The sequence below is a fragment of the Schistocerca nitens genome, chromosome 5, assembly GCF_023898315.1.
Source record: "Schistocerca nitens isolate TAMUIC-IGC-003100 chromosome 5, iqSchNite1.1, whole genome shotgun sequence".
Classification (NCBI taxonomy): Eukaryota; Metazoa; Arthropoda; class Insecta; order Orthoptera; family Acrididae; genus Schistocerca; species Schistocerca nitens.
The window spans coordinates 285,952,241-286,024,329 of NC_064618.1; the positions used below are offsets into that span (position 1 = coordinate 285,952,241).

A 72,089-nucleotide genomic window follows, 5' to 3' on the forward strand; every position below is an offset into this window, starting at 1 on the left:
GATTCTGATGAGCTCATTACAAATATATTTCTTATGTTCAAATGCCAAAATTTTTAATTCAATAAGAAAATGACAGCTAGTAGTAGACAGGAAGAGAAATTATTGTTTGACTATCTTGATCATTTATCTACAAACGAATGAGATTCACATAAATTTAAGTTCAGGTGCAAGCATTTCAGTTAAACCATGCAGCAATTGAATTAAAACATTCAAATAATGTTACAAGAATTGGAAGGTAATGGGAATCAAGGACCTGGATAGGACGGTGATGTGATCTTTGAACTGTTTATATCTTGTAAAGTTGAAACCTTTGCCTGTGTGTATATTGGTTTTATAAGAAGATTAACATCTTTTTATTCTTTCAACAAACAATTCTCAAGCACTAAAATGTCAACAAAAATAATCAATTTTTGAAAATATAATGGGATAGATAAATAATCTACCCATCAAGTGGCAGCAAGAAAAAACAAACAAATACAGAAAAGTTAAGGAAATGTGCAAGTTTTAGCAGCCATTGGCTCCTTCTTCTGGCAGAAGAGCCAAAGAAGAAGGAAGAGTATGAAGGAAGAGGAATAACAAGGTTTAAAAAATGGGGAGAGCTATGCAAATGTTGCCAGAATCCTAGGTCAGAAGAGACTTACCAGATGGGATGAGAAGGAAAGACCAATTGTTGGGGACTGCACTGATCAGGATATTACAGTGATTGTGTAGGGGGGGGGGATAGAGGGTGGGGGGGGGGGATGAAAAGATATTCTTGGTGTGGTGGACACAATATCAGACAGAATGGACCTCATTCCAAGGCATGATCTACTGCTAAACTGAGACACCTCTGACAGCCAAAGTTACCATGGTATAAAAAGTGTCTAACAGTCAGCATAATACATAGTGTCATTTTATCCATGTTGGATCATGTGAACACAGCAGCCATTAATGAATGTTGATGAGTAACACAAACAGCCACAAATAAATTTAAAATTTTCTGTAAAACACATGTGTGAATCCCAGACTAACATAATAAATATTTTGAAGGGTATTTTACAAATCACAGTAGTTTGTATGAAATACAACAGCTTTTTACACTACAAGAACTTGTACATTGCTCTGGAGGAGTGTAGGGTCCATAGCAAGATGAACCACTATTCACTGGAACATAGTATGTAGGAGTACACTACTGTATCATCTTATATCTAAATCAATGTTGGCATATAAGTGGGTTTTTTTCTATGAAAACAACATAAAAGTGGCAGTAAATATTCAAATATGGAGCTGATGACATACTCTAATGCTCTGACAACTTAAAGTGTGAGTGTGGGTCTGGGTTATAATGAGTTATTTCCCCAAACCACACTCCACTTCTTTACGAGATGACTTACTTGGGGTGTGCAGCCACTCTTCTTTACTGGATAGTCAGCTGCTAGAAACTCTCTTGACTTCTTCTCCATTGAATAATGCTAGGAACAGGAACTTTCAAGCCTCTTTCTACTTGTGAAATAAGTAGCAATACAAACTTTACGTTTTGTCAGTCAGCGATGTATTTGACTTTCAAGCACAATAACAAATTCTCACTTTCAACAAAATATGTAACTTCCAGCAAGTCTCTCATACAGTCATATGTTATAAACATATTGTTTTACATTCAAAAGTCTGCTTGGACACCATGACTTTCCGAAAAAGAGTCTGAAAATACGTCTTGCCTCTAACAAGGCTGAGTCAAGAGTCTACAGTAGTATTTTTTCAATTGTTCTTGTTATAATTAACAATAGGCAATGAGAAAATAAGCACAGAGCAGCATGTAAACTCTATGGTTCTTCTTTACACACTCACTAACCCATCTATGGATTGTCTGACAAGTACTCGTCAGTGCCGTTCGACCGCCACGTCTACCTTCTTCCCGCGACTGATTTTAAACCTCCACACACAGACATGTGACGCACAATAGGTAGGAGTTTACCATCCCACACTCATATCCAGAATATTGTGAGTTTGAGATGGTAGAAGGCTGAGTGGTTATAGAATTTACACAGAAATTCTCAACTCACTACATATCCCCCCCCCTTCAGATCGAACACACATTATTTTATACATAATCTTTATGCAAGTAATATCACTCATAATAGCATTTCATATGTTAACAGTTTATATTTTTTACATACATCTCTCTCCTTTCCATAACAGTTCTCTTCCTCTCTGGAACAATCTTACACTTACTTTTTCTCTACTCTTTTCTTACTTTACTTTGTAATTAAGACATGAGCATTTACTCGTGGTTTTAGTCAGCTTTACTAATATTTAGGAATTGTGAGGATGCTTGTTCTTTCCTTTATTTTCTTTTTCAATCAAAAACTTCAGGCGTTTATGACACATGAGTAATCTATTTTCTATTATTATGTTTTGTACTACCTTTTTCCTAGTATGTACTATTTTCATTAGTTGTGAAATGAAAGTGTTCTTTTGACACCAATTTACTTCTATGAAACATAATAATGTTAGTCATTCATACAATTTATACTTTCGAGAATAATTCCTATAAAATTTGTGATTTTGGTCACCATACTACTCCTAGGATCAGCACCTATTCCTTGCTTGTGGGTTGTCCTTATGAGAGTACTTCCTCTTTCCATTCTGATAGGTATGCTTCTTACAAAACATCTCTATTTTTTAGGCCATAGATCATCCCATCTCCACATAGGTACGCCTGTCATTTATAGTTAGTGAATGCCAGGTACCTCCCCCCCCCCCCCCCCCATCCTTTCTGAGTAGGCCTCACAGTTCTTCAGTTCTTTAATATACATTTCAATGTATACCATACTTAAGTATCTTCTTTAATATATCATTCACTCCCTAGAGTCCTCCTTCTATACTCTCAGTAGATATATATATTTAAATTGTAAGACGTTTCCAGGGGCAGATGTGGACTCTGACCACAATCAATTGGTTATGAACTGTAGATTAAAACTGAAGAAACTGCAAAAAGGTGGGAATTTAAGGAGATGGGACCTGGACAAACTGATTGAACCAGAGGTTGTACAGAGTTTCAGGGAGAGCATAAGGGAACGATTGACAGGAATGGGGGAAAGAAATACAGTAGAAGAAGAATGGGTAGCTTTGAGAGATGAAGTAGTGAAGGCAGCAGAGGATCTAGTAGGTAGAAAGACGAGGGCTAGTAGAAATCCTTGGGTAACAGAAGAAATATTGAATTTAATTGATGAAAGGAGAAAATATAAAAATGCAGTAAATGAAGCAGGCAAAAAGGAATACAAACGTCTCAAAAATGAGATCGACAGGAAGTGCAAACTGGCTAAGCAGGGATGGCTAGAGGACAAATGTAAGGATGTAGATGCTTATCTCACTAGGGGTAAGATGGATACTGTCTACAGAAAAATTAAAGAGACCTTTGGAGAAAAGAGAACCACTTGTATGAATATCAAGAGCTCAGATGGAAACCCAGTCCTAAGCAAAGGAGGGAAAGCAGAAAGGTGGAAGGAGTATATAGAGAGTCAATACAAGGGCGAAGTACTTGAGGACAATATTATGGAAATGGAAGAGGGTGTAGATGAAGATGAAATGGGAGATATGATACTGCGTGAAGAGTTTGACAGAGCACTGAAAGACCTGAGTCGAAACAAGGCCCCGGGAGTAGACAACATTCCATTAGAACTACTGACAGCCTTGGGAGAGCCAGTCCTGACAAAACTCTACCATCTGCTGAGCAAGACATTTGAGACAGGCGAAATACCCTCAGACTTCAAGAAGAATATAATAATTCCAATCCCAAAGAAAGCAGGTGCTGACAGATGTGAAAATTACCGAACTAAGTCACAGATGAAAAATACTAATGCAAATTCTTTACAGACGAATGGAAAAACTGGTATAAGCTGACCTCGAGGAAGATTTGTTTGGATTCCGTAGAAATATTGGAACACGTGAGGCAATACTGACCCTACGACTTATCTTAGAAGCTAGATTAAGGAAAGGCAAACCTACGTTTCTAGCATTTGTAGACTTAGAGAAAGCTTTTGACAATTCTGTAGGTGGCAGTGGTAAAATAGAGGGAGCGAAAGGCTATTTACAATTTGTACAGAAACCAGATGGCAGTTATAGGAGTTGAGGGGCACGAAATGGAAGCAGTGGTTGGGAAGGGAGTGATACAGGGTTGTAGCCTCTCGCCGATGTTATTCAATCTGTATATTGAGCAAGCAGTGAAGGAAACAAAAGAAAATTTCGGAGTAGGTATTAAAATCCATGGAGAAGAAATAAAAACTTTGAGTTTCGCCGATGCCATTGTAATTCTGTCAGGGACAGCAAAGGACTTGGAAGAGCAGTTGAACGGAATGGACAGTGTCATGAAAGGAGGGTATAAGATGAACATCAACAAAAGCGAAACGTGGATAATGGAATGTAGTCAAATTAAGTTGGGCAATGCTGAGGGAATTAGATTAGGAAATCAGACACTTAAAGTAGTAAAGGAGTTTTGCTATTTTCGGAGCAAAATAACTGATGATGGTCGAAGTAGAGAGGATATAAAATGTAGACTGGCAATGGCAAGGAAAACGTTTCTGAAGAAGAGAAATTTGTTAACATAGAGTATAGATTTAAGTGTCAGGAAGTCGTTTCTGAAAGTATTTGTATGGAGTGGGGCCATGTATGGAAGTGAAACATGGACAATAACTAGTTTGGACAAGAAGAGAATAGAAGCTTTCGAAATGTGGTGCTACAGAAGAATGCTGAAGATTAGATGTGTAGATTATATAACTAATGAGGTGGTATTGAATAGGATTGGGGAGAAGAGAAGTTTGTGGCACAACTTGACTAGAAGAAGGGATCGGTTGGTAGGACATGTTGTGAGGCATCAAGGGATACCAATTTAGTATTGGAGGGCAGTGTGGAGGGTAAATATCATAGAGGGAGACCAAGAGATGAATACACTAAACAGATTCAGAAGGATGTAGGTTGCAGTAGGTACTGGGAGATGAAGAAGCTTGCACAGGATAGAGTAGCATGGAGAGCTGCATCAAACCAGTCTCAGGAGTGAAGACCACAACAACAACAACAACAACAACAGTTGTTCGTTATGTATGGGCACCTCTCCTTATGTATATCTGATGTAGAACTGTCATAACTCCCCATATATGTACACATAATTCCCATGTAAACACCTTTTCCCCTACAACACCTGGCAGTTCTCACATGGTGACAGGCTTTGTCTTATATAATTTAATGTTTGCCTAGAAGTGTATATTTGAGTATATGTGGATGTGCGTTCATGTAGTCTGATTCTTCAGCCTTCTTATCTAAAGATAAGATGTAGGTTATTAGTAACCACAGAAATAAAGGAGGACTTCGGTGGTAGAGGTTTATGAATATGGAAAGAGGAAAAAAATAAACAGGTCCTCATGATGAGAAGTAAGAATGAAAAAAATTGATGTGGTTACTAGGATCAAAGAAGAGAAAGAAGATAGCCCCAAAGACAGGAAACCCTTCCCACCCCCTTCCTCAGGATCACTACCTGTCAGGTAGTTGGATGAGATGCTGGAGGAGGTTTGGTGTTAAATCGGCTCCTACAGAACGGACTTGACCCTCCTTCACCATTTGAGGTCCCTGAAGGAAATCCTAGCAACCCTATAGAAACGAAAAATGAAGAAGAATCAGACACACTTGTTTGTGAGGGTTGCTTGAAAGGTGAGATGTGTGTTTTGTGTTAGTCATGATTTATCTGTTCTTGTAAATCGAGCTTTTAGCTACAATACCCAGTCCATTCAAAATTTATACAAACCCTTCACATCTCATAAAAGGTATAAAATACTCTATACAAAATAGAAAAGCCATACACTTTGATATAATAATTGTTCAATTAGTCACAATTACATTTTCCACAAATACAATACTCTACTTAGTTTATTTCATATTGATATCACTTTTTCCTGTGATTCTCTCAAGTCTGTCTCTATATTATGGTCATATCCAGTTTTTTAATAAAATTACTGGATAGTTCTAGATCATAAAGGAATTTGGTCCAGGAAACTGTTTGGAAAAAACACCAAAAACAACTCAGGATCCAAGAGTCGTTACTCCGTCCATTAACTCAGACTGTTAACGTCCCTGGGGTATAGACGACTCCGCCGGGGTCCCATGGATCTGATATCAACTTTTCTTGCGCACTGGCAGACCAGTAATTTTCTTTAAATTTCTTTTGAAAGTCTTCCAATAATGGTACAGCCTCCACCAGGACTCATATGAAATGTTGGATACCACCTTTTTTTGTGTGCATCTGGATGGTTATCAGACAATTCAGTGCTTCCTAAGGCCTTGTATGTGTGTCTATAGTCAAATATACACTACTAGGCAAACATTATATATGGTTGCTTCATCTTGAAAGAGGGAAGGAGAGGGAAAGACGAAAGGATGTGGGTTTTAAGGGAGAGGGTAAGGAGTCATTCCAATCCCGGGAGTGGAAAGACTTACCTTAGGGGGAAAAAAGGACAGGTATGCACTTGCGCACACACACATATCCATCCGCATATATACAGACACAAGCAGACATATCTTAATAGTCATCTCTGCGCGAGTGTATACCTGTCCCTTTTTCCCCCTAAGGTATGTCTTTCCACTCCCGGGATTGGAATGACTCCTTACCCTCTCCCTTAAAACCCACATCCTTTCGTCTTTCGCTCTCCTCCCCTCTTTCCTGATGAAGCAACCGTTGGTTGTGAAAGCTTGAATTTTGTGTGTTTGTTTGTGTGTCTATCAACATACCAGTGCTTTCATTTGGTAAGTTACATCATCTTTGTTTTTAGATATATTTTTCCCACGTGGAATGTTCCATCAATCATACTGTCCTATTTGATAAAAAACTCGGATATTCATTGCAAAGGCATGTGGAATGTTCTACAAGGTTGTGCAGTGTCGTAATTATCGGTGGATTCTTGTCATTGTTAAAATTATGTACATATACTAAATTAAGTAACTAATCAAGAAATTGAAGTAATAAGTCCTTAGCATGAAAAATTAATGCTTCTAATTATCAAAATTGTAATCTAAAAATCCAGTGACCTTAGACCTCACTGTCTTAAGAAACAGCTTAAAAGTTATTACCAAGCGATGTATTTTCATTTGTTATTTATTTTTATGTCTTCCTCTGTAATTAATATTTTTTGTAAATACATTTCTAATTAACTCTCCAATTGTTTACATCTCACAGTTTTCCAAATTCCAGAATTTGAGGTCTTATTTGTACATTGTATGTATTTAATTGGATAAAGTACAAGCTCTGTACTACCATTACATGTTAGTAACCAAATCCAAACTGTAATTAATTACATAACTAAAATAATATGAGAGACATTATTGTAATTAAAGTTCAGAATGATTTTCTTATAGAAAACTATAGATATTACTATTAAATATTGTTATTCAATATTCCACTTTATACCTTATTCGGCTGTAACATCAGTTTCTTTACATTTTGTAAATTTTAATTGTAACATCAAAACTGTACAAAATTAATAATGCCTTATTTTGGAAGTTATTGTTTAAATTCTGCATAAAGAGACGCAGCAAGGCTGCGAGTTAGTTGTTGAGTTGTTGTTTTGTCAGTCAGTTTTAAAGTTACCTTTGGAAGTCAAAGAGATCAGTGAAGTCAGTCTGTGTTTTGTTTACATGATGAGTGTGCAGTTCGGATGACAATTAATGTGAATAAACTTTGTGAAGCATGAAAATTTCCCATTCATTCATCAATGAACCAGGCAGAAGAAACTTAAGGTAAGTAACATTCAACATGAGTTGTTACGTTCCCAAGAAGAAAAATTCTCATTAATTACTGAACCACCTAGAAGATACTCCACCGTAAATTCAATCATCTTGGAATCTTCCCAATTTTTTGGCAATGCTTGGTTAAATCTTTTTAAGAAATGGGTCGGATGTATCTCTCCATCTGGCTTAAACTTATTGAATTTTCTGGATAACCCTAATTAGCTCCCCATTGTAAATCAGTCACAGCTTCACTAGTTAATACAACATTAGGTGAAGATACCCTTTTTCTACTTTAACTTGGATAAGCTTAATCTCTTTCCTCAGGTCATCTATACACATTCCCAGATGTTATTCTCTTGGTAAATTTTCAATCTATAATTTCCCCAAATTGTTCCTCCAAACTAATTTCATTTATAATATCAGAGTTAGCTATTTTCTCTTTGAAATTTCCTTCTACATTATCTACTTGTGTATTGACACCTGTAATTTGCAATTGAATGACTGGTATTAACTCGTTCTGCTTATCTACACTCTCTTGCAAAGTATGCAACCCATGTCTTACATAATTATACTTAACATTGTACACATTTTCAAAAGATCCTAACTTTTCAGTAAGTTCGGATTCTACATTATTATATTTGTTCTCAACGTTAAGTTCTAACATGTTCAGTAACTCTTTAAGAGACTCATTCTGTTTCTGACTAAGGTCAGTAAACATATGAGTTATATGTGTGGTTAAAGAATTGGTCAACTCTTTCTTTAAATCTATTTTTAAATTCTCTACTTTAGTACTTATAGCATCAAATTCAGTCTTCAGAGGACCCATGTCTTTGCATAGATTACTAAATTCCTTGCTTTGAGAGTCCACTTTGGCGTTTAGCAAACCTAAATTAGTCGTCTGAATATTTAGAGTTTCCCTCTGAGCATTTAACTGAGAATTTACGAAACCTAGTTCTTTACTTAGAGTTGCACTCTGAGCTTTGATTAAATTTATCAACTCAGCCCAGTCAGGCACTTATTTGCTAAATTTCATGGCCATAGTTGGGTCTTGAGTTTCTCCAACATGTTTTATATTTTCTATACTCTTTTATGCTTTAGCTCTTGTAAACATTTAAAACTAACTTTAAATATGATAACTACACAAATGACGTTCACTCAACAGTATCTTGTTCCACTTTGTACTAAAGTAATGAAGTTTTGTTTCATGCTCTCCCAGTGAGCTGATGTAGAGGCAGGTTAGCACTGGTGAACAGCAGCTGGTGCCAGTGGTATCAGATGTACGTTGGTTTCCGTGTCTGCATCCCGGCAACATGTGTGAAAGCTGTATACTCCCCACACTGGATCTTCTTGGTTGAAGTGTTCTATGGGTATTTCTTCTTAGACAAATACGTTGAAATCTTATTTGATGTTTTAATCGTTGTGAATTTTTCATGTCTTCACCATTTTCCATTCAAACTTTGCTCCATTAGATACTTGAACATTTTCCAATGTCTCAGAGTAAATTCCTTGTTGTATTATATTTGGTTGCTATGGCAACACAAAACAGCTTCTTTTCTCATTTTTGACTGAAAATTCCTGTTTTTCAGTCCTTTCAGAAAAGTGTGTTTTGCCGACGTAAAGTGTGAAAGTAGACATACAAACTTTGCTTTTCGTCAATCAACGATGTATTTAACTTTCATGCACAATATAATTTACACTTTCAACATACCATCAAATGGGGTGATTTCGGACGGTTTTGTCATTATTTTGATTGTAACTTTTACATACATTGTTAGATTAAATTGATTGTTATGGAAATGGTAGTGTATGTGTAGCAAATAAAATATCCCAGAACCAGAAAGTGTATGTGTAGGTATATTTATCTGAGAGAGTTAAATAAAGTGTCCAAGGCCACCTCATGGATTGGGGTGATTTCGGACACATGTGTTTTTTAAGTCTCTGTCCGAAGTTACAGTAAATAGAGGGCGAATTCGGACAGTTACTGCCTTTTTTTAAAATTATACATGCTTTTTATTTGATTTAGGTGATATACACTCCTGGAAATTGAAATAAGAACACCGTGAATTCATTGTCCCAGGAAGGGGAAACTTTATTGACACATTCCTGGGGTCAGATACATCACATGATCACACTGACAGAACCACAGGCACATAGACACAGGCAACAGAGCATGCACAATGTCGGCACTAGTACAGTGTATATCCACCTTTCGCAGCAATGCAGGCTGCTATTCTCCCATGGAGACGATCGTAGAGATGCTGGATGTAGTCCTGTGGAACGGCTTGCCATGCCATTTCCACCTGGCGCCTCAGTTGGACCAGCATTTGTGCTGGACGTGCAGACCGCATGAGACGACGCTTCATCCAGTCCCAAACATGCTCAATGGGGGACAGATCCGGAGATCTTGCTGGCCAGGGTAGTTGACTTACACCTTCTAGAGCACGTTGGGTGGCACGGGATACATGCGGACGTGCATTGTCCTGTTGGAACAGCAAGTTCCCTTGCCGGTCTAGGAATGGTAGAACGATGGGTTCGATGACGGTTTGGATGTACCGTGCACTATTCAGTGTCCCCTCGACGATCACCAGTGGTGTACGGCCAGTGTAGGAGATCGCTCCCCACACCATGATGCCGGGTGTTGGCCCTGTGTGCCTCGGTCGTATGCAGTCCTGATTGTGGCGCTCACCTGCACGGCGCCAAACACGCATACGACCATCATTGGCACCAAGGCAGAAGCGACTCTCATCGCTGAAGACGACACGTCTCCATTCGTCCCTCCATTCACGCCTGTCGCGACACCACTGGAGGCGGGCTGCACGATGTTGGGGCGTGAGCGGAAGACGGCCTAACGGTGTGCGGGACCGTAGCCCAGCTTCATGGAGACGGTTGCGAATGGTCCTCGCCGATACCCCAGGAGCAACAGTGTCCCTAATTTGCTGGGACGTGGCGGTGCGGTCCCCTACGGCACTGCGTAGGATCCTACGGTCTTGGCGTGCATCCGTGCGTCGCTGCGGTCCGGTCCCAGGTCGACGGGCACGTGCACCTTCTGCCGACCACTGGCGACAACATCGATGTACTGTGGAGACCTCACGCCCCACGTGTTGAGCAATTCGGCGGTACGTCCACCCGGCCTCCCACATGCCTACTATACGCCCTCGCTCGAAGTCCGTCAACTGCACATACGGTTCACGTCCACGCTGTCGCGGCATGCTACCAGTGTTAAAGACTGCGATGGAGCTCCGTATGCCACGGCAAACTGGCTGACACTGACGGCGGTGGTGCACAAATGCTGCACAGCTAGCGCCATTCGACGGCCAACACCGCGGTTCCTGGTGTGTCCGCTGTGCCGTGCGTGTGATCATTGCTTGTACAGCCCTCTCGCAGTGTCCGGAGCAAGTATGGTGGGTCTGACACACCGGTGTCAATGTGTTCTTTTTTCCATTTCCAGGAGTGTATTACACATTTTAAGGCAGCCCTTTGTTACGAATAAGTGATATGGAATGATATAATGAATTTTATATGTTACAGATAAGTATTTGTTTTGCAAGAATTTAAATAAACAGTCTCTTTGTTTACTTCTGCACAAGCTCATTTAATATTTTCACTTAAGTGAATGGAAAGATCTTCTGACTGTCGTTTGAAGAATAAATGCACCCATTCTTCTCCTGGCAAATTATTATGAAATTTCTTCTCTTTTCGGCTAGATTTATCAAGGTAGCCTTTAACTAAATATCTAATATCAAATTTAGTGAAGGGAAATCCCCAATGTGCAGCCCTCAAGATACCTTGCTTCAACATTTCTTCTTCTTCTTCTTTATTTAGCACTGGCTGTCCTCCCATTTTTTTCAGATGTGCTTCCTGCACTTTAATTTGTAGGGTTGATTTAGGTATACCATACAAATCACATGCTTTTCTGTACAATTATTCACCACTCTGAATGTCATGAACAGCTTTATCTAAAAGTTACAGGTCATAATTACACCATACTGTAGCACCACCTCTGCTCTTATACGTTTTTGTCATTGCCTGAAATCACCCCACACAGTACACAGTTTTACAAAAACCGTCGTTATTTTATAACATTGCATGAGAAACTCAACAAACTTGTTCAGAAATTGTCTCAATGCTATTACCTACTGAGCACATCAACAATTACGGTTACAATAACTTCCCACTCAGCGCAACAATAGAAAGTTTCCACTTTATGATAATGCATGGATTTTTAACAATGAGACTGTTATCAATTATTCACCTAGGGAAACAATTGATGCAAAATATGAAAATATCAAATGCAACCAAATAAGAAATTTGTAATCATTATTTTACATAATTTTTAGAAAATTTCATTGGTCAACACTCAAAGATACCAAAAACTTTTCAGAACTGGTGTTAGTATATTGGCCATCTTGAGTACATAGAGTATCCTGATGATCTGTGCAAATATAACATATTAATTGCATACAAAGACTTTGTATGCAAGTGCAGTGTGTGTGTTAGCTTCACTTTACTAACATTGTGTTAAGTAAAACCATGACCAAAAACAATGCTTAAAATGCTACAAAACGGGGGGAAGATGCTTGATCTCCACAGCTGTAAACCACCAATGTAACATCATCAAAAATATTTATGTGAAAGTATGTGTTTTTGCAAGAAATACACAGTATGTACTTTCGTTTTCTATACATAGACTCTTTGTTCTCAACCTAATGAAGAACCTGGCATCACAAGAAATTAACAATAATTTAGTTAATAGTAATACCAGCTGAAATAATGTTTAAATGATCGGTATGCCCGATGCCTGATGATGACAACTGGTAGCTAAAACATGTCACTAATAAATTAATGAGATTAATAATTCTAAAAATTGTGACTAACTGTAGTAAGTTACAGAAAATTATTCTGCCAGTACAGTTGATAATTACTAAGGCTCTAAATCAATAATCCTCAAGAAATGTGTTCTGAGATAACTTGCACAGTTAATTACCACCCATACCGTAATAATATCTATGTGAAGGACATACCTGTCCTTCTCCAAGTGATATTGGGATAAATTTGGATCCATATTCTTTGCGCTGAGCAAATCTGTATAAATCTGCAATAGGATTATACTGTGGTTCTGAGATAAATATAAGAGGACACATCACATCAGAATCCTCATAAGCTTTTTCTATATCAAAATGTGGTGGTTTCACAAACTTCATCCCCATTTTAGACTGTATGAAGTCTCTCACAAAATATAATAACTGCAACAGAAAAAGTAAATGTTTAAATTGTTGTCATTTATACTAATGGACTAATGGAGCCAGCAAACAAATTAAATGTTGTGGTGTAAAATGAGTCATGCTATAATAATATACAATTACATATTATAATTAAATAGATGAAAAATGGCATTTGTATGTGTGAATACAAAATCAGCAGCTTTTTGCACTTGTTAAAAATTAAGCCAACAGTATCAAGTGATTCTACAACTATGAATCATTAAAATATATGTAATGATAATTAAAATGTATGTTCAAGTCATATGTAAGAACTCGTAAAGTATTGAACATATTATTTAATGATGAGACAACATAAAAGATATATAACAGCTATTTATATTCACTGAGGAGCCAAAAAAATTATGACTACATGCTTAATAATGTGTTGCTTCACCTCTGGAATGCAGCACAGCAGCAATTCTGCATGGTGTAGATTTGAATATATGTAGTATGTTTCTAGAGGTAAGAAGCATTACATGTTCATAGATAGGTCACAGAAATCCATAATTTTTAGAGCAATGGTTTGTGGGTGCAGAGCTGATACACAACAGCATCTCAGATGTGCCCCAGTGGGTTCAGATCAGGCAAATTTGATTCACTATCATGTTCCTTATAGCAATGTAGCATGATAAGTATCATGTTGGGAGATGTCATTACTATCAAGAAAGAGATAAAACATGAAGGGGCTGCAAGTGGTCCACAATAATGACATGGACAATAATGTCCCCACTGTCCACAACTTTTTTGGTGCCTTCAATTACTACAACATGTCTGATGGAAGATCAGGCATAAGAACCCCCCCCCCCCCCCCCCCCAACCCCAAGCCCTGTGTTTGTATTGCGGTGCATGCTTCAAGCAGCTGTGACCTGGTGCAACAAGAGATGTGGTTTACCTGAACAGGTCACTTTTCCACTGTTCCACAATTCCAATTCTATGATACTGTGACCACAGCAATTGTTACTGATGATGTCACTGGATCAACATGGGTGAACAGGTTGTCTGGTGTGGAGTTGGATATTCACCAAAGTGTGCTGAATGATTTGTGCCTACTCCAGCACTGTACTCTGTCATCAGACCTGACCACTTATCCTGCTTTACAGAGTGGGTAACAATCTGATCTTCACATTCTGTGATTAAGAATGCACATCAAAAACTGTGTTGCCTATTAGTGGTTTTACTGTGCTTCAATGACTTTCTGTATTTCCCCCAGCAGTAGCACTGAAACAGCTGATCAGCTTTGTCATTTATGAGACGTTCCTGGTGATGGGTGGTAACAGTCTGCCCTTTGTCAAAGGAACTTACGGCAACTTCTTTTTCCATAACAGCCCATACCATACTAGAATTATTCCTCACATCCCTGCTCCACTCACATAATTTCCTTTGGATGTTATGTGCCTGCAACATCAGCATGCACCATTCAAACTACACTCTAAGTGCTCTGACATCAGCACCAACTGTGTGAAGTGGTACATGTTACTTTGGATACATTACAGAGCTTTTCATATTTTCCTGGTAGTGTCTCTTTAAGACTGTTATTAAAATATATCATGCTTTTTACTATTCATCCATTTTGTGTGTTACACAATCAGAACTTCTGTTGAGTGAATGTTCTTGAGTTTAAGTATGCCTACTTCCCAGAAAGTTAGCTCTGCAACTCACTGCAATATACATATTAATTAGTTCTTACTTTATTATAGTGTAAGTATGTTAGGGTATTTAGGTTTTTGACTTTTTGGTCCTGTGTGATAAATGTGAATGTTGCTGCAGCTTAGTCATTCTGTGAGAAATATGTCAGCACTGTGAGCTGATATTTCATTAGGGTCTTATAGCAGGGAGTCCTTTGAAGTAGCAGATATGGCACTTCCATGGAGTTGTAGATTATGTTATTGAGACAAGAGAATCATTGAACTGGTAAGAAAGATCAGTGCTCTTCAAACAGAATTAGAAATGGCATACTTTGAGTTAGACTGGTTGACAGAAGAAAGAACTGGGAAAATGTAACAAGTTACAAGCAAAAGAAGGAAACCTCAGAAATCACATTTCAAATTCCAGTTATCAATAAGTATAACTTGTTCCTGGAAATAAAATAAAAGCATCAGTGAGACTTGGTCAAGTAAAAACAAAAGAATTCTGCATATAGGTTGCAGCTATGGGATGAGTATAGGTCAAATGCTAGAGAAAAGTAGACGTAGAATACGCTATAAGAGTCAGGAAACATAATGCCAAAGTTTTCTAGATGAGAGAGAACATAGGGCCTTTGTCCGGAGATTTTGATGAAAAAGATTATGTACTTATAGTACAAAGAGCAGGAGAGGAGCCTGGCCACCAACTTAGAGTATAATACTAAACATGATCTGGATGAAATAGGAGCAGCAACAGCACACATTTGTGTGGGGTTTGCGGAGGTTTTGCAGTGCTTTAACAAGCTCTGGGTTTACACAACTGTATAAAGAAAGTGCTGAGTGGACTGGTTTTGACTGAAAAAATCTCCTACCTGTGCTCACCTATTGCTTCAACTGGAAGATGTGTATTAAAGTTATCTTTATAAGTTACTAACCAGAGATTAGTAATGCTCTCTGTTTCCTCAAAAAATTTAGTTATGTTGCCTACTTTTGATCATATTGTTTGCTGTTATTTCACTTTTCTGCTAACTGTGTTATTTTGGATAACTGTTTACTATAAAGAGTAAATATTTTGTAGAATAAGTTGGAAGAAGGGATGGAGTGTGAAAGGAACAAACAAAATACATCTTCTATATTTTTCATTTTTTTGAATCAAGTACTCTTACTTCTCTATAAACTGAGTTCCCTATCAAATACATTTTTAAGATCATATCTGCTTCTCAGAAATCCTATTCTCCAATAGAACAGTAGGCCCTAATTGTCATTTTTACTGTCCCTATTTAAATTATTCCTTTACATCCAGATCATCACCTATTGCTCACCATTTCTTGGCCCAAGCATTACTTATAAGAATGGATCATACATTGCCTGCAGCACTGTATACTGTACTTCTCTAATACTCACTATTCTGTCCACTTTTTAATAGCAACATTACACACAAATGTGGACACACTGTCCTGAGTTCCCATGGGCCTGACCCAGCCTTCAACATGAATTAGTGCTTTCCACCTCGATTACTATTGGGATTGAGCTGTTTCCACCTTTCCCTTAACATCACACAACGTCGTAGCCATCACCCACAAGAATCCATCATCATGTCACCTTGTTGACTTTGTACAACATGGGTGGCCAGACATGCCTCCCAGGACCAAATTTCTCTCTTCTGGCAATGGTAGCATCAACTACACCTAAATCAAGGGGTTCTGTTGTGGGTCTTGGAACAGAACCATTGTTGGATCATAATATCTCCTTCTCTTTGGTGGAAAATGCTGCAAAACCTATGTGCTCATTGGGAATGAAAATTTTGGTAACACAGTATGTGTTCTGGCTAAATATTGACTCCATCACAGACATGGTTGACCAAAATTCTGCCTGTTATACCCCTCCTTGTTGCACCTCCCCAATGGTTCTCTCCTTGCCCAGATGCTACAGAACTGTATCCACACTTTCATGTTGCTTGCACACTTTCGGGCTCCATGTGGTTGGTCATGACTGATTCCCATTCTTATTTCCCCATATTGTGTTCATTGTGTCTCATGTCCCTATTGCCCCTACGATTATGGTCTTGGAAAAAGTCTTTGCCCTTGAAGGCAACACACACCTTGGGTTCTCATAATGAGACAGGATTTAACTGTAATGATTCAAACAATTTTGTGCCTATAATAGGATTCAACACCTTTGCACTGCACTTCTCATATGGCCTCCAACAGTTATGTGGAAAGCTTTATCTGCACCCCCAGAACCAGATCTGCAAGGAAACAACGTCCAACACTCCACCTCATGCCCCTGTAGTTTTCTAGAAACTTACAGGGTCATCCTAAATTTATGAAGACTGGTGTAGCAGCTTCATGACCATCCTCACAACACCCTCTTTGATTTGCTATGCCCACTACCGCTGCATGTCATCATCAACACCAGTCTCTTACAGGTTGCAGGTTGCCCCCCCCCCCCCCCCCCCAACTTCCTCCCCCCCCCCCCTCCCCACTCCTGCTTTTGATCACTGTATGCCACAGATCCATGTTATACACCATGGCCTTTCTCCACAGACCTCTGCAGTGACATTGAAAGCAGCTTCTCCTCCACCATCCCAGTCAGCAGCCACCTACTTCTCCAGCCTTGGCAGACCATCTAGTCCTGTGGCAGTCTGAGCATATTACATCAAGCTTCATCCTGCCTTGGCCTTCCACAGCAGTCCCCATGGATACCAAGATGTTGTTGTTCCTTGTGACAACTCCTGTGGACCATGCACTGCTTGTGTCTTCTTCCCTGGCACTTTCTGTTTGGGATGGGGAGTGGACTTGGTAGTGCCATTCACAGTACTATGGAAACCCAGTTGCTGATGCAACATTATTATCAAACTCTGTGGCACCACTACTCAGATGTCACTATTCCTCAAGCACACTATTTTATGGGATTATACCAGGATCTGGCACATAAGCTGGCCCATGGCCAAGCTGAGGAATTATGGTACAAGCATTGGAGCGCTGTACCATATAGGTTGTGGGGTGATTCTGGTGCATTCTATTTGTAATACATGGAACTCTGATATGGCTTGGATTTAACTTGTTTGGGAATATGGACTTAGGTTAGTTTGCATTATTGCTAGTCTCATCTTGCATACATATCTTTCAACAATACCAGAGAAGGAAACTTGCTACTCACCATACAGCGGAGATGCTGAGTTGAGATAGGCATAACAAAGAGATTCACACAATTATAGCTTTCGGCCATTAAGGCCTTTGTCAACACTAGATACGCACGCACACACACACACACACACACACACACACACACACACACACACACACACACATAAACGCAACTTGCACACACATCTGCAGTCTCAGAGAGCTGAGACCACACTGCGAGCAGCAGCACCAGCGGTGTACCGTAGGTCTCTAGAAGAGCGTAGCGTTCCAAAGGATTGGAAAAGGGCACAGGTCATCCCCATTTTCAAGAAGGGATGTCGAACAGATGTGCAGAACTATAGACCTATATCTCTAACGTCGATCAGTTGTAGAATTTTGGAACACGTATTATGTTCGAGTATAATGACTTTCCGGGAGACTAGAAATCTACTCTGTAGGAATCAGCATGGGTTTCAAAAAAGACGGTCATGTGAAACCCAGCTCGTGCTATTCATCCACGAGACTCAGAGGGCCATAGACACCGGTTCACAGGTAGATGCCGTGTTTCTTGACTTCCGCAAGGCGTTCAATACAGTTCCCCACAGTCGTTTAATGAACAACGTAAGAGCATATGGACTGTCAGACCACTTGTGTGATTGGATTGAGGAGTTCCTAGATAACAGAACACAGAATGTCATTCTCAATGGAGAGAAGTCTTCCGAAGTAAGAGTGATTTCAGGTGTGCCGCAGGGGAGTGTCATAGGACCGTTGCTATTCACAATATACATAAATGACTTGGTGGATGACATCGGAAGTTCACTGAGACTTTTTGCAGATGATGCTGTGGTGTATCGAGAGGTTGTAACAATGGAAAATTGTACTGAAATGCAGGAGGATCCGCAGTGAATTGACGCATGGTGCAGGGAATGGCAATTGAATCTCAATGTAGACAAGTGTAATGTGCTGCGAATACATAGAAAGATAGATCCCTTATCATTTAGCTACAAAATAGCAGGTCAGCAACTGGAAGCAGTTAATTCCATAAATTATCTGGGAGTACACATTAGGAGTGATTTAAAATGGAATGATCATATAAAGTTGATCGTCGGTAAAGCAGATGCCAGACTGAGATTCATTGAAAGAATCCTAAGGAAATGCAATCCGAAAACAAAGGAAGTAGGTTACAGTACGCTTGTTCGCCCACTGCTTGAATATTGCTCAGCAGTGTGGGATCCGTACCAGACAGGGTTGATAGAAGAGATAGAGAAGATCCAACGGAGAGCAGCGCGCTTCGTTACAGGATCATTTAGTAATCGCGAAAGCGTTATGGAGATGATAGATAAACTCCAGTGGAAGACTCTGCAGGAGAGACGCTCAGTAGCTCGGTATGGGCTTTTGTTAAAGTTTCGAAAACATACCTTCACTGAAGAGTCAAGCAGTATATTGCTCCCTCCTACGCATATCTCGCGAAGAGACCATGAGGATAAAATCAGAGAGATTAGAGCCCACACAGATGCATACCGACAATCCTTCTTTCCACGAACAATACGAGACTGGAATAGAAGGGAGAACCGATAGAGGTACTCAGGGTATGCTCCGCCACACACCGTCAGGTGGCTTGCGGAGTATGGATGTAGGTGTAGATGGGAGTCGTGACTGGGTGGGGGTAAGGAGGAGGCTGGGATGGGGAGGGGGAGGGATAGTATGGTGGGAGTGGTGGACAATGAAGTGTTGCAGTTTAGACAGAGGGCAGGAGAGAAGGTGTGGTGGGGGGAGAGGGTAAGTAGCAGAAAGGAGAGAAATGAAAAGAAATTAAAAGACTGGATGTGGTGGTGAAATGACAGCTGTGTAGTGCTGGAATGGGAACAGGGAGGGGGCTGGATGGGTGAGGACAGTGATTAACGAAGATTGAGGCCAGGAGAGTTACGGGAACATAGGATGTATTGCAGGGAAAGTTCACACCTGTGCAATTCAGAAAAGCTTGTGTTGGTGGGAAGGATCAATATGGCACAGAGTGTGAAGCAGTCATTGAGATAAGGGATATCATGTTTGGCAGAGTATTCAGCAACATGGTGGTCCACTTGTTTTTTGGACACAGTTTGTCGGTGGCCATTCATGCAGACAGACAGCTTGTTGGTTGTCATGCCTACATAGAATGCAGCACAGTGGGTGCAGCTTAGCTTGTAAATCACATGACTGGCTTCACATGTAGCCCTGCCTTTGATGGGATAGGTGACGTTAGTGACCGGACTGGATTTGGTGATGGTAGGAGGATGTATGGGGCAGGTCTTGCATCTATGTCTATTACAGGGGTATGAGCCATTAGGTAAGGGATTGTGAGCATGGGTTGTGCAAGGATGGACAAGTATACTGTGTAGGTTCAGTGGACGGCGGAATACCATGGTAGGAGAGGTGGAAAGGATAGTGGGCAGGACATTTGTCATTTCAGGGCATGACGAGAGATAACCGAAACCCTGGCGGAGAATGTAATTCAGTTGCTCCAGTCCCAGATGGTACTGAGTTACAAGGGGAATGCTCCTCTGTGGCCGGACTGTGGGACTTTGGGAGGTGGTGGGAGACTGGAAAGATAAGGCACGGGAGATTTGTTTTTGTCAACAAGCTGTCTGTCCACATGAACAGCCACCGACAAACTGTGGCCCAAAAACTAGTGGACCACTCTGTTGCTGAACACACTGCCAACCATGATATCCCTCATCTCAATGACTGCTTCACGCCCTGTACCATGTGGATCCTTCCCACTAACACCAGCTTTTCTGAATTGCACAGGTGGGAACTTTCCCTGCAATACATCCTACGTTCCCGTAAGCCTCCTGGCCTCAACCTTCGTTAGTCACTGTCCTCACCCATCCAGCCCTCTCCCTGTTCCCATTCCAGCACTACACAGCTGTCATTTCACCGCCACATCCAGTCTTTTAATTTCTCTTCATATCTTTCGTTTCCACTACTTACCCCCTCCCACCTCCGCACCTTCTCTCCTGCCCTCTGTCTAAACTGCAATGCTTCATTGTCCACCACTCCCACCATACTATCCCTCACCATCCCTGCCCCAGCCTTCTCCTTACCCTCACCGAGTCACGACTCCCATCATGCACTGGTGCTGCTGCTTGCAGTGTAGTTTCAGCTCTCTGAGACTGCAGACATGGGTGCAAGTTGCGTTTGCGTGAGTGTGTGCATGTATGTGCATGTGTTTATGTGTGTATACTGCTGACAAAGGCCTTAATGGCCGAAAGCTATAATTATGTGAATCTTTTTGTTGTGCCTATCTCGACTCAGCATCTCCACTATATGGTGAGTAGCAACTTTCCTTCTCTGGTATTGTTACATTCGATCCGGGATTTTCCATTGTTTGATACATATCTTCATTGTCATAGACTTCATTGTCACCGTGAGCAGACTGTTTTCTACAAAATCTATTATTCCACGGTTGTAAAGGAGGGAGGTGATATCAATCAAAACATAGGTATCATTGGTGGTTAGTGCTGTCAATATTGATTTTTATAGATCCACCTAAAAGGTGCAGATCAACATTTAGGAATGTAGCTAATTGGAATGAGAGATTTCTGAAGGAAAGATCAGAGGTATCATTGCCACCTCTCCAGTCATGATGAAGTTATCAATGAACTTAAATCAGACAAGCAGTTTTTGATGTTGAATAGATACAAAGGATTCCTCTAATTTTGTGAATAGCATGTTACTGTAGAAGGGGCTATAGAAGAGCTCATGGCAATGCTGCAGATTTGTTTGTAGCTTTTGTCTTTGAAAAAGAACTAATTTGGAGTCAGGATATAATTGGCAAAATTTATTACGTAAGAAATAGTGGTTTGTCATCAAGACTACATTACTGATAGTAACGTACAGTGGCAAGTAAGAATACCATGCCATTGCATGTTTTTGGAATTGTTAAATTGGGTCTCTGTAGTCAGTGACCTGGATATGTTTGTTTTTTGATTCAAGATTATTTTCACTTATGATTGTATCTGAAGTGAATGCTAGGGAGGGACAAAGCAAGTGAGTTAGTTGATCAGATAAACATTCTCCATATTACATTGTGTTGATGACCTTGTAAGGACGCACCCACTGGGGTGACAAAAGAAATGGGCTACCTCCTAATTTGTCAGACTTCCTTTTCCCCAGAGTAATGCAGCAACTTGATGCAGCAGTGACTCAGCAAGTCATTGGAAGTCATGCCTCTATAACCATCCACAATTGTAAAAGAGTTGCCAGTGCAGGATTTTGTGCATGAACTGACTTCTCGATTATGTTCCATAAATGTTTGATGAGATTCTTGTTGGGTGATCTGGGTGGCCAAACTGTCTGCTCAATTTTCAATCCAATCATGAACAAATGCGGCCCAGTGACATGGTGCATTGTCATCCATAAAAATTCCATTGTTGTTTGGTAATATGACATCCATGAATGGCTGCAAATGGTCTCGGATTGCCAAAACTTCAGAGGACCCAGTCCATTCCACATAAACACGTCCCACACCATGTGGAATCAACATCCTCTTGCACAGTGTCTTGTTGACAACTTGGGTCCATGGTGTCATGGGGTCAGTGCCACACGTGAATTCTACCATCAGCTCTTACAAACTGAAATTGGGAGTCATCTGACTAGGTCATGGTTTTCCAGTAGTCTAAGGTCCAACTGATATGGTCATAGTTCAGGAGAGACACTGCAGGTGGTGTCATGCTGTTAGCAAAGGCACTCACGTCGGTCATCTGCTGCCGTAGCCCATTAACACCAAATTTTGCCACACTGTCCTAACAGATACATTTGCTGTACATTCCACATTGGTTTTGTTGATTTCTGTGATTATATCATGCAGTGTTGCTTGCAAATGACATAACGAATATACACCATTCATGAGTGCATTATACTGCTGCATGAGACATCCATATGAATGACTGTTAACTCTGTGATAGTTTCCAAAGACATGGTGTAATGTTTCAAATTTGTTCACTAAAATAGTCATCTTTTCCCACCTATGCACCATCAGGTAATCTGAAAATATTTAATTCTAAAAATATAATGTTGTATTGTGAATTGTTGTCTTAAAGCAATGTGTTCCTTTTGTTTGTTCATGTTGAGTGCACAAGTTTCTGACAGAGTGGTCCAGTATCATCCATTGGTGTGGAAAGGGGCAGCACACGCTGGCCAATTCCTGAGATAAACAGAAGAGAACGTTGTCACGAACCCCACTGATAATGCTATTGTGTAAAATTAAATGAATTTATACTGAAATTGTTATACTCCTGTATCTGATCTCAATGTGTGTACATTAAACATGCATGAAATATAAATGGTGTCATACATATTATTTCATATCAGTGTGAAACAGTAAGATGTGCAAATACTGAACTGAATATTATTGACTATAGGTATAGTGAGACTTTACTTTATATCCACACAAACATATTTATAGGGAATAACCAGGTGACAAGGAAATAACTATACTGTTGTGACTTATATCAAGTAATAAGCAGAGTTAATAGCATTTGTAATTATACAAAGAGTAATGAACAATAATATCTTTGAGAAGTGATTGTTATTGACATATTACTGGATGATTGTTTGTTTAGCAATTATGAACAATTTTGATGGAAAATTTTAGAAAGTTAAAAAAATAGCTTCCAATCTCTTCGCACTTGGAAAAATGAGCTTGCAATTGAAGTGTAATTTAGTGGAATACCAAGAATTAAATCATAAAAACATCAAGAGAAATAGGAAAGTAAAGGGTACTACTAGGTATTTAGTGTTGCTACATAGTAGCATGTGCCTATCAGTCTAATTGAGATTAATAAAATTAAACTTGTCCAATATATATGAAGGGAATACAACCTCTTAATTCATAGCAAAAGTGCAATGGACAACCTCAACATTGTTACTACCAATCTGTCACTGTCAACATGTCATAATAGTATGATGGTGGTTTGAAAATAATGATAGGGCATTTCTTTTGATGGTATGGTCACAAAATTCAACACCTATAAACCTCATTAAAGACATCTGTGATGCAATCAGTTATCAGGTGAGAGTAAATAAATCACTTCTTAAAAATGCACAACTGCTTGATCTGAGGATTCTCATTAACTGGCGTCATCAATCTCTGGCATCATATCAAGGATGTGCAGACTCAGTGTCTTGAACAGATGAAGCAGTTACACTGGCCAGGAGCCAGGAGCAGTGCATGCTACAAATCCCTTAATATCTCACAACTCAAAGTGACCTATGGCTTCTACACATTAATAAATAGTGATTTCCATTTTAATTAAATCCATATTTAGGTAATAATATCTTTACTTACCCTCTTATTTACCAGATAAGTTCAGAAGAGTGACAGCAATAAAATGAAGAAACAATACTTGGATAGCCAGTTGTTAATCATCTATACTGCTTTCTGACAAGTGATTCGGTTATTTGTGTGTGTATGTGTCTGTATAAGTGTGCATGTGCACACACATGTGCATTCATTGACTGTTCTGTCATTGAAGTTATCTTTACCAGATACCTTATCTGGATGGAATATCCGAATAAGGATCAGTGCTTCAAACTGAGAGAGACGCTGTGCCCAAGGAGAAGGCAACTTAGCCAATGAGGCATCCACATCAGTAGAATACTGCTTCCACCCACTTATTTGCTTCTTGAAATGTTCTTTGAAACCTGAACAAAGATGTAAATGTAATTCATTTTAAGCAAATAGGTAATACATGTTGCATTTTGAATGTCTGATGCTATGATATTTAAGTTAAATTTCTAAGAGACTTATTTTATTTGAGCCACTGCAATTTCACTCACCACTGAAAGCGGGCAATACTTCTATCTGGCAGAGCATACTCCATGCCTCATTTCTTAGCCACTCAGGAGCAGGGTTAGGCTCTAAACTTTCAACATCAACAATGCTCATCACAAGAAACATGAATTCTTCCCTTGACAGTTCATCTTGTGCTCTGTAGTGATGCAACAACATTAAATAAGTAGTATCATATATAATCAGACCTACTCCAACTAATTCTGGTAAAATATTTAAATACACGACACAAGATTAAATACAACACAAAACAATCATGAACATTTCCATGAGCATGAAAATTACAGAAAGCTGAATTTACTTGCTTTCACTGTGAAATGATAGCTCAATAATATTTCTGGGTATCCAACAAGATAGTGTAAAGAAGGACACGGATCATCTCGTGACACATTTGGAATCAAAGTTTAGTTTCATATCTGTAAACACAGGTGGGTGCATCGGTAGAGAGTGGCGCACAATGAGGATGACGGGACAAGAATCGGGAAGAGGTGGTAGGACAAAGGGGTTGGAAACTGTTGGGTAGAGGACAATTTTGGGAGTAGAGAATTTGCTATAATGATAGCTCCCATCTGCGCAGTTCAGAAAAGCTGGTGGTGGAGGGGAGGATCCAGAAGGTCTGGGTTGTGATGCAGCCATTGAAATCAAGCACATTATGTTCAGCTGCATGTTGGGCCACAGGGTAGTCCACTTTGCTCTTGGCCACCATTTGGCAGCGGCCATTCATCCTGATGGACAGCTGATTCATAGTCATAACAACACAAAAAAAGTGCAATGAGTGAAGCAGAGCTGCACTATTACATGGTTGCTTTTGCAGATGGTCTGGCCTCTTATGGAGACAGGATAAGCTTGTGATAGGACTGGAATAGGAAGTTGTGACAAACCAAGCTGGAATCTCTTTACTTCCTCTCTTGTTTTGCTATCTACCTCCTTAAATTCATTTTACTTTCATTTTTCGCTAATTACCATTAACATGCATGAATATAATCTGAATGTCCATAAAAGGGAAAGGTTGGCTCTCAGTCTTAAGGAATATAGCACCAGGTCTAGTTTTGTGCTTAGTTTTGTGTATGTAACTAATTTCCTAATTTATTTTGACCATTCCTAATTAATATCTTTTGCTACAGATCATTATACGGTGAAATCAGTAATTGTTTCGTGACTTAGATTCTATTTTCAACTTATAAACAAATATACATTCTGTACTAATTATAAACATTTGGAAGAAGAACTACTAGGATTCTTAAAGTATTTATTTGGCTCTATTCAAAAACATATTAGCAAAGCCAGTCCTTAATTAATTCCAAAATAATTACCAAGTTTGTAAAAATTATTGTCTGTATAACTATATCTGTTAATTTCATTATTTAAACAAAAAATTCGGCCTAACTTTTGTGGCAGAAAGAACAGTTAAAAAGAAGGATTTTTTTTATGTATTCAGTTAATTGAATGAGTTATGTTTTAACTGTAATTTCTGTAACTTAAACATCAAGCAATGTATAGTTGCAGTGCTATTATTGTTTGGATATCTAAAGGTCCAATTTTTGGTCCCGAGACAGTCAGTCCACAGCCGATTTTCAGATGTGAAACATGTATTGATTAGATTAACAACAATGCATCAACTTAACAGTAGAATAAGTGTAACACAAATAGGCCCTGTGTTAGAATGATTAATGACAATGTCTGTTTAATTTATTTGAAAAATAGTGTTATATGTACCATATTATTCTGCAAGAACTGTGTAGTTAGGTTTTTACTGCTCATAGATGTTCAACAGTAAACTATTATAGCAGTATGCTGATGTTACCTGCAACCTATTAATGAGGCTTATCAACATTTACCAATAGTGAACTGGCCATATAATTGTGTAATATTGGGGGATTGTGAACAGTGAAAGTAAAGAACTGTGAAACACAATTGTGCAACTGTCAGCTACATCATTTACAGTAGTCAGTGTTAAAATTCCACCCTTCATTTTTCAGCCAGTATAACAATGCAGTATATTGACACCAAGGGCTATCAAAGAAGAAATGAAGCAGGTGAACATCACGAAGTGTTAATCGGGTGGATTGGGCAAGTCTTGTACCTGGGTCTCTTCGACAGGGAGTGGTCTTGTACTTGGGTCTTCTACAGGAATACAATCCCTGTGGGAAGGGGTTGGGATTGGGAATGGCCTAGTGACAGAGTAGGATGTTGTGGTGGTGGGGTGGGTGATGGAACATAACTTTGGGATGGGAAGGGTCTTGGGTAGGCCAGCCCTCATTTCAGGGGTGATAATAGATAATTGAAATCCTGATGAAGGACATGGTTCAGTTGTTTCAGTAAAGGGTGGTACTGGTTGACATAGAGGGTACTCCTTTGTAGTTGGAGCTTAGGTGTGGCTCAAGATTTGATTGTGTATGGGGAAATGCATGGAAGATCTGTTTGTGGTTTGGATCATGCAGGAATGTGTCATGCTGGGTTAAGGAGGGCCAGGTGAGGTAGATGGAGAGTTGTTGATTTTGTGAAGGAATGAAGATAGGATGTCTTGGTCCTGAGTCCAGATTGTGAAGATATCATCAATGAACCTGAACCAGACTATGGGTTTGGGGTATTGGGTCTAGAAAGGTTTCCTCTAGAAAACCCATAATCAGGATGGCATAGGAGGGTGCCATGTGGATGTCCACATCTGTGTCATGGATTTATTTGTAAACCTTCCCTTCAAAGGGGTTGTGTGTGAGGATATAAAGTTAGTAGGAGTTTGAGGAATGAGGCAGTGGGTTTGGAGTGTGAAGGACTTCAGGAGAGGCAGTGTTCAATAGTGACAAGACAAGGGGCATGATGGATGTTAATGTATAGGAAAGTGGCATCAACAGTGATGTGTAGTGATCAAGAAGGTAAAAGGGTGGGGACAGTAGAGGGTTGGTGAAGGATATCTTTGGCATGGGAGATTACAATTCAGGCACATTGATTGGAGGATTTGTCAATGAGGGTCAAAATTCTTTCAGTGGGAGTACAATAACGAGCTTCAATGGGGTGCTCAAGATTGTTGGGTTTGTGGATTTTGGAGAGCATATAGAAGGTGGGTCTTTGGATGTCACAGGAGTGGATTTGGGGGAGAGGTTCTGTGAAGGTCTTCAGATTTTAAGCAGGGACTGGAGGTTATGTTGGACTTCTGGGATTGGATCACTCTAGCAGAGTTTAGAGGTGTAAGACAATTGGCAGAGTGCTTCCTCCAGGTAGTCACTATGATTCATAACGAAAGTGGTGGAACCTATGTCTGCAGGTAGGATGATTAGGTCAGGATCTGTTTAGGGACTGAGTATGACTGTCCTTTCTTCTGCTGAAAGTTTGGTGTCCTCAAGAAGGGACCTAGGGAAGGATGGTGAGGACTAGTTGGAGGTAAGGAATTCCTGAGAAGTGACCAACAGGTTGGTTGCATGTGAGGGGGAAGTATCACAATTGGATCATGGTATGAACTGAGGGTGGGAGGTTCAATGTTTGGATTAGGTTAACTTTGGTTGGATGGGTTTTGTGGCAAAGAAGTCTTTCCATTGTAGGGATCAGGAGAATGAGAGTACATCTTTTACAATTCCAACATGATTAGATTTGGGTTTAGAGCTGAAGGTGACGTCTTTCAATAGGACTGAAACTTCCCTGGGGTTGAGGATTTTGTTGGGAACATTAATAACAGGATACTGTTGACAACAGGGTACAGGGAAAGTTGAAAACATCAGCTATGTGAGGTCTAGGTGTGATGAGGGCTTGATGAGGAGTAGGATCGGGGATTGGAGTGGGATAGGGATTGGATAATGATTCCCGAAGACAGCAGTATGATGTCAGCAGGCAGGATAACTTATGGAGGCAGTATCTGGAATGCTCTTCCAGGTGCTGGAGTCCAAGGGATTCAATTTCATTGACATGATGCATGTAGTAGGGATTTCACAGTAACATTATCTGGGAATGGATACCTTTGTGAAGTGGCACAGAAAGATGGAGCTGGAGTACATTGTGGCAAGGATGGCATTGGGGAAACTTCAAAAACACCAAACACTTCCTTCATCAATTCGCCACCATCACCACCCCTTTACTTTCTGAATTTGTACTTGTCATTGTTGATGCCACTTTCATATATTACAACATCCCTCATGCCCATGGCCTTGTCAGTATTGAACACTACCTCTCCCAATGTCCTTCATACACCTTACACCTTATTAACGTTATCCTAACACAGAACTACTTCTCCTTTGAAGGGAAGGTATACAAACAAATCCACAGCACAGCCATGGGCATCCACATGGCACCCTTCTATACCACCCTGTTTACAGGTCATCTAGACAAAATCCTTCCTAGCCTCACAAAACCTCAAATGCAGGTTCTGGTTCAGGTACTTCAACAATATCTTCATGATCTGGATTCAAGGCCAAGAAACCTATCTTCATTCCTTCACAAACTCAACACCTCTCCCATGTGCTTCACCTGGTTGTCCTTAAGCCAGCATGCCTCATTCCTGGACATTGACCTCCTTCTGTCTGATGGTTCCACCCACACCTCTGCCCACACTAGACCCAACAACCACCTACAGCACCTGCATTTTAACAGCTGCCATCCCTTCCAAACCAAACAATCCCTCCCTGGGGATGGCATATCTGCGGTGACAAGACCTTCCTTCCCCAGTAAGTTGTAGGTCTCACAAAGGCCTTTGCAGACAAGCACCTGCCTCCCGGCCTAGTCCGGAAACATATTGCATGTACCATATCCCCACACATCCCCAATCTTCTCATTATTTCCAGGAATCAGCAACAATGGAGCACTGCATTCATCATACAGTACCTTGAACAACTGAACAGCATCCATCACAGGGCTTTGATTATGTATCACCAGGTCTTGAAATAAGTGCCATCCTATTGAAGATCCTTCCCACTCCTCTTAAAGTTTGTTCTGTAATCCCACCCAACCTCCACATCATTATAGTCCATCCCTATGCCACTCCCAAATCCAAACCCTTGCCACAGGGATAATATCCATGTGGAGGACATGTACAAGACCTACCCAATCTATCCATCTAGCATTTCCTACTCCAGTCCTATCACAGGCTTATCCTATCCCATAAAAGGCTGGCCACCTGTGAAAGCAGTCATGCCATACACCTGCTCTGCTGCAATCATTGCACAGCTTTTGTATTAGTATGACTACCAACCATATGTCCACTAGGATGCATGGCCATTGCCAAATTGTGGCCAAGAGCAGAGTGGACCACGATGTGTTCCAACATGCAACTAAATGATTGATTTCAATAGCTGCTTCACAATCTGGATCCTCTCCTACACCACCATCTTTTCTGATCTGCAAAGATGGGAGTTAGCCTTACAATGTGTTATCTGCTCCCAAAATCATCCTGGACTCAACCAGTTTTAACCTACTAACTCACACTACACCCTCCACCAAACAGTTTCCATCCACTCTGTCAAATTACCACCTCCCAATTAATATCCCCTCACCATCATTGTGTGCTTCTCGCTGATAATGCAATCCTTCGGTCTTTACCCTTCTCTGCTCCATTCTTTTATTGCTCCATATCCCCCCCTCCCCCTCCTCCCGTCATCCACAGCATCCTGACACTGCACCTGGCAGCCTTGTCTTGCCACCATCAAGGCCCTGCATGCTCAGTCAGACAGCACTCATTTCTCTCCCTCTCCACGTATGCTGCTGTCCCAACCCCTTCCCTGCCGCCATTCTGGATTACTGCTTCCATTCACCACAGTTGCATTAATTGTGTAAATTAGAAAATTTTACTTCCTCATAACTTTTTGGCATCTTTGGGAATCCCCATGTAAAGAAACTATTTTTAAAAAGTAGTACCTATAATTTTTATTTTATTTTATTATACAGCTAATAGTTAAACAGACTTGATTTTTTGTCCATTGTAATTTTGTTTACTCCAGTTTTGCTATCTTTTAAGATGATACAGGATAACACAGAAAAAGAGGAACATTTCCATAATCCAATAAAACTAGAAGTGATGAACAAAAGAAATTGCATTCATACTAATTGAAACTTTACACCTTTGTTATTTACGAAACATTGATGGCATTTATAATTTTTTTAACCCTTTAACTGCTCTGGACGTGTTAACGTGCGCCTTTGTACCTGTCCCTGTGTGCTCTAAACATGTTTATGTGTGCCACTAATCTTTATGCCTGGTACTCTGAACATGTCTACATGTAGACACATTCAGAGTACCAGGTAGAAGGACTAGTGGCGCGCATAAACACGTTCGGAGCACATAGGAACAAGTACAAAGGCGCACACGTTAACATGTCCAGAGCAGTTAAAGGGTTAAAAATTACATTCTTCAGATGGTGTCCTCCTGTACGAATAAATTTATGAAATCTGCTGTTGAGATTCCTCATTGACCGCTGCAACATCTCAGCTGAGTTACTGTGAACTGCATCCCAAATTCTGTGTTTTAACTAATCCAGAGTTCTTGTTCAAGCTATGTAGACTTTGCTCTTGAGGTAGCCCCACAAGAAAAAATCACGAACAGATAAATCTAGTGATCTAGGGGGCCAGGGAATGTTACCAAATCATGAGATCACACAGCTGCCATACAATTCTCACATTTATGCCATTGATTGCCATGTAGTGTGTGATGTCACTACGTCCCACTGAAACCAGGCTTCTTGAAAGTGTGGAAAGTTGTTCAATGCAGGTGCAACTAAAGTTTGTGAACTCTCCATGTAACAATCAGCATTGATGGTTATTGTGTTTCCTTGTTTTTGTGAAAAAATATGGTCTGATAGTCCCATGTGATGAAACAACACACCATACTGTCACATTACTAGCATGTAAAGGGTGCTCATGAACATCATTAGAATTTGTCTTTGCCCAGTAATGATAGTTCTGTTTATTCACATAACTTGTGAGATGAGCCCCATCCAACATCCACAACCTGTTTAGAAATTCATCGTCATTGTTTATTTTTGTTATCATTTGTTGACAGAATCCTAATCGTAACTGGTAAGCATTGTCCTTAATTGTTGCACCATCTGTAGTTTCTATGGATGAAATTTTAAATCAAGATCAAGAATTCTGCAAACACTCTCCTGGGACATTCCAACCACTGCTGCTTGCTTATGAATTGAATGCCGTGGGTTCCATAAGACAGACTCACGTACAACATCAATGCTCACTGGAGAATGCACACTTCTTGTTAGTCCTGTTGGTTTCTTCTTGAGGGCAGATGCAGTCTCTTCAAAGTTATTAATTCAGCATTTTATCGCATGTTTCAAATTAATGGCACCATGACGTCCTAATTTATAAAAATGTCGAAACTCCCTCTGTGCAACTACCAAACTACCGTTGTTGTTATAAAACATTTTTATGGCTAACGCACACTGTTGTCCATTCCACTGATCCATGATTACTGAAACAGCAGACTGTTTACTCACTAACTGTCACAAACCGCAGTGCTGCCACCTGGCCATGGTTGCCACTAGCCATTTCAAACATTCCTGTTATTCTGTGTCACCCTGTATTAAAAATGCGATAACAAATTTTGTTTCCTAGTATTAGGTGCATCTGTAAATGGATGTTGTTGTTGTTGTAGTCTTCAGTCCTGAGACTGGTTTGATGCAGCTCTCCATGCTACTCTATCCTGTGCAAGCTTCATCTCCCAGTACCTAGTGCAACCTACATCCTTCTGAATCTGCTTAGTGTATTGATCTCTTGGTCTCCCTCTACGATTTTCACCCTCCACGCTGCCCTCCAATGCTAAATTTGTGATCCCTTGATGCCTCAAAACATGTCCTACCAACCAATCCCTTCTTCTATGTAAATGGATAGCAATTAAGTAAACATTATGTACTTGGTTTTGATTAAAGTATATAGTCACAGTCACCAGTTGGCATTCATTTCTTCAAGAGCATGCAATCCCTCTTAGCTACCAGAACATAAAACACCACATTATAAGTGAGTAGTCAAACTGGCAACATCTATGTGTCGCTACTAGTCAGTTAATGTGTGTCAAATAATTAAAATGTTAGCCACAAAAAATGTACATTTTGTGTCCAACGAGTTTGACTCCACATATACTAGCAGATAACTATTCAATATATATTGTCTATATATAACTTTTCACATGGTTTATACGTTTAGACTATTGGTTGGGACATAGTTGATAATCAGACAAAGATTATTGATCTATAATAATATTTCAATGTGAAAGTAACTATTGTCTTTCTCAGGATTAAACTACCGAACCAATTTTGCTGAAATTTTGTATGGTGATAACTTGAACTCTGAGGAAGAGCATAGCTTACTGTATACAAGGAGTAGTGTAAAATAGTTACTGATTTTAGGAATATTATGTGAATTAGGGAAAATTTTTTCACTCTTTGTAAAAGCTGTTTACTCCTTAACTTTTAAACTTAATCACATTTGTGAAAATTCTTTTATTGGTTGATATATTCCACATAACACAGTTCAACATAATAAATACAATTCTTATACAATCTTCTACATTTTTAATCCGTACTTCCACAACAACACTATTAAATGCGAAAGTAACTCTATCCGTTATGTTTTCACGACTAAAGCCCTGAACCGATTTGGATGAAATGTATATGGACATGATTTGAACCATGAGGAAGAACATAAGCTTCTCTAGAAAGTAAAAAGAAGAAACATGAGGCGAAGTAGGGAATGGAATCTTTTTTTCCATCAGTGAACAAAACCATGTTAAATAATTATTCAACATTTTGCATAATGTACACCTTGTATAATATATAGCTACTTCAATAGCACAGCACATAGGTGTGCACTTCTCCCCATGACCTCCTGCACTGCTCTGCTTGGCTGTGATGTGCTGCATCATTGTGTATTAATTCAGCTAGGAGTGGCTGGTGTGTGTGTGTGTGTGTGGGGGGGGGGTAGGGGGTGGGGAGGGGGGGAGGGTGGTGGTGGTACCATAAATCATCAGCTATGCTTACCCAACATGACAGATATGTGAGGACAGTTGTTGGTATTGCCTGCACAATACCTTAGTTACTCACCATCACTCACCATAACAAAATTAATGATATGGGAGTGCAGCCTTAGGTAACAGCTAACTGTAAATAAAAATGAAATTACTTCACATTATTCATCAGATATTTCAACATTTGGAAGAGAAATATCATCAACCAGCTTCAACCTTTTATGAAGGCTTGATATCAGGTGAGCAATCATTAAAAGTGGAAGATCAGACCATGTAGGACAGAGCACAGTACCACTGTGTTCCAAAAAGCCGTATGCAATAATGTCATTTTTCAGGTGCCTATATTTTGAGGTCTGTTGAGCACAGAGATAAATGGGTAAGTGATTTGGATAGCTCTTGGCTTAATGACCATTTGTACACCTATTGGAAGAATGGGGATACTGGAGCTATCCTGTAGTACAAGGTTAAAATTTAAATAGTACATTCATCCTCCAGCCCATGCAAATTGAGCGTTTCAGTTGGTTCTTTTGTATTAGGTGTGGTCTATGGTGGGCCTTAGATGGCTTATGAAAGTACCATTTGTTCATAAGTGATTCTTGAGAAGACCCCAAATACCATGATTATTGGATACCAAAAGTACAAACTGAGGGGATAGCCACTTCTATAATTTCTGTTCAATGCAAATCACCAACATTTTTACCATATGTTCATTAGATGATGTTCTTGGGGAACCCTGAAACTTTTTTTATCATTATGCATTACTGAGGGCCAGAGATTCAATGTCACATTACTTGCACACATAAAGTGCACATAATATCTGGCATGAGGTGAAAATGTAGTTTTAACTGCCATAGTGAAGACATGGTAAGGGTTCTGACATCACTGCAAGGGTTCTGTGGTCACCAAATTACGTTTTTAGTCATCATTTTTTCATCAATAGAACTTTATGAAGTGCTGGCTCTGTATAATGAGAGTTTCACACCTTTACAGTACATCTTCATCTGGAAATTATTCAATGGTGCCATTTGTCAGTGTAAGCACCATAAAAAAAATATTTTTGTAGTATGAAATTCTTTACACCTGCAAATAAAACACAGAATTTTTTTTATAATGTAGGTATAGCCTAAAAATATTCTTCATTTTTACTTATAAACTAGTGAAAAATGAACATGTGTTGTATGGGAGACAATTTTGTCTTAACCTTATATTATGGGTTATTTGTTGCTTGTAGTGTTAAAGTTTTTAAATGTAGCAATGAGATCAATCAATTTTTGACAAAATAGTATAACTGGGGAGATAAAAAAATCTACTCACTAACTGGTGGCAGAACACACACATAAAAGAAGGGGGTAAGCTTTTGGAGCCAGTGCCTCCTTCTTCATGCAAAAGTGCTGAAGACGAAGCAACCAGGGTGAAGGAAACTGACTAGAGAGGTCTATGAAAAGGAGTAGATTTTGGGAGAGTTACAGTGAACCATGGGTCAGAGGAGACTTACCAGAAGGGATGAGAATGAAAGACTGATTGTTAGGAACTGCACCAGATGAGATTTGAAAACCTGAGACCTTAAAGGCGGAAGACAGGGTAATATGCAAGGCAGAGGTTACTGCTTAAACATCATGCACAAGTTAATAAGAGTGAAGAGCTAAGTGCATTCTTGTAACAGTGGTGGGAGGTGGGGAGAGGGGGGGGGGGGAGCAAAAAATAGACAGTTAAGAAAATGAAAGATGTAGAAAACTAAACGAAGTGCAGAAAGGAGTTGTTACCATGAAGAAATGTTTAGACAGAAGAAATCAGAATACATTAAAGCACGTTGGGTGATGTGAACCAAGGACATATTGTTGCACTAATTGCCATCTGCAGAGTTCTGAGAAACTGGTGTCTGGGGGAAGAATCCAGATGGCACATGCGGTGAAACAAGCACCAAGGTCATGACTGTTATGTTGTAGTGCATGATCTAAAATAGGATATTGTGTGTTGGTAGTATACACCCTCTGCCTATGCCCATTCATCATAACTGATAATTTGGTTGTGGTCATGCTGATGTAAAAGGCCAAACAGTGCTTACTTAAAAGCTGGTATATGATGCGTCATTTCACAGGTGGCTCTCCCTTTGATAGTATATGTTTTGTCAGTTAAAGTGCTCATATAGGCAGGGATGCACCTGTCCCCTGGCCTCCCATAAGTCCTCTTCTTACCTCTTTGGACCTCTTTTTCTGGGGCTTTGTAAAGAACATTGTCTATACAGAAAAAATTGAAATTTGAGGCATCTCTGAGAGAAAATTTGGACAGCCATCATGACCAACACCAGAGCTACAAAAAATATGGCATGGAATTGAGTATCATTTTGATGTGTGCAGAGCAACAAATGAAAATCACATAAAAACCAGTTAAGGTAAGAAACAAAATCTTCATTTTTTCTCCTCTTCAGTTTTACATTTAAATTGTTTCATTATCTTGAACAGTTTCTCTGTAGCACTTGTTCAAAATAGCAGCACGTTACATAATGGTCAAATGTGGAGGAACTGTGTCTTGTGCATGGTCCTGTGGCCATACAGATTCATTCAAATGAGAAGGGAAACTCACTTTGCAGAATGTATCCATACATGAGTCCCACATGACAATTTAATAATACTCCAGCCCAAAGTGAAAGATTGTTAATCTCTCATCACAACACATAAGTAAACAAAAACATGAAACTATGCCCCAGTTTCAAAAAAGGTTACACATGTTGTCAATATCATCACATGAGAAAGTACATTCATCATTTAACAGGAGCAGAATCAAATAGATTAAAACAGTTATCTGGAAATGCTTCATCTTTTATTAACATCCATGGTGCATTTCAAGTGTGTTCTACAGTCTTAAGTTATAGTTGTAATGCCTCTTAAAGACAGTTATTCTAACATCCCAGTTTAAGAAATTTACACAATTACCATTCATAATTTATTTTCTGTGATCTCTCTCTGCAGTCATCTTTAGGTACAATGAAATGATAAATCATTTAAAGATATGTATCATGTGACATTTAGTTCTTACTTGTACTGCTTACATTAGGGTAAATATGGAACTTTCGTTTTTACTTACATCATGATTCTGCTGCAGAGAATGAAAGAAAATGTCAACTTATCTCTTTCAAAGAGAGACTGAGATACTTGCTGATAAAGACTGATAGTGAATGTGTCTGTAAGCAGCTTCAGACGTTCCTCTATGCTCATTGAACCTAAGCTGAAGGCAGACAACAACAATAATTGTCATAAAATAACAGTAACTGTAAAAATAAATCTATCACAAGATAAAAAAGTAGAATTAAATGGTCATCATTTTCAATATAATCTATTTCATGTTTGTACATTAGCTCAATTATAATGCTAATATGCCCATGACTAAATTGTTATAAACAAGGTAAAGATTAATAACAGGCAATGAGTACATTCCGGTGCTCTCACCTAGAATGGTTACAAGCAGTGCATCCATGCAAACCAATAACAACACCACGATGTAATTAGATAGCAAGTATAAGAAGAAGAACAAGAAAAATAAGAAGAAAGATTACAATTATATACCGAGTTAAATGCTTATACATCAGTGAACAACTGGAAATAATATAACAAGAGAAAATTACTACTAAAACACAAACTGTAAAAGGTCATACCATTCAAATGTTTAAGTACCAGAAATACAATTACATTATGAGAAATCAGGATTCATCCAGCTACAGACATTGGAATAAACCAATGTTGAAGGTTGAAAATTTGTAATGGACCAGGACTCAATTTTGGATGCTCCACTTCTCTAGAATGGTACCACAGAACAGACATCAAGTGAGAGGGGAGGGGGGCACAGCTTGTGCTTGACAGGTTGAGAATTTGGGTTGCAGGGGAAGCATTTCGGGATGGATGAGACAGTTAAGGCAACTGATCTAGAGAACCGGAGCATCAGAGTTTGAGTCTCAGTCTGGCACAAATTTTCAACCTTCACCATTGATTTATTCCAATGCCCATAGGCAGCATAAGCCCTGATTTATAGTAATATAGTTTCTTTATGGCTGCTGTATCAGCAGCGGTGTCTGTCCTGTCCAACGTTTCTGACAGAACACACACCACGTTGTTGTTGTTGTTGTTGTTGTGGTCTTCAGTCCAGAGACTGGTTTGATGCAGCTCTCCATGCTACTTTATCCTGTGCAAGCTTCTTCATCTCCCAGTACCTACTGCAACCTACATCCTTCTGAATCTGCTTAGTATATTCATCTCTTGGTCTCCCTCTACGATTTTTACCCTCCATGCTGCCCTCCAATACTAAACTGGTGATCGCTTGATGCCTCAGAACATGTCCTACCAACCGATCCCTTCTTCTAGTCAAGTTGTGCCACAAACTTCTCTTCTCCCCAATCCTATTCAATACTTCCTCATTAGTTATGTGATCTACCCATCTAATCTTCAGCATTCTTCTGTAGCACCACATTTCGAAAGCTTCTATTCTCTTCTTGTCCAAACTATTTATCATCCATGTTTCACTTCCATACATGGCTACACTCCATACAAATACTTTCTGAAACGACTTCCTGACACTTAAACCTATACTCGATATTAAAAAATTTCTCTTATTCAGAAATGCTTTCCTTGCCATTGCCAGTCTACATTTTATATCGTCTTTACTTTGACCATCATCAGTTATTTTGCTCCCCAAATAGCAGAACTCCTTTACTACTTTAAGTGTCTCATTTCCTAATCTAATACCCTCAACATCACCTGACTTAATTCGACTACATTCCATTATCCTCGTTTTGCTTTTGTTGATGTTCATCTTATATCCTCCTTTCAAGACACTATCCATTCCATTCAACTGCTCTTCCAAGTCCTTTGCTGTCTCTGACAGAATTACAATGTCATCGGCGAACCTTAAAGTTTTTATTTCTTCTCTATGGATTTTAATACCTACTCTGAATTTTTCTTTTGTTTGCTTTACTGCTTGCTCAATATACAGATTGAACAACATCGGGGAGAGGCTACAACCCTGTCTCACTCCCTTCCCAACCACTGCTTCCCTTTCATGCCCCTCGACTCTTATAACTGCCATCTGGTTTCCGTACAAATTGTAAATAGCTTTTCACTCCCTGTATTTTACCCCTGCCACCTTCAGAATTTGAAAGAGAGTATTCCAGTCAACATTGTCAAAAGCTTTCTCTAAGTCTACAAATGCTTGGAACGTAGGTTTGCCTTTCCTTAATCTAGCTTCTAAGATAAGTCGTAGGGTCAGTATTGCCTCACGTGTTCCAATATTTCTACGGAATCCAAACAGATCTTCCCCGAGGTCAGCTTATACCAGCGAGGCTGTGGTCGCCCATGGGGATGAAATGGTAAGACGCCAGAAACTGGAGAAGTGCATCATCAGCAGCAGAAGAAGTCAGAAGTTTCCGCATCTGAGCCTTAAATGTGCGGACCAGTCGTTCAGCCTCACCGTTGGATTGTGGATGGAACAGCGGGGCCGTGACATGCATAACGCCGTGACGAGCACAAAAATCCGCAAATTGTGGACCATTATCAGTAACAAGACTAGAGGGGAGGCCTTCCAAAGAAAAACTGCAGGCGAGAGCACTGGTGGTTGCCGCAGTGGTAGGCGACGTGCAACGGACAATGAAAGGAAAGTTAGAGTAGGCGTCAATTATGAGGAGCCAATAAGTACCTAAAAAGGGTCCCGCAAAGTCAGCATGAATGCTCTCTCAGGGCTTCTCAGGCGAAGGCCACGGTGACAAAGATGACTTCGGGGCAGCGGCCTGTGACGCACAAGGGCCGCTGGCAGCGACCATGTGTGCTATTTCAGAGTTGATGCCAGGCCAGTACACATGACGGCGCACCAGAGATTTTGTGCAAGACCCACCCCAGTGCCCTTGGTGAAGGAGGCGCAAGACTGAAGCATGCAAAGACGCAGGTACCACAACACGCGGCGAAGCATTGTCAGTGGAAAGGAGGATAACACCATCCCTAGCCGTGAGGCGGTAGCGCAAAGCGTAGTAGTTCCACTATGGATCAGAAGTCTTATTGGACGGGCGATCTGGCCAACCCTTCTGAATACAACGTAAAACCCAGGAAAGGGTAGGGTCAGAACCTGTAGCAGCCACCAGCCTGTCCCCTGTGATGGGGAACCCGTGCACAACCCGCTGCTCGGCAACATCCAGGTGGAAACACAAAAGTTCGTCCCTGTCGAATGCCTGATCAGGACCCATGGGAAGGCGAGACAGAACATCAGCATTTGCATGTTGAGCCGTTGGCTGGAAATGAATCTTATAATTGAAACGAGACAAGTTAAGAGCCCAACGCTGGAGGCGGTGTGCAGCCTTGTCGGGAAGTGACGTTGATGGATGAAACAAGGAAACAAGTGGTTTGTGATCTGTAACAAGATGAAATTTTGAGCCATAGAGAAAAACACCAAACCTATGAAGAGCATAAATAATGGCCAAAGCATCTCTCTCAATTTGAGAATACTTTTGTTGGGCATCCGTGAGCGTTTTGGAGGCTTAAGCAATGGGTTGTTCTGAACCATCAGAAAAACAGTGCACAAGGACTGCACCGACCCCGTATTGAGAGGCGTCTGTGGCAAGAACAAGTTGGCCAGGTCGATAAGTAGCCAGGCACGGGGCCTGTTTCAGCATAGTCTTCAATTACTGGAAAGCCGCATCGCATGACGCGGACCAGTGAAAAGGCACGTTTTTATGCAACAGGCGATGCAATGGCTGAGCCGCCGAAGCCGTAGACGGTAAAAACTTGTGATAGTATGCTATTTTCCCCAAGAAGGCCTGCAGTTCCTTAACAGATGTAGGGCGAGGAAGGGCATCGATCGCAGCGACAGTTTGCTGAACCGGACGAATACCATCCCGAGAGAGTTGAAACCCCAAGTACGTGATAGATGCCTGAAAAAATTGTGATTTCTGAAGATTACACTTAAGACCGGCAGTCTGTAAGACATGAAAAAGTGTGCGGAGATTTTGAAGATGTTCTTCAGTGGTGGAGCCAGTGACAACAATGTCGCCCATGTAATTGATACACCCAGGGACAGGGAGCAATAATTGTTCCAAGAATCGCTGAAAGAGAGCAGGGGCGCTAGCAACCCCGAATGGCAAGCGTTGGTATTGATAGAGACCGAAAGGCGTGTTAAGGACCAGAAACTGCCGGGAAGCAGCGTCGAGAGGAAGTTGATGATAAGCTTCTGACAGGTCAATTTTTGAAAAATACTGGCCTCCAGCAAGTTTAGTGAACAGTTCTTCAGGACGGGGCATAGGGTAAGTGTCGATGGGGCATTGAGCATTTACAGTGGCTTTGAAATCGCAACAGAGACGAATATCACCATTTGGCTTAGCAACGACAACAACAGGAGAGGACCACTCACTGGAAGTGACAGGAAGCAAGACCCCTGAAGTAGTGAGATGATCCAACTCCCGTTTTACCCGATCACGAAGAGCCACAGGAATGGGCCAAGACCGAAAAAACTTAGGCCGAGCAGTGGGTTTTTGCGTGATATGAGATTCAAAGTCATTTGCACGGCTTAACTCAGGAGAAAAAAGGGACGAAAATGTCGTCGACAAGGAATCCAGTTGAGCATAGGAATAGCATCAGAGACAATATTGATAGAGTCATCTATGGAGAACCCAAAAATGCGAAAGGCATCGAAACCAAAAAGATTTCCTGCATTGCTCTGGTCGACCACAAATGTGGGAACAGCGTGAATGACGGATTTGTAAGATACCTCAGCATGAAACTGTCCCAAGAGAGAAATCTTCTGTTTATTGTATGTCCGTAATAGCAGAGTGACAGGTGACAGGAGTGGAGAACCCAACTGAAGATACGTCTGAGAATTAATTATAGTGGCAGCAGAACTGGTATCCACCTGCATGTGAACATCTTGACCAAGGATTTGGACAGTGAGGAATAACTTCCCTGAAAGGGAAGAAGTGCAATTGACAGACAACCCAGAATCAGAATCAGCGTCATGTTCATGAACATCATGTATGCGGTCCGATTTGCAAATGGAACACACATGACCTTTCTTTTTGCAATTGTGACACACAGCCCAACGTTGGGGACAATCCTTGTGTGAATGTTTCGTAAAACACTGCGGACATGAAGGAAGTTGCTGGAGGTTTTGCTGCAGTTTCTTAGCGGGTTGTTTACGGTTAGGCTGAGGCTGCGCGTGGGAGTGCACTGCGGCCACGTCGGCCAGCTGGGACATGCTGCACGCGTCGCCAACAGCGCACAGAGGTTGTATTTCCCCAACATCACCCCACGCCTTTATTTGTGCCCCTGCAGTGTGAGAAATTTCAAAAGACTGCAAAATGGAGAGAACTTCATCTAGAGTCGGATTTGCCAACTGAAGGGCCCGTTGCCGAACTTCTTTGTTGGGCGCCGACCGGATAATAGCATCCCGTACCTTGGAATCGGCATAGGATTCTTTGTGAACATCAGTAACAAATTGGCACTTTCGACTGAGGCCGTGAAGTTCAGCAGCCCAAGCGCGATAGGATTGATGTGGCTGTTTTCGACAACGATAAAAGGCAACACGAGGGGCTACAACATGCGCTTGCTTTTTAAAATAGACAGACAGAAGTGAGCACATTTCAGCAAAGGACAAACACACAGGATCCTTCAAAGGAGTCAATTGCGACAACAACCGATACATTTGAGGTGAAATCCAGGAAAGGAACAGAGACTTACATGGTTGTTCGTCCGTGACATGAAATGCCAAGAAGTGCTGTTGAAGACATTTTTCATAATCAGACCAGTCTTCTGCCGTCTCGTCGTAAGGAGGAATAGGAGGTATAGCCAACGACGAGAAACGCCCCGCATTTGACGCCGCGACGAAATCGTGAATCGCCGCTGTTAGAAGCATTTGCTGTTCAAGGAGATTTTGCAATAGTTGCTCGACGGTAGCCATGGAAACCTGTGGGTCAACGGTGAAAAGGAAAAATCCACTACCTCATCGCCAATTGTTATAATGTCAAGTTTAACACATATATTTCAGAACGACACAACACATATAAGTCACAGAGTAAGTTGACAAGCACGACATGTGTACACATTAGCATTCGAATGAGCACTGAGTCCCAGTCTAGCGACCGCTGCTCGGCTGGCCGCTTAGGTTGCGCAGCTGCTGCATGGCTGGCAGACAGCGCCGCTCGTAGAGGATGCGGGTAATTGCGCAGCGGCGCTTTGAATGATCGGCGAGTCACAACATTAATCTCTGATTATTTTACAGTGAACTAAGATCAATCTTTAACATTTTTCACAGATCATGACAACTTTAATTTCAGTCATTAGTTTGCAATCTAGTGGCACAACAAAACAATGGGTGGTTTCTAATATTCCAAAATTGTTGCAGTTTGAAACAATATTTTTCAATCTGTATGGTTTGGTTAAGGAGAAGAATTGGCACTCTAAGTAATGGGTGCAGATAATAATTACTCCCATAAGAATTCTTGGAAATGATTCATAATTAATGTGAAAAAAATTTAAAGGTACTTCACAGAGACTAAGCAGCAGAGTAAGAAAGATAAATTTGATCAAACAATGGAAACTCCAGGTAGGAATATCAACAATGTAGGAAAAGATAGATCACTGCTTACTGTAAAGAAGACACATCAAGTTGCAAAACAGGCACATGTAGAAGACATTCATACACACACTCTTTTGGCCACAGCCTTCATCATTAAAGAGATGTGCCGGTGCGCGCACACACACACACACACACACACACACACACACACACACACACACACACACACACACACACACATGCAAGCACATTTCATCCACACACAACTGCCTGAGATGCTGGAGTTGGTAGTCATGTGTGCGTGAGGTGTGCTTGCTTTTGTGTGTGTGTGTGTGTGTGTGTATGTGTGTGTGTGTGTGTGTGTGTGTGTGTGTGTGTGTGTGTATGTGTGTGTGTGTGTGTGTGTGTGTGTCTTTTTACTGACGAAGGCTGCTGTGGCTAAAAGCTAAATGTGTCTTTTAATCATGCCTGTCTGCAACTTGAAAAGTAAATTTGAGCTACTTGCAGTGAAAAGTGAAGTATATCAGGTTTGCCAACTGCCAGAAATGACTGCATATATCTCACAAAAATGCTCTCTACGTTTGAACTGCATTAACTATACAATTCATATTAAATTTTTAACTACTATAGATGTCCTTATATTGCAATGACAGATTTCCAATGTGTTGATGAATAGAAAAAGTAAGCACTTGCAAGTCAACAAGGAAAATGCTAGAAGTAGTTCTCTCTCTTTGTCTTAGTGATGTCATACGAGGCTAATGCTTTGGAGGTCGGGGTTCAAATGTAGGTCAGTTAAAGAATTTTTTCCCCTTATTACTTTTTTTTACTTTGGCAATGTTTATTAATGTGAAAACCACTAAGTTGCATCATGTTTCTGAGTCCACATTAAACTGCAGTTGCCCAGTATCTGGATGGTTAAGTCTGTTAAGAGATCTGAGGAATGCATGAGTAGTCAATGCAAATGTATACCACTGCCATTCTCAGCATCAATACTATCTTCATCCAGAAAGCCACCAAAATCCACATAGAATGATCTGTAATGTTTATGTTCTCATCAAACTCAGCAAATTCTAATAACCTGACAGAACACTACCATTTTTCACAGTTTGGGATCACAGTCAAATCAGTCAAGCCACCTAATGGCCAATGCCAGATGAAGAACATTGTATGCTCTAGTACAATGGTTATAAAGATAAATACATCATCAGCACTACATTTTGAAACCACATCGTTTGAATACACCACATGCTGTTTTCATAGCATTTTGTGGTGAGCAGCATTCTGGTTTCAAGTGCTGAGACTTATACTGTTTCTTTATCATTTCTTTACAGGTCTCTTTATTTTTTATTTTATCTTATTGCGAGTTCCGTTTACCCTGATCGCAATGGAGTTGCAACAATATGGAATGAGTCAGTATTTTTACAATGTTAACAATAGAGAAGCACACAATATGATTATTTCATGACAAGACTCATAGTAACAACATGGAATGCTAGAGGAAATAAAAACATATTACATTCATCATAAGTAATACTTGTGTGTACACATTCAATTTATCAATATGAAAGTATTTGAGCAACAGTATAACACTACAGCGATTAATAGTTTACATTTATGCTTACATTGAATGGCTAACTCAGTTGTACAATAAAAACTTGCTCCTATGGACTAAAAAATTCATTAGTTGAATAGAATGACTTTTTATTAGGTATACCTTCAGTTTCCTCTTGAGCTTTGGTGTTTCAGAAGCAAGACTTTTGATGACACGGGGTAGAACATTGTAAATTTTGATGCCTGTATAATTTACTCCTTTTGTACAAGGGTATAATTTGACTGGTTGTTATGAAAAGTCCTATTTTGACCTTGTGTTGTGACCATGATATTCAACATTGGTTTTTAAGAGTGAGTGGTTTTTATTAATGAAACATACAAGGGAATATATGTACAGAGTATATGTACTGAGATACAGTTGTAAATACCTGTAGATTCCTAAACAGATTCCAGCATGAATGCTTGGTTTCACACCACTCATGATGCATATAGCTCTCTTCTGGGCAATAAAAACTTTTTTTGCCAAGGGCTGTTTGCCCCAAATATGATTCTGCAAGACGAAAGTGCATGGAAATACCTGAAATAAGCAGCTCTTATGGCATCCTTATGTGTGGTTGATGCAATTCTGCGTAAGGCAGATGATGCAGAATGTAGCATTTTCCTAGATCTAGGATATTGTTGGACCAATTTAGTTTGCAATCTATGTACACACCCAGGAACTCAGCTGAGTTGACTTGCTTCATTTGTTGTCCATTACATTCTGTATTTATATCACCCAGTTCTTTATGTGGCATATGAAACTCTACATAATGAGTTTTTTTATATTCAGAGAGAGTCCACTACAGTTAAACCATTTCAGAATGTCATCAAATGCATCGTTTGCAGATGTTACCCGGTTGCTCCCTGTTGCTTTATCATCAGCAAATAGGGTGAACTTGCTCGCTGGTGTGGTGCAGTGTGGGAGGTCATTTACAAATATAAGAGGTGCAGTGTGGGAGGTCATTTATAAATATAAGAAACAGTAAGAGTCCCAATAGCGAGCCTTGAGGCACTCCAGTGTTGACTGTGTCTCACTTGGATAAAGCTGGCATTCCATTACTATCAGTAATTATTACCCTTTATTTCCTATCTGTAAGGTAGGATTTAACCCATGTACCCATTATTCCATTTAAGCCATAGTAGTCTGCTTTATTTAGCAGAATTTCAAGGTTGACACAGTCAAAAGCCTTGGATAGGTCACATAGGACTCCAATTGGTGCCAATGTTCTGTTCATAGATTCAAGAATTTGATCAGTGAAAGAGAATATAGCATCATCAATTGAAAGGCCTTGCCTGATACCAAACTGACATTGACTGAGAATGTTATGGCTGTTCAGGTGATTAACAATTCTACTGAATACTGGTTTCTTAAGGACCTTTGAAAAACTTGTTAGCTGGGATACTAGGCGGTAGTTTGTTACATCAGTTTTTTCACCCTTCTTGAAAAGTGGTTTCACACAGGCATATTTTAATCTAAGTGGAACAATACCTTGTTTTAGGGCTTTGTTAAAAATGTGACAGAAGACTGCATTTAAATAGCCATGACAGTGCTTGAATACTTAGTTAAAATATTATCAACCCCACCAGAGTTTTTTGACATCATCTCTCTGATAGTCTTATTGATCTCACTAATTGTTATGGGGATTATCTGCTTCTAGCATTGTTACCTTTATGCAAAAGGTCTATCACATCACCCACTGACCCTTCATAGCCAGTTTTTTCAGCAGCTGTTAAAAAATGTTTATTGAAGTCATTGGCAACTTCATCAGTATTTTGTACATTTCTATCCTGAATTAATTCTGTCAGTGATGTGCTCTACATTTTTACCACTCTCCCTTTTTATAACTTGCCAGATGGTTTTTGATTTATTATTTGAGTTATCAATTTCAGACATTATGTACATAGTTTTGGATAATTTTATTAATCTTTTTAAAATATGACAGTACGCTCTATAGTTCCCCTTTTTGATGGGAACATTAGATAGTGTTATGGATTCATATCAATTTATTTTTGTTCTACAGGAAATTCTGATCTCTAGTAATCCAGGGATTCCATTTTGCAGCCTGAAGATTATTTCTTAAGATTATTTCTGGAAATACAGCTTCAAACAATGACATAAACTCATTAGAGAACAGACTAAATTTTTCATCAATATTCCTCTCCATAAATCTGCTGCAAGAGATGGTTGAAGATTTCTAAGTTATCATTATTGACTGGCCTGACAGTTTTAAAGGAGTGTTTTAGCTTCTTACACAGTTTGATATCATTTTCTGTAAGCAGCTGACCATCATGATCTGACAGACCATTGAGAATTTGACTTACAACAACGCTGCTGCTTCTTTATCTGTCCAATAATATATTGTCAGTAAGGCTCTTACAAGCACTAGTTACTCTAGTGCGAAAGTTAACTACTGAAATTAGGTTAAATGATTCCATCAGGTTCTCTGGTTCTCTTCTGCTGTTATTTGTAGTTAAGAAGTTAATACTCAAATTACCCAAGATAATTAAATCCTTGTGTTTTGAATATATTTGGTTCAAAAGTTGTTCCATATGGTTTAGAAAGATACAAATTTTCCCTGCGGGAGCCCTGTAAACTGCCAGAATTACAACTGACTTATTATTTGCATAAATTTCTGTTCCACAGGTTTCGAAGTGAGCATCTACACTGCAAGTACTTACATCTAGGGATTTATATTTTACATTAGTTTCAACATAGATTTCAGTCCCTCCTTTCTCCTTTATAGTTCTACAATATCTAGCTGCTAATGAGTATGCATCAATTTCAGGCATTTCAGTTCCATTTGTCTTGTCACATGGTGTTCTGTAAGATATATTACTTGTGCGTGGTTTACAGATTCAATGTCATTAATTTCAAGATTTAGAAGCTCTACTTTGCTTCTGAGACCATTGATGCTTTGGTGGACCACACAGAGTTTACTGCCACTGGTATTTCTTGGTTTGTTGCTACATTTCGATAGCTTAGCATCTCCCTTTAAACTCAGACTGTTTGGAAAATTATTACACCTCAAATTATCACAACTCTTAAGACTTAGCCTAAAAAAAGCCTTAGAAACTGATTATTTCAATCTGTTTCAGCTATACAGAAGTTTCTTCAAGAAGTTTCAGACTGGTTTTGCTTATTTACAAACTGAAGCATCCAATAACAAAAGCTTTGAATCTACAACGAACATGTAATATCTGCCATCAAAGAGTGATAATAATTGCAGTAACTGATTTAGTGGTGTTAACAAGTTTTTTTCATGCTAACTTGGATCAACACTGAATCTCATACAATTGATTCATGGTCGTGCTAAACAACACAAAGAATTTGTGGTGGGTTCACTTTTTGCACAAAGATCAGCACTGATCTGTGGTAAGTGTTGTTTATATGACTGGCCTTTAGTGTCTTCCTTCAAAGCACTAGGACATTCATTAATAAAGAGGGTGAATTTTGCACATAGGTAAAGGAAAATGATGTATGAGATAGAACAGCAGCAGATGTGCTGTACATCTTAGGACATCCAATAGAAATTCTTGGAACTGAATAAATTCGTCTGGAAAGATGCAACCAATGTCATAGTACTGCAGAACAAGTAACAAGAAGGTGGGAATAGGTTATATACGCAAGAAACAGAGATAATTCAAATACCCACTAGGCGGATGGATATTGTTTTGAACAAGCCTCTGCATTCTGTGCTACAATTGTGCGTCATTCATTATATAAGTTTATAGTACAGACAGTCTGTATGTCACCAGTAGCAAACATCTTAAGCTACATACAACAGATAGAGAAAGTTTGATAAGGTTATGGTAACTTCCGAGTTTTCTTCTGCCACACAGCACTAACTTGTAACACATATGAGTTGTTGATGCCCAGCTATGGATTGTTTGCCATAGTAAAATTCCCTAAATGGGGTGAAGGACATGTTGGAACAGCTGCAACCAGTTTGTTTTTAGATCCTATAACCTTTAGTGATTGAAATGTAAAACATATATCCTATAGTTTATGTGACCACAATAATCAAACCTCAATTATAAAATACACTGACCAATTAGGTACAAATATAAGGAGAAAATAACTGAATCATAGAATCACAAAAAATAACTCCAATTAAGGTAAACCTGTAGAGAAACTGTAAGTAGTGTTCTGGGTAGAGATTTATAAAGCAGACAGTGTAAATGAAACATTTCATTATTTTTTAAATACATTCTCACAGTACAGGTCTATTTTCCTTCTAAATGAACAAGAGTGAAACTGAAAAATGGTAAGGATAATGGACAGATATCTACAAGAACTAAGTAAAATCAATTTGGAACACTATTAAAACAAGAAACACACAAAAAAGGGAATCCAAATGAAATTAAACCCCAGGAAATTTGCTCTGGCACACTTCATTTCTGACTTGTTCACAGTATCAGCTAACTTTACAATGACTAGTAAACAACTGTAGCCAGATGCATTGGATTTCCTTTTGAAGACAGCATGCACCACCAATAGACATTGGTTTCAAAAGTGCATTTACATCTACAACTACATATGGGGTCACATGTTATCAAAAAGCAGCAGCATCCCTTGTTGCTCACCATCCCACAATGGTGGTTTTTGACAGACATGCTGCCCCATACATATTTTTCATTATCTGATATATGTCTACCAGTGTTTATCCCTCATCAGCCAAAAGAGAATAACAAGATGTTGGCACTATTTGGATGCATTTGGTAGTAACATTGCTGTAGTTAACATTTCTGCATTCACCACAGACTTATCAGAAAGACACAAATGCTACACTAATCCTCTGCCTATGTGCCAGTGCTTATATACCCATATACCTGCATCGGAGCCATGCTGCATCACATATATGCTGCAGCCATACCTCCACATAAAAACTTTTAGATATTATACACTGTAGTACAGATGAAAAAAGAAACAATTGTCCTAAAAGAGCAAACAACAAGTTGTAGCCATTGACTACCATAACCAAAGGGCATTATGCATTACACTTAAATCCAACTAGACTGTATAAATTGCTAGATATGGACCTTATCATTCCATTTGACAGAATCTTGTGCAGTGAAATGTTTAAACAATACCAGAGAAGGAAAGTTGCTACTCACCATATAGTGGAGATGCTAAGTCGCGATAGGCACAATAAAAAGTTTCACACAATTAAAGCTTTCGGCCATTAAGGCCTTTGTCAGCAGTAGACACACATACACACACGCACGCGCGCGCGCGCGCACACACACACACACACACACACACACACATAAACACAACTTGCACACACATCTGTGGTCTCAGAGAGCTGAGACCACACTGCAAACAGTAGCACCAGTGCATGATGGGAGTGGTGAATGGGTGGGGGTAAGGAGGAGGCTGGGGCAGGGAGGGGGAGGGATAGTATGGTGGGAGTGGCGGACAGTCAAGTGTTGCAGTTTAGATGGAGGGCAGGAGAGAAGGTGCGGAGGGAGAGGGGGTAAGTAGCAGAAAGGAGAGAAATAAAAGAAATTAAAAGACTGGGTGTGGCGGTGAAATGGCAGCTGTGTAGTGCTGGAATGGGAACAGGGAGGGGGCTGGATGAGTGAGGACAGTGATTAATGAAGGTTGAGGCCAGGAGGATCACAGGAACGTAGGATGTATTACAGGGAAAGTTCCCACATGCGCAATCCAGAAAAGCTGGTGTTGGTGGGAAGGATCCATATGGTACAGGCTAAGAAGTAGTCATTAAGATGAGGGATATCATGTTTGGCAGTGTGTTCAGCAACAGAGTGATCCACTTATTTCTTGCCCACAGTTTGTCGGTGGCCGTTCATGAGAACAGACAGCTTGTTGGTTGTCATACCTACATAGAATGCAGCACAGAGTTTGCAGCTTAGCTTGTAAATCACATGACTGGTTTCACAGGTAGCCCGGCCTTTGCTGGGATAGGTGATGTTACTGACCAGACTGGAGTAGGTGGTGGCAGGAGGATGTATGGGACAGGTCTTCCATCTAGGTCTATTCCAGGGGTATGAGCCATGAAGTAAGAGATTGGGGGTTGTGTAAGGATGGATGAGTATATTGTGTAGGTTCGGTGGACGGCGGAATACGAAGGTAGGAGGGGTGGGGAGGATAGTGGGCAGGACATTTCTCATTTCAGGGCATGACAAGAGGTAATCGAAACCCTGGCGGAGAATGTAAATGAGTTGCTCCAGCCCTGGATGTTACTGAGTTATGAGGGGAATGCTCCTCTGTGGCTGGACTATGGGACTTTGGGAGGTGGTGGGAGACTGGAAAGATAAGGCACGGGAGATTTGTTTTTGTTCAAGGATGGGAGGATAATTACGGTCAGTGAAGGCTTCAGTGAGACCCTCAGTATATTTTGAGAGGGACTGCTCGTCACTGCAGATGCGACGACCATGGGTGGCTAGGCTGAACGGAAGGGACTTCTTGGTATGGAATGGCTGGCAGCTGTTGAAGTGGAGGTATTGCTGGTGGTTAGTAGGTTTGATATGGATAGAGGAACTGATGTAGCCATCTCTGAGGTGAAGGTCAACATCTAGGAAGGTGGCTTGTTGGGTTGAGTAGGACCAGGTGAAGCAAATGGGGGAGAAGTTGTTGAGGTTCTGGAGGAATGTGAATAAGGTGTCCTCACCTTCAATCCAGATAGCAAAGATGTCATCAATGAATCTGAACCAGGTGAGGGGTTTAGGATTCTGGGTTTTTAGGAAGGATTCCTCTAGATGGCCCATGAATAGGTTAGCATAGGATGGTGCCATGCGGCAGCCTATAGCCGTATTGCAGATTTGTTTGTAGGTAATGCCTTCAAAGGAGAAGTAATTGTGGGTGAGGATATAGTTGGTCATGGAGACTAGGAAGGAGGTTGTTGGTTTGGAATCCATAGGGCATCTGGAAAGGTAGTGTTCAACAGCAGTAAGGCCATGGGCATTAGGAATGTTAGTGTACAGGGAGGTGGCATCAATAGTGATGAGCAGGGCACCGTGTGGTAAAGGGACAGGAACTGTGGAGAGTCGGTCAAGGAAATGGTTGGTATCTTTTATATACGAGGATATGTTCCGGGTAGTAGGTTGAAGGTGTTGGTCTACGAGAGCAGAGATTCTCTCAGTGGGGGCACAGTAACCAGCCACAATGGGGCATACTGGGTGGTTGGGTTTATGGACTTTAGGAAGCATGTAGAAAGTGGGAGTGCAGGGAGCGGTAGGGGTACATATAGAGATGGACCTTGGGGAGAGGTTCTGGGATGGGTCTAAGGATTTGAGTAGTGACTGGAGATACTGTTGGATTACTGGTATGGGGTCACTGTGGCATGGTTTGTAGGTGGAAGTATCTGACAGCTGACAGAGTCCTTCTGCCACGTAATGCTTGCGGTTCGAAACAACGGTGGTGGAGCCTTTGTCAGCAGGTAGGATTATAAGGTCGGGATCAGTTTTTAGATGGTGGACTGCAGTTCTTTCTGCAGATGAAAGGTTAGTTTGCATGTTGAGGGATTTGGGGAATGACGTTGAGGCAAGGTTCAAGGTTAAGAAGTTCTGGAAAGTTAACAGGGGGTGGTTTGGAGGCAGTGGGGGTGGATCACAGTTGGATGGAGGAGTGAACTGAGTTAGGCAAGGTTCAATATTGGTCTTTGGTTGTGTCTGACTGGTTGGGTTGATAGCAAAAAAGTGTTTCCACTGTAGGGACCAGGAGAAGGAGAGAAGGTCTTTAACTAGTCCAGCATTGTTGAATTTGGGAGTGGGGCAAAAGGTGAGGCCTTTGGAAAGGACTGATATTTCTGTGGGACTAAGGCTTCTGGAAGAAAGGTTCATAATTGTGTTGCGGGTCTGTTTAGGGTCTGGGTTGTGTGTGGTTGTGGGAGGGAGTCCATATCAAACCTACTAAGCACCAGCAATACCTCCACTGCCCACCCCTCCTACCTTGGTATTCCGCCGTCCACCGAACCTACACAATATACTCATCCATCCTTACACAACCCCCAATCCCTTACCTCATGGCTCATACCCCTGTAATAGACCTAGATGGAAGACCTGTCCCATACATCCTCCTGCCACCACCTACTCCAGTCTGGTCAGTAACATCACCTATCCCGTCACAGGCAGGGCTACCAATGAAACCAGTCATGTGATTTACAAGCTAAGCTGCAAACTCTGTGCTACATTCTATGTAGGCATGACAACCAACAAGCTGTCTGTCCACATGAACGGCCACCTACAAACTGTGGCCAAGAAACAATTGGACCACCCTGTTGCTGAACACGCTGCCAAACATGGTATCCCTCATCTTAATGACTGCTTCACAGCCTGTGCCGTATGGATCCTTCCCACCAACACCAGCTTTTCTGAATTGCGCAGGTGGGAACTTTCCCTGCAATACATCCTACGTTCCTATGACCCTCCTGGCCTCAACCTTTCTTAGTCACTGTCCTCACCCATCCATCCCCCTCCCTGTTCCCATTCCAGCACCACACGGCCGTCATTTCACTATGTGTGTGCAAGTTGTGTGTGTGTGTGTGTGTGTGTGTGTGTGTGTGTGTGTGTGTGTGTGTGTGTGTGTGTGTATGTGTGTCTTTTGCTGACAAAGGTCTTAATGGGTGACAGATTTAATTGTGTGAATCTTTTTATTGTGCCTATCGCCACTCAGCATCTCCACTATATGGTGAGTAGCAACTTTCCTTATCTTGTATTGTTACATTCCATCTTCGATTTTACATTGTTTGAAATGTTTAAAAACATTTTCCTTAACACCTCTATTGAACTGCCCGACAGATATAGCTTTCAAGGTCGAAAATAATTAATAGTAATTAGTTTCATGTTTCTCGATTAGCTTTTTGAAAACCTACTGTGAAATTGCTCACCTAAGTCTGTCAATGAATTGTAATCCTATTACTTCCTCTGTGTATTTTTCTAAAAGCACTTGCAAACTCAGCACCAGTTGTACTCTTTACAGCAGTGATCCATGCATATTGGGAGTATATATCAATTATCGTTAATAAATATTTATAACCTGAACTGTGTTTGGAACATGCAGTCAGGTCAGCAAAATCATCTTGCTGAAGGTCATCAGTTCCTTTCATGGTAGCTGTGCTCCCCAGATAAATATTACGTGCTGAGTGGTACAATTCTTCAATTATTTCAACTTTCATATTGACTTCAATGAAGACAATAGCAAGAGAAAGGTCTCAACAGAACGAGGTATCAAAATGAAGTTATTATATACATAATATGTCACAGAGGGGGGGACAAAAATAATACTCTAGAGATATATTATAAAAAAAATTGCATACCTTTTTACATTGGAAAAAAAAACAAAAAACATTTCATTTACTTCACAGTTCAACAATAAGGTTCATTCTGCTCATTGATATAAATTTCACTATAAACAACTTTACACTGTTCTTTCATTGTTCAGTAAGGTGTGCTCCACTCACTGGCATAATATGGGAAACCTCACAAGTGACTCTCATGCCACCACTGTTGCAAAATCTTCACAGTTACCTCCCCAATCACTAGTCCACACCTTCCAATGTGCGTTTTCAGTTTGAGTGCTGGAAGTGAGGGGCAACCCTTGTGTTGAATATTATGCACACCATATTCTGGCAACAAATGTTTAATTCACTTCATTTTCTCCAAGCCCTTTATGTATACACATGACTCAGTTGGAACAACTGCACATGTTCTATTCAGTGCTGTCTCCAATGGTACACCAGCTGAGGCATTCCTGTATTGGTGGTCATTTTCCATTAACCATTTTGCAGAAGTTATATCCAGTTTATAATAGGGCATTGTCCACTCTAGAATGAAACCATCAGATGGAACCAAGCTATTTTGAGCACCACCCAGCATCTGAAATGCAAGTTCTTTCAGGACATAAAGATCATATGTGGCATGAAATCCTTATTAGTCAGTATTAAAAACTAAAATGTAATTACCAAATTCGTAAAATATCACTAAGCCAATCTTTATATATGCCTCATTCTGAATGATAACCTTTAGTCCATGCTTAGTTACCACATTGGAACCTCTCTGCGTAACTCATATGAGTACTGGTAAAAGTTCATGGCTACAATCCAATTGACTAAAATTTACATGTTATTGTACACTATTACGCATAGAGACTTGTGATGTGAAATCATCCTGTTAACATTTGTATGGTGAATAACTGGCTTTCTATATGCTAAAATTCCTTATTGCTTGGAGTCTTTTTAGTGAACTTTAAAAGGAAAGAATTGTGGAAATAATGTTTATCTCATGAATTGCTGTAAGTGAATACTGGTACAGACAATGTTATTGCTTGGAGTCTTTTTAGTGAACTTTAAAAGGAAAGAATTGTGGAAATAATGTTTATCTCATGAATTGCTGTAAGTGAATACTGGTACAGACAATGTTATCTGTGAACTCATTGTATCCTAAAGCTGTATTATACACAAGTGATTTAAAGGGCGACACCAGTCACCAACTGGTAAAATGGCTGTCACTGGACTGTGGCATTTCTTGTTAATGTCAAGTTGTAAGGTTGCTAAGCTTAGTTTATGGATAACATTGTCTTGAAGGAAAGTGGACTTATCAGATCGTATGAGATTTACTGGTTAAATAATAATGAAAGTAATGTCAGTTAGGAAAAACTGGTCATCACAAGGTAGATACTAAACTAAAAAAAAAAAAAAAATGCTAATAAGTGAACACAAAAACATGGTACCATGTTCATTATTCCTCAATGTAATTAAGCAATCAGAATCATTTTCAGCAAGAGGCTATGAATTAATGGTGCTACCACTGAAGACTATTTCTATACCCAAGTAAGTAATCTTATACATGGTACCCAAGGTGAAGATCAGATCACATGAAGCGCACAGTAAAAGAACTTACAACCAATGTTAAAAGTTAGTGGTAGTGAACGGTTTATATAAGAAATAAGAGTGAATCATTGAAATATATTGACAGTCAAATCAATGTTAATTCAGATTTAAAACTTTATGGGGGAGCAAGTGTTTAATATATTAAACAAAATGGCACAGTTGTGATAACACTGCACAGGATACCAATAACAGAATCAAGATTCAATTGAATGACGTGCAGACAGCACACAAGGACAATTCTAGGAAGGTGCCATTTTATCTATCAACCAGTGTAAACCTTACTGAAATAACCAGCAACACAAGGTGAAGATCAGATCACATGAAGTGCCCAGTAAAAGAACTTACAACCAATGTTAAAAGTCAGTGGTAGTGAACGGTTTATGTAAGAAATAAGAGTGAATCATTGAAATATATTGACAGTCAAATCAATGTTAATTCAGATTTAAAACTTTATGGGGGAGCAAGTGTTTAATATATTAAACAAAATGGCACAGTTGTGATAACACTGCACAGGATACCAATAACAGAATCAAGATTCAATTGAATGACGTGCAGACAGCACACAAGGACAATTCTAGGAAGGTGCCATTTTATCTATCAACCAGTGTAAACCTTACTGAAATAACCAGCAACCAGTAGCACAAAAGAAATTTTGCTTACTTTGCCAGTTTTAGGCACCTACTGCCCTTCTTCATAAGGCTTATTGGCAATACGTTCCTAATTAAAAGTAATGAGGCTGGAGTTCTTGCAAGTGTTCAGTTTGATTTTCTTGTACAAATGGATGATTCTTCATATTATGTCTCTATGCTTGTCATCAAATATGTGGAGTCTAGGAATTCTATGTACTCCATTTGCTAGACAATCAAATCGAACAATTCATATTAAGGAGTTTCACTATGATAAGAGAAGAGACAATACTTAACTTTGTAATTACACAGATGTGTCACAAGTAGAGGGCGACATACAAAATAATGAATCTTCTTCAGTATAAACTATTCAAAGTCAGTGTTATATAGAGTGTACAAGCGAAGTAACTAGGGTTGACACTTCTATCCAAGTCACCAGTCTTGAAACTGCTATTCAACACGGGCAGCACCAGTCAGTTGTGACGCTTATGTCATCTTCTTGTAGGAGCTGCTGCTGCCATGTTGTTGTCCTGGTGAGGGGTTGGTCAGTGTGTGGTTGCCTGACATCTTCTCACAGCCATCTTTTCTCTATCGCTTCCAACTTACGTGCCAGTATTTGACTTTACACTGTAACACTTTGCTTCTGGCTTGATGTTAAAATACTGAACCTAATGTCAAGCCAGACACAAAGACCTATTTACCTGTACAGGAAAAACAAATTGAAGACTCACACAACTTCCAACCACTTCAATTTTAATAAGGAATGTATTGCTGATAAGCCTTCAGAAGAAGGGGACTAGATGCCTGAAACTACTAGTTGAAATAAAATTTCTTTTGTTCGGATGGTTGCTGAGTATTTCAATAAATACAGTTGCTGAAAATGAATAAAATACTAAAACTAAAAATTCTTTTGTCATATTGGAAGGAGCCCCTGCTGCCAACAGAAAACTGAGGAGATTGACACTGTATGTGAGCTGCATTAGCCAATGTGGAACCACTTTGGAGTCCCCAAGTAAATATATCATTGTCACATGGAAACACCAATGAACTGGCAGAAGTGACAAGATGGAAGAGCAACCAATAATGGAGGAAAGAAAGATAAAAGTGTATATGTTACTGTTCATTAGACAGCAACAAAAGAGTTCAGAGTTCATCAGATGACTGATGAGGATTGCAAGATAATCATAAAAATGTTGACAGAGTTGAATCAAGGAATGCACAAATTTTAACATAAATTCAACTTAAAAAATTGACAAATTTTATCAATAATTAGGTGAAATGTTAGACAAAATTTATAGTGTCTTAAAAGTGATATGCAGGATGTAAATAATAACCTACATTCAATGCAAGTTTACTTAGAAGAAAAAAACTGAAGGGGAGAGAAAAATATTTGTCACGAAGTAGCTATTCAGTTGCAAGTAAAGAGGAACAAGTTTTTTAATGTGAATTAATGCCGGCAGTAAGCTTTGTCTTTATAAGAACAAGTAAATTTTTCTATTGCTGTGAAGTGTAATTCTGTAAAGTAACTATTATAGGAAAGGCAACGCAAGGGTTTTGATGTTAAGAAGCATGTAATGGAGGAGTATGTAATGAATCAACAATATAAAGTAATGAAACAGTATGAATCCGTGAAGTATAATTATGTAACACAATGACAAAGTATGAAGGGGTATTTGTAATGATGAGGACAATAATGAGAAATATGAGAATTATTATATAGTGAAGCGATGGTGGAGAAAGTTGTTAGTGACTTAGTTTTCATAGAAGTGCATTTTGTGAATTCACTTCTTCAGTTAACAAGTGTGCAAGAGAAGGATTTAATAAGATAGCAAACATGACTAAATGTAGAGAAGAATGATTAACCTATTTGTGCTGTTGCTGAATGTGTTGAGAATGAGAATCATGTACTTGAGGGGGGAGAAGACAGCACAGGTAATTGTTATGATATGATGATGATGATGATGGTACTTGTGCTATGAATAATTATGTCACTGATGATTATGTTGAAAGTGGTGATGATATTTTGTGAAGAATTAGATGAGATGATTTATGTTGAGATTAAAGGGGAAAGGCTGATGAAATATGATGATAAGGGTACAACTGTAAGTCTTGATAAGATTGAGTGAAGAACAGTGATGATCTGCTTTACCAGTTAACATCAGTGAAGTAGTTTCCACTTGTTCTAATGTCAGTATGCAAGCTGATAAGTCATGAGATGTTGAATGTAACTTGTGATTATTTTGATAACATTAATAATGACATTGAAATGCATAATGTTTTGAAGGGGATTTGTCAGGACATACACACAGAATGGTGGGTGAATTTTGAGCATACTGAGGTGCCAGTAGATTATAGTGTAGTTTTGGAAAGCTTACAACCTATGGAAAATGGAGAACCTCTAGAGAAAGAAAAACATACGAATTTCAAAGAGATAGAAGAGGATTTATTGTATGAAGATGAAAAATTGGCAATTGTGACATACAGAGGAGTCCAAATATTTTTGTTCAAACTGATAATTGGAGGAGTGATTGCCTGCTTGACACTGGAAGTCCTATTTGTGGGATATCAAAAAAGCTGAGAGATAGGAAAAAAGATAGGGAGAATTTTGCTGAGGTTCATGTGACTGGAGTCAAGATTAAACTGGAGTGAGCAATAAAGTGATCATCGGACAAGTATGATATTGTTTTTCAAAATAAATGATGTTTCTTTTGTGCAGGGATGTTAAGTGACTGGGGAAATGAATGAAAGTTTAGTAATGAGAATGAATTGGATTTTAATTGGTACAATATGAAATGATCATTTATTGATCCTAAGATGAGAAATTCAGGAGACAGACTGTGATGATAAATAATAGTAACAGCAATCAGATTAGATGGAAGAGGAATTTGATGATAGAAGATACTATGTGGAAGATGAAGAATTTTATGTTGGGGAAATAACTCATGATTCTTACAGTCTAATGTGTATCAAAAAAGATAGGGGAAGCTGAAGCTTTGAGTATGGAGGTTGAAGAGGAACTAGATAATTTTTTATGGGAATAGAGTGATGTTTCTGATAAGAGACCAGATAGAGTGAAGAATTATCAGTGTAAACTAAAGATGAAACCTCAAGAGTCATTTTTCATTAGCCATTATAAAAGAAAAGCAGTTTAAAGGGCGATACCAAAAATGCAAAGTGGAGGATAGTGGAAAGGAGCTGTAATCAATACAAACCAGTTTATAAAAGAAAAGCAGTAGAAAGGAAACTACTACAGTTGATGAAGAAATGGAAAATTAGTAAATTCCCTCAGGGGGTGAACATTCATTTATGCATCATGCATTTGGCAGACACAAGGGTCACAGCAATGTGACTCTTACTTCCACAGTAACACATTTCTGATGTCACATACTTTCTTAGACTATCCTTTACCTCTGTCTTACACTTGTATGTATATACATGTGACTATTTGATTTAGACACAGTGATCTTTAGATAGGCGCTATTTGATAGAAGATGGAACTTTGATTATGAGGATGTACTTGGTTTTCCCTACACACAAATACTGATCTTATAACATTTATATTACACACACACATGGACTAGTAACCACAAATGGAGACTTATTGTTTTTGTCTTGTTAAGCCATGTGTTTCAAAACTCTTCATATTAGATACTCAAAACAACTACTTACTCACAGATTTAACTACTTAAAGTTCAGTGTCTATGGAGTGGATTCTACATATATACCTTGATCACACAGTTACTTATGACTGAAAGTTTTATTTAGCTATGTCAAGCACAATGATATACTGATGATTATGAATACACCACACTATGGTACTTTGATTATGTGAAGGAGGAGGTGATGCTTTGTTTATTTGTTCAGATCGTTGTTGCATTCAGCTCTTGTACTGTCATAGATGATGAGAATTGGAAATGCTTTACAATATGAATTATGGCTTATAGTATTAACATACAGGTGAGACACTGATAGTGAAATTGTGAATTACCCTGCTATAATTTGAGATACTTACTGTTATGTGGAAGAGAAATTAAAATTTAACCACTGTAGGAATCTCTTATCATGTCAAAACTGTACCTGATTTCCTAATGGATTATGATACAACACTGTTAATGTTGACATTTGGCTTAGACTGAAGTACATATTGTTTTCTATTTCTTTTGTCTAGATATAGAGTGTAGGTTTTGTGCTACTGCCTGCCTCCACAATGATTCCTGATTTTTACACAGTTAGAAGGAAGGACATGCTTCTGTTTTGCAAGTTGCAATCTATGTCCTAAACATAGATGACAGATTATTGTTATGTTATGTTCATTGTATGTTTCATGATAAGAGAGTAGGAAAATGAAACGGATATAGACATTTTCACATTATATTTATCATTACATATTCTGCACTTACTAGTGATTTCAATGGACTGATATATCACAAACATGTATATACATATTTGCTTTCATGAACTATGTTACTGCCTATTCATAGTATTGAGGAGAAGAGGTATTGATTTTGCTGTGGTGAGATATTTTTACATTAGGAGAAAGACACTGTGATGCAAAACCAGATGTATAACACGGTAGTGTTGACACTTTCCGTGATACAGAGTTGACCACTCATGTCTTTGCACTATTCTGTACTTGTTATTGTACTTTTCTGATACAGTAACCACTGAGATAGGAAATGTATGCTCTGCTGTTTTATCGCCCATACTATTTGAATTATGTTTCCAAGAAGGGAGAGATGAATAGGCCTACTTTTGGTGCTATGTTTGAAGCTTGAGCTTTTATTGGCTATGTAACTATGCAGCAACATCACCAAGACTAGATGCAGTTCACATCACCACATTTAGCAGTAGACAACAATACCAAAAATTTAAATGTAAGATGTGTTATGTGTATATATATATGCTTGAATTGGAGACTTATGAAATGAATATGGTATTAATCCAAACTACTGTATCAGTACATGGAAGTTTTACTGCGGCTAGGTATATGAGATTTGTTGAATGCAGAATTTTGTTGAATGCAGAATTATTATTTACATCTGTAATATCCACTAGCACAATTGGTATGACCACCACTGATGTGCATTAGTTCCCTTACGTATAAGACTGATATTAGACTTTTTATGTTATTGTACAAATTAAAGCAACTTCTGTTTATTACATGTTCACTGACACATACTGGAATCATTCAAGTCAAATCACTCTCTACTGATGATTTGTTGCATATTGGAGAGAGAGATGTGATATTATATTTGAGATGCTCCGTCATAGAGAAAAAAATGAAACTTATACTGATATGTTCTGTGTGGAAAGAAAATATGTATTTGAATGTAAATAATCTATAATGGGTAAATATTACTAACTACTTGTATGTGCTTTTGGCAGTGAGAAGAGACTGATGGTTTTTAAACCAATGAAAAGCATGTATCACATTCATGCTTTTCAATTGTAAACACAGGATGATAACATGTTTGTAATTATCAGCAACTTCTATAATTGTAATTAGTGAATTTACTATACACAACAATACATCAGTTGTTAGGAAGAGCATATGAGACACATGAGAAATTGTGTGGGAGGCCCAGTATGATGTAAGTTCTTCAGAGTATTCTGTGATGAAATAAATTGTACACCTGAAACAATAACTGTTTTTCATGTCTTTTGAGAACTGTGGTGTTCTCTGGCATGTTTTCATTCAAGAAACATCAACTGCTGTGAAGCAATGGAATGAAGATAATTTCTGGTCAACAGTTGTTATTTTGAACAAACTGAGTCACATCCACCAAATTTCAAGAACATTTATTTCAGCTACTGTCTACAAAATTAATATTTTGTAAACACATTTACTGTGAATTATATTCCATCAACAGCATTAATCCCCAGCAAGGTGGCCACATCACACTCAGCAATGGTGATTTATAATGTAGGGAAGTAATTTTACTTTATAAAATCTAAGAACCTGAGTTGCAACAAATTAATGCATATACACTAAAAATAATTACTCAACAAATATTTTATCACAAATTTATGAAAATATAATTATAATATCTTTAATCCCCAATCACCTACTACCCACTAGTGGGCTGCATGGAAAGGGTGACTACCACTCCAGTACAGGGTTAAGGATAATATCTATACTGGCCGTCACTGAGCTTGTTCATTTAATGTTACCCTACCTAGATTTATTCTTTCCCATAACTACTTCCCTTTGCGAGCTAGATTTGTGAACCAATCTGGAAGTCTGCTGTAGGAAACAGGATAGCCCTGGCTTATACTGACTTTTCTGTGGGCTTGGTGGAAGAGATACAGCACAATACCCAGAAAGTAAGACATATTTATCAGTGACATCTTCGTGGTCTGCACTCATGGAGAAAGACTCCTCCATGTCTGGTAATAGCTTAAATCCTCTTTCCTACTCAAATTTACCTTGTCCTTTTCCAAATCCATAGCTTCATTCCTTGATGTTGACCTCTGTCTCACTGAATCCCACATCCAAACCTCAGACAGTATAAAACCAACCAAATGCTATGATATCACCACTCTGACAGCTGCCACTCCTTCAATATCAGTTTTTTTCCCTTTTTGCAGCCCTTGCATCACTGGCATGCCAGCTTAAGACCTCTTCCAGGCTTACATGTCCCAAATAATCCTACATATCTTGTATACAGCAAGTATCGTCCAGCCCTTAAATACCTCACAATATTACTCTTCCAAGTAAATTAGTCTCTCTCTCCCTGGTATCCTCCCCACATCACACACTGTCATCTTCTGTCATCCTCCTAAACTTTGTAACATTCTAGTCAAACAATGTGACATTCTCAAACCATTCTCTTTACTCCAAGGCTTCTACCACTCCACTTGTCCTCACTGTGAAATCTGACCCATGCACCAACACCGCTCTAGCCCCACCATGGGAATGTCATGGGATTGTCTTACAATACCTAAGGCAAAGCAACATACGAAACCACACATGCTATTTATCAACTAACTTCTGGTCACTGCACAGTGTTTTATATAGCAATAACCACTTTTAAAATGCCTGAGCACAGAAATGTGCATAGAATAACTGTCAGCCCAAGAGATCTGCATGCTTGCTACATGACACATGGTATCTGGATTATCTCAACCAATTCTAGCATCCCTGAACTCTGAAGATGGGAACTTAGTTATCACTACATCCTTACATCATGATGCACTGTAGGACTTAACTTCCATTAACATATTTGCCTCTTCCTTCTTATCATTCTTTTTCAGTATATTTCTCTTACACACTGCCTGACAAAAGACTGAAGCACTGAGAAGACATGGTGAGATGTTATTGTAACTTTGTACATGTTACATTGGTGGGTATGTAAATTTTTAAAGATACAGTTCTCTGTGACAGGTAGAATGGCTGCCCGAGTGCATTAGTGTTGTTCATGTTTAATGTTTTGTCCAGGCCTGTTACCTTATATAATGGGCATCAACAGCATCAGATGTTGAGCGATCACTGTGGAGAACATGGAAATGAAATGTAGCCATGTAAGACAGTGATATCACCATATTACAGAGTGAGAAGGGAGCCTCAGTGCTGAGTCTCCATTTGACAGACAGCATATCATGCAATATGCAGATTTGTAGGGTATTCAGATGTAATAGTGGCATAATGTTACACTGCATGGGAACTTAAGGGCAGGCATACACATAATCATATTTCTGACTGAGCACATCTGACCACCACATGTGCAGGAATTGTAACTCCTTATATCTCCACCTACAATACAAATACAAGTAATCAACTCTCTGGTATTTTCTATATCGTTTTGCACCATTGGTCAGATGGTCAGAAACTAAATAGCAGCCAGACTTATTAATCACTGCTGCGCGGGATTAGCCGAGCGGTCTAGGGCGCTGCAGTCATGGACTGTGCGGTTGGTCCCGGAGGAGGTTCGAGTCCTCCATCGGGCATGGGTGTGTGTCTTTGTCCTTAGGATAATTTAGGTTAAGTAGTGTGTAAGCTTAAGGACTGATGACCTTAGCACTTAAGTCCCTTAAGATTTCACGCACATTTTATTAATTACTGACCCATGGGTAGGTTGCCATAAACACCACACCAGAATGCCACACCAGGAAGTGTGGACTGCTGAAGAATGGCATCACATTGTGTTCAGTGATGAATTGCAGTCTTGCACTACCCTAAATGACCATCATCAATGAGTATGGCTGTGACCTGGGGGGAGGTCCTATTCTTCCAATGTTTTGAAGAACCACATTGATGTTACTCCTGGTGTCTTGGTGTGGGGAGCCATCAAGTAGGACTTTAAGTCATGGCTGGTAGAGATTGAGAGAACTCTGATGGCACAATAGTATGTCATTGATAGCCTGCATCCTTACGTGTTACCTTTCAGGTGGCAGTGTAGTGACATTTTTCAACAAGACAATGTTTGTCCACACATGACATTTGTCTCTATGGACTGTGTATGTGGCGTTCAGGAACTGCCATGTCCAGCGAGATACCCAGATCTATTCCTAAGAGAAAATGTTTGGAACCATCTCAGATGTCCCCTCCATCTCATTGCCACTATCCAGGATACTGAGGACCAATTGTGAGCCAGTTTGCCTCACAAGAGGATACAATGGGTTTATGATACTCTTCCCAACTGAATCAAAGCATGCATCCACATCAGAGAGGGTACAATACCGTTCTGATAAGTAGACTCATATTGGAAAGTTACTTGAAAATTTGGCGCAATTTTTTAAATTCTTTTCATAGTCCTCAGACAATTATTAATTTTGTTTATCGATCAATAAGCCAGTTCATTCCAATTCACTGATCAGTAATTTAAACAGTTTTCTATGCGGGATGTTTTATTTTCAAACAGTCAATTTTACAAACTCAAATGTGTGAATCTCATACTGTCAATTCATCTGCTTTAATTTTGTTCCATACTAATCTTATTTGTTATTTTCTTCTTGTTATGGCCAGATTCTTACACAAAACAGAACTTAATATGCTAACACATCTTTCAGGGACAGTCAATCTATGTACTGTTCACAGTTCATGTTTCTATAGTTAATGTGAATAAAGGTCAGCCATGTGTTAATGTATTAATAACATCTACATGTTGTCAAGCTTTTTTTATTTTGATCACAGCTTTATTGGTAAAACACTTGAAGATAATCCTACGGAACCCAGTGATTAGTAGAAATGCACACTAGGAGATTTTTATAAAGCCTGTTGCTGAAGGTGAAATTTTGGTATTGTCGCTCATTATTTGTCATGTTGAAGATTAGCTGCATAAGATAACTTACTTTTTGGTACAAGAGGATGTATATAAGTTCAGGAACCAGTCCAGGGAGTATTGGTACATATAGTTAATAGCACGAAGATCTGTTATACAGTAATAAAGAATGGCTGAATGTCTTGCCACAGTCTGATAATTTTGTCTGAATTCCTCTATCTCATCATTTGCCTGTTGGACTGCTGCTTCCTTCACATTAATGTCACGGGCTGTGATCTGAAGCAAATTAAATTAAAATAGGAATTACAAATAAAGATGAGAAAAAGTCACAACTCACTAGTAGATAAATGATGGGGTCATATATAATAGACTTAAGGCCCCCCACCCACCCACACACACACACACACACACACACACACACACACACACACACACACACACACACACACACACAGCCCTGTGCCCTGTAAAAAAAAAAAAAAAATGTGGGAGGAGAGATGAAGACAAATACCAATAGGGTAAGAAAGGGGTATGGAAAGCACTGTAAGACATAAAAGAGAGAGAGAGTGAGGAGAGGGGGGGGGGGTGAGTGTGAGTGAGAGATATGATTCTCAGTGGCAATGGTGAAATATTGACTAATTAATGTAACAGTTACAGAACTAAGTGTGGTGTGTGTGTGTGTGTGTGTGTGTGTGTGTGTGTGTGTCAATGCATGGATTTAGTACACTGCTAGGCAATACACACAGATCAATAAACACACTGAAAGTTCTCAATAAACACACTGAAAGTTCTCAATAAACACACTGAAAGTCCACAGATAGTATTGACAGTTGGAATTGCAGCAAATTTAATAAAAAAGATAACTTTTATCACATGTTTAAAATTCTTGTATAGTGTTAAATGATTTTTGGTTCAGCACTCTTTATAAGGTATAATACTGGGTAAGACATTTATGTAAACTAAAAACAGTGAAGATCCAAGCACTGAATCTTCTTGTACTTGCACTTGTCATGTGATCACTGTCCTAGTCAAAATGCCATCCATGGCCAACCACATTTAGTCACAAACAGCCATTTGTATTTAACATTTAAATCATGCTCATTAAACTTATTTATCACATAATTTAAAATGTTATTCCATTCATCATTGTTATAAAATTCACTTTTTTTGTTTTTAGATCATTACATCACCAGAATCCACATTCACTACCCAAGAGTCTTACTATATTTACTGCTTCCATTTTGACACTGTGTTATTCAAATGTTGTGTTTTGTTTTTAATATCAATTTTTTAACTTCTCTATGAAAACACAATCAAATCTTACATGGATTAAAGTAGAGCTGTTTCATTGTGAATGATTTGTCTTGGTGCTAATTTTTGCTAAATCACTTCTCTCTCTCGTCGGAAGATTCTTCTTGAAATTTCTCACAATACACATGTTTCAGCAGATGGTATCGCAGTTATTATACGTATAATCATGTGACACTGCCCCCCTTTATCTTACATGGTTGGGTTTACCCTGGTGGAAGAAGGGACAATTTGCCAAGACTGCTCCTGTAGACATGTGAGCTGTATGACATTGTCCTTGGTAAAGCTACCAGTGAGTCAATCCCATGAAAAAATACATCTACACAGGGGGTTTAAACTCTGCTGATTAGTAACTCATCCCTTCCATTGCTTTCCCCTAGTATATTGGATGACGTGACACAGCTCTGATTCTGTCAGCAAAGTGTTCTGAATCCTCTCCAGAAATTTGGCATAGAGTGGAAAGGTGGTTTCTATAATGCTAAGGCTATGCTTATCTCCAAATATGTCCACTAGCCCTTTTTGAAGGACATTGAATGCCTCGGTATTTCTGAGCCCTTCTACAGAATTTACAGAAATGCTGTAATGTGAGACTGCATTTACTTATCCTTCATTGAGATACATCTGCAGATCTTCATTCTCCACCCAGAGTAGCCGAAGCCTTGTTAGGGTCTGTCTGCAGCTATCCCTGTGATACAGTGGTGAGCACCACTTTAAACTAAACACATTGAAACAAACATCCCCTAAAAGCGAAGCTGGTGACTTAGATTTGTTGACTGACAAATAGCACAGCCCATATCCATGACACAGCCTTGTGCAAAGGCAGCTGAGGTGATAGGCCAGGTCCACTGGCCTCTCACAGCTTCTCACAGCTGCTATGGTGGTGGTGGCAGCTCTCAGTAGACTGGTGGAGGCAGCCCTCACTGAATTTGTTAAGCACTCATTTGTTGCACCACACAGCTTGGAGCTGTATGGCCCACACAACAGTTTTACACATCTACTCATGGCTTAGTAATGTGTGTGGGACATCTCAAAGCCTAAAAAGAGTGTGAATGCAGCATCCGAATTCTGACACCAGTTTGTATACTCCTTCAGAGATGTAGACAGGATTGCAAAGTTGTTTGAGCTTATAATTAATACACCGAGCTCAGGTTTATAAAAAGAAACCATATTGGTTTATTTGCTCATGGTGAGGATTGCCAGCAGGATGACAGAAGATAAGTCAAGAAGATCCAGAGCCATCTTGAAAGTGAAGAGGAAATTCAAAGAGGAAGGAACCAAGCAGTTTAGTGTCTGCTCCAGATGGTGGATTGGAACATGAGAGAAAGAGTTTTCAGTCACAGCTCTGACAAACTTCACTCTCTTTGGTAGGTTATCTGGTAATGTGGTCTGATTGGCAAGGTGGCTTCAGCAATGATGCTTAAGACTAATCCGACATGAGATGCTCAATTCTCCATCAGCTGAAAGGCAATGGAAAGAATAGGCAGACTGTTTGTAAAATTTAAATAATAAAAATTACTTGTGTTTCGGGCCTGGGGGTGCCTTTTATAGTAGGTGGAGGAGGTAATGGACAGAGAAAGGGGGAGGAGATTAGGATGTATATCAAATTCCCATACATGTTTGAAACATGTGCTTACTGTTTTCTTTCGTTTTCAGTTAACCAGAATAAGACACAGCAATGCATTGCTGGGGACGGCTAGTACTGAAAAGACTGAAAAGACTAAAAAAAAAAAGATGCCATTAAATGACCAAGTGAATTTAAATGGCCACTCACTGTTTATAATGCTGATCACACAACAGGCAGAAATCCCAACAGATATCACAAATCTCATCCCTCTCCTAAGTATACAAATGAGGAAAAAATTAAATAAAAATAGTAAGAAATAGTAAAACCAATAAATAAGCTAACAAAAATAAAAAATTACACACACACACACACACACACACACACACACACACACACACACACAATTACATCAATGCACATACAGCAAAATAAAAAATAACTGAAAGCAAATACTGAGAAAGTTGGCAACACTTACAAAACCAAATGACACTCAAGCACTAAAATGGCAGTTACAGTGTTACGTTTGAAAATGACAGTTACAGTACAATGTTTCAAAAACAGAGTGACCACAAGGAAAACTGCAACATTGCAACCAGTTTTCCACATGATATAAAGCTGTTTGGCTTACAAATAATGAATTAGAAGCTGATCTGTAAGTATCTATCCATTTTATTATAAATATTCCATGAATTGTGAGTATATGTGCAAACAAAAATCTTGTAATGTTGAGGTCACCCACTGAACATGGCTTTTAAATAAGGCAAAATATGGCTGGGTGCAAAGAAAAATAAATAATTAAAGTTCTTTTAAACTACTGTAATCTATATACAACTGCTGCAAACAAGGCCACCACAAGGGGCAGATTGACACACAAATATTTTCTCTTTCCTAAATGTAATGTTTCTGCAAGATGGACATCAAGACAAAACATACTAAACCATCTTCTTGACCATTACACCATACTGAAAAGCATGCTTTGCCAACACCGCACAGCTATTTAATTATTTATTAAGGATGGCTGATTGAAGCTGTAAAATACGTATTTGATTATAACTGTTATAAGTATAGAAGATAAATGTTTAAGCAGATCTAAGATAACACACTGCAATCTACATAGTCTGTGTTAGTTGTTCCATCATTTTTACAAGAATGCTAAATCAGTTATTTAGAAATTCTATGTAATTTAAATGTGGTATTGTACAAATCCTAGAAAACTGACACCAAGAAACTTTACCTTGGAGGAATTAAGCACATTTATTGCATAATCGTCTTCTAAAATGTTGCCTGTTGACTCTGCCAATGTTTCAAATATATTCTGTTCTATATCTTCAAGTCTCTTGACATGTGTGGCACTTTGTTGTAAGAGATTTTGTCTCTGATCTTCCATGTCAGGTCTGTCAATGAAAAAACAGTGGAAACATACAGCTGAGAATGTAATTCATACTGAATATGACAAAAACAGTATAACATGGGTTTATCCAGCTGGAAAATATGATTAAGGCTTTGTGGAAGCAGTTTATCTTGGTGAAAAAAAAAAAAGATAATCAGTTATGTTACTAGGTATTAAGTGTTGAAGTTATTAAGTGTTTCAGAAAAAGCTATGACTCCAGCTATATATTTTCTGACACACTGAGGTGTTGTTGTATTACCTACCACTGATATACATTCTTCCTACAAGTGATGGAGAGGGGATACTCTGTTCTAGTGTTGGTGCTACATTGTGGAGATTTTGTTAATGGTCCATACCAGTAAAGCATGAACTGTCATTCAAAAAGGTAATCATGCTCTGCAGGATTTGGGATCAGTGATGCAAGTATGTAGTAATTTCAACACAAGGTTCAGCACATTTGTAATGTTATTCCTGTTGTGATAATTTATAAATTCTTTTTCAGATGGATTTCTATAATGACTTTGTCCTTGTATATTATTGTCTATTTGCACATCAAATGTAGTCTGTGAGAGCTGTTTCTTGGGGTTTTGACGTCTGTTCTATTACAGACATTCTTACCAAGCATTGCATCATTCATGTCGTCCATATAACAAATTTTTGCTATACAAAATGGAATGCTTGATACATCCATTATTTGAAGCTTTGAAGTCATTATTAACTGCCATCAGAACTGTCCCTGTTTTGAGATACTTAATGTTGTTTTTCTTCAAAATGAAAACAGTTTCCCAGGATATTTGGCTATGATATGACCAGATGGAAGTATACTGCACTTCTTTTTTTGGTTGCTTCTATTTCCCATTTTGTCTATTAGTAACTGCAGCCATTTCTTTACAGTTGCTTTCAGGTATAGTAATTTCTCTCGGTTATTTTCCTGGTTTGTAGAATGTGAGCTCTGTACTCCAAGATAGTGAGTACACTGTTGTACTGGGTGTCATCATGGGAACAACACCCATGTAGATATTTGTGTGTGTGTGTGTGTGTGTGTGTGTGTGTGTGTGTGTGTGTGTGTGTGTGTGTGTGTGTGTGTGTGTGTGCACGTGTGTGTGGGTGAGTGTGTGTGGCCATAGGCATCTTGTACATATTAGTCACATGTCCTCCGTGTTTAATCTAAATGCACTGAAGAGGTTTTTGCTTCCTTTCCATGGCGAATTTGATAATGGGATATGCAGGGCTTAAGTGAGGTGCTGAGAACCATAAGGGCCTAAAGTACACAATCCTCAGCCCAATTACTGAGGTGAATATCAAAGAAATTGATGGGATAGCTTTTCATGAATGTTCATATACCCAATGTGGGCGTACCTGGCTCACCATAAGACCAAAAGATGACAGGAGCACAAATACATATTTCAAATCAACAATGGTGTCCTTTAGACACTTAAGGTTCTCTGCACCTCACACAACAATTAATTTCAGGTGAATTGTGAAATATGAGTTGAGGTTTATTTATCTCATTACATACATATACATATCATTTGGTTTGTGTACAGAGAATATTACCTTAGTGTTACAATAATTTTTACTGTGATAAAAATGATCAGCATCCCTATATACATATAAACATTAAAGTTTTTGTGGATGAAGTTGACAATACCTCCCAAAACTACTCACCGCCAATCGCTGGTTTCAGTATCTGGTCCTACTCTTGGTTCAACAGTTATGCACTACGGTGGTTGTGTTGTTGGAACTGTTGTGAATGTGGAGATATGAATTGTGATGGTTACCAGGACTTTCTCTATCTGTTTTGCATCCATTAATTTTCAAGGAAAAAATCTGAGATTATTCTACAGTTTTCCTGAGCTTCCATCAATATAACAGACTGTTAATTAATGTTTTGAATATTCTATAATATTCATGAATGTTGTAGAATACAATTTGGGAGTGGCTAATACTGCAAGGATCCACACTCTGGCAAAATTACCTTAACTGATGAGTTGTGAAATATAGTAAAGACAGAGGAACAGCTCATCAAAAAAGTGTTTCTCCTTATAGGCAGGAATTATGTAAATCAAGACACTTGCGTCGTGAAGAATTTTAGCAACAAAAACTGACTCCCTCTTCTCTTCAGGCACTCCCACAGGTCTTCTGATGCATATCCCCAGCACTACTATTCTCTGAATGAGGAAGTTTCACTGCAGGCCTCACTATCTTTAATGGCAAGGTCACCCTTTCCTCAATGATGACCCTGCTAGGTTCTTGTTTTTCAGGTTCCCTGCTTCCCAATGAAGCTATCAACTCTCCCTTGAGGAAGGGAGTATGCTGTATCCTGAGCTGTTGCCTACATCATAGCTGCTGACTGTGCAACTAGATAGCTTCTCCATCTCTTCTGTAGGGAAGAGGAATATGGTATCCTTGGCTGGAACTATTTGTTCCAGCCAATAACCGCACAGTA

At 39.3% G+C, this 72,089-nt stretch overlaps 1 protein-coding gene across 1 annotated transcript; it reads right to left on the bottom strand.

Annotated features, from left to right (window-relative positions):
• Nucleotides 1–24,169: 24,169 nt before the first annotated feature.
• LOC126260397 (dynein axonemal heavy chain 12-like) lies at nucleotides 24,170–37,128 on the bottom strand. Its single transcript, XM_049957725.1, has 5 exons — nucleotides 37,109–37,128; nucleotides 36,815–36,928; nucleotides 36,630–36,770; nucleotides 24,580–24,731; nucleotides 24,170–24,444 (listed from the first exon to the last, which is right to left on the bottom strand). Exons 1-5 carry the CDS (start codon nucleotides 37,126–37,128, stop codon nucleotides 24,170–24,172), a joined length of 702 nt encoding a protein of 233 aa, XP_049813682.1.
• Nucleotides 37,129–72,089: the final 34,961 nt, after the last annotated feature.

Excerpts from the sequence above, each read along its gene's own strand:
- LOC126260397 (XM_049957725.1), bottom strand. The coding sequence starts at position 37,128 with ATGTATAAGCATTTAACTCG. Across the intron at positions 36,771-36,814 it reads GTGATAGATTTATTTTTACA|CTTAGGTTCAATGAGCATAG; the intron begins GTTACTGTTATT and ends GTCTGCCTTCAG. Across the intron at positions 24,445-24,579 it reads AGTATTGCCCGCTTTCAGTG|GTTTCAAAGAACATTTCAAG; the intron begins GTGAGTGAAATT and ends ATCTTTGTTCAG.